Here is a 60,948-nt window from a genome sequence, read left to right as displayed (position 1 = left end):
AACAACTCCATTCCTGTAATTCATAGTGTAAATGACATTAAGGTGTTGCAGGCTTTCAGCTAAATCCTAAATGGTACTGTAAAAGGGGCCATTGCTTGATATAATCATCTAAGAGTAAAATCTCAGGTAACTGTAAAAGTTGCCAATTATGTGAATATATATCAAATGCCAAAGATCAAGTCCATATCCAGTCTATCCCTCCCAAGACCCAAATAAGATGGATTGATATTGGGGCAATGGACATATTTTTATTGGTACCCTACAAATATTGTCCGTCATAACGGTGCAAATTGGGGCAGGTTAGGTCAGAATGTCAGATTGAGGTCAATCCAAACCTAACCCAAACCTTGGTTCGGCAGTATAAATGCATCCATGGATGTCTATATAATACCTAAATATGTAAACATGAACACTTGTCCGGTTTGAGTTGGATCAGGTTGTCCAAGGCATCAAAACAATATTCGGGTTAGATTTAGGATAACTCAACCCAAATTAATGTTGCAAAAAAATAAAAAATAAAAATAAGAAAAAAGCAAACTGTTAATTTAAAGCCAGTTGTTCCACTCTTGACACCCGAAATGACTATCATAGCTTCAATGAATCAAATGTAATCATCAGACCTATAGTTCTATTAACTCCTTTTTTCATATATTCTTAATTCATTTAGAACAAGATGAACACTAAGGGGTACAATCAGAAACGCTAAAATAAAATCTAGAAAAATAGTAATGCAATTGGTGCATCTTACAAAACAGAACCGGAATTAATACAAACACCGAGAGGAAAGTACAGGCAAACACCCTCCTAGCATAACTGAAATAGCTTCTACACTAAATCCTCAAGATAGCGCTCGATTGCATTGAGGTTGCACCACGGAGGTGAGAAGCTAACCCCTAAAAATAAAATGCCTGCAGGAGTTGACAGGGAAAGCCCTACTTCATATCCAACTAACCAGCTATGAAGTTAACCATCTTGTTTCATTCTGATTCAAATATCAACTAAACCTTGCCTCCCTTCTAAGTACCTGAAACATAATCAACATAAAATAACTCAGATCACCTGACACATAATCAGCATAAAATAACTCGGGTTTACGAGGTAGTATTTATGTTTCTTTGCAAGGCAGGATGTTTTGAATGAAAAAGAAATCAACCACCACCTCCAATGGATAAAAATTCTCAAAAACATGCAACAACTACAATTCACTATATTTAGGGAGTTGAATACATTAACTACAAATGAACCAACCATTTATTTCTAAGAGCTGTAAAGGACTTTCGTAAAAGCTAGATTCTCTCATGGCTTCTTCTGTCCACAATACCGACTAGTAGTCTAGTAATGGAAAGAAAAAGAGGTGCAAGTTGGAAACGAAATGAACTTAGGCGAAGTATATTTTTGGAAGAAACAAAACGGCACATCAATGGCCAGTATTACATATTCATGTGAACATTTCAATGGTTGAAGATGTCTAATTGCAACATATGATACCGGTAACTGGATACCTACACATACCCAACATACCGGTGTTGACACTATATGTACCTGATATGACATGGATACTGCATGGGCACTTCTACAAATAATCAATAGCATTAACACTTCAAATCATACTATAAAAATCTGTATATATTATCAATTTAATAAATCATAGCAAGATACAAAGAAGTGACACTTAGCTTCAAAAGCTAGAGATAAATTCATTATATAAGCATGATACTCGTATTTGTATCCATGAAAACATGTTCGGTTTGTGCCAAAGTTGGTATCCCTAAAAAGTTTTGCAATATTGGCATGATTTGGAAAAATATTCCCATTTTTCTAGGGGATGATACAAAATATTTTGTAAACCTTTTTTATGAATAACTGACAGAATTTTATTAAGGGAAAATTCCCGATCAGTACCCTGTACTTTGGCTCGAGTGTCAATTTGGTACCCAAACTTTAAAATGCAACAATCCAGTACCCGAACTTTCAAAATGTGACAATCCAGTACCTGCCGTTAACCAGTCCATTAATCAGCCGTTAAGTGACATTTGAAAAGTCAAAAATGCCATAAGAATGCCATCTAATTCTCTTTATCAACCATCCAAACATTAACAATAAAATGAACAGTTCCAAATTCTAGATTCTTCTAAACAGTCACCAACTTTTTTGAATAGAAGAGGGTAGGATTTGGGACTGTTCAGTTTTTTGTCAATGTTTGAATGGTTGATAAAGAGAATTAGATGGCATTCGAAGGGTAATTTTGACTTTTCAAATGTCACTTAACGGCTGATTAACAAACTGGTTAACAACAGGTACTGGATTGTCACATTTTGAAAGTTCAGGTACTGGATTGTCGCATTTTAAAGTTCGGGTACCAAATTGTTACTCGAGCCAAAGCACAGGGTACTGATTGGGAATTTTCCCTTTTATTAAAAATTAAAGGAGTACATGAGATTGGATACACCCAATGGGGTTGTTAGAAGTATTTTATGAATCCTTTTCCCTTCATATATCGGATACATTGACAATATATCAGGGATATTTCGAATTTCATTGATGAATTAAGCATCTAAGATTTAAAATGTTAGAATATCATCTAACTTTATGATATTTTGTTAAAATCATCAAAAAATTTTGGGGAACTTTTCCTAAAAGAAAAAAGGGGGATTCTTTGATTGGATGAATGGCTTACTATTCTAAATGTGATTCACTTAATAAGTCACACTATAAAAAAAAAAAAGAAAAAGAAAAAAAAATGCACAACTACAAGAGGATCCAAATCAATAACATATAGTAACAAAAAAGATAGACAATCAAAATAGCAAGCGAATGACATACATATAAAAGAAAAGATGGCTAAAAGACCAAAAGAAAGACAAAAAGATAGCTATTTAAGGGTGCGTTCTGTAACATGGATGAGAAATAGGGTGGTGATGCCATCGTTTGCAGGTGCTCTGTAATGTGGACAAACTGTATGGACTGAGACGGTCCACACCCAAAGTAGTGCTCTATCAAATGTGGTGTGGAATAGTCCACATCTTGTGTATTAATTCCATACATCTCACATACAACTTGTAAGATGATCTTCACAGTCAATCAAGTGTAAAAATTATATTTTATAAATAAGATAAATAGAAAAAATAATACAAAATAACAATTGTTAAAATAAAATGTTAATATGTATTTTTTAATAAATATAAAAAATATAAGTTATATATGACAAATTTCAGAGGATAAAATATATAAATATGAATATATCTAATAATAAAACACATTAAAATTAAAAAAATATATATAAAAAGTCATAATAATATTTATTATCTTGGAATAATAAAATTATAACTTTTAATAAAAATTAATAAAAAGAATAATAGTTACTAAAATATATGAAAAAATGATAAATCACAAAAATTTAAACTTACAATCATAAGAAAAATATTTAAGTCTAATGAAATGTAACAAAAAAAATTATGCACTAATTAGTGGATGAAATGCACCACGTCAAATATTCAGATCATCCATAGTGTGACTCAGAAACATCCACGAGAAAAATTGGTAGATGAGAAATTGGAGTTTGGACAGGACTGGTATTGTGGGCCTATCCATAATAAACTGAATACTACTTTCATCCTCTGGAAGGGACCGAAACAATCCATCCATGAGATGGACGCAGCACCAAACACCACCTACGTCTCTTAATCTTCTCCTATTTGATGCACATAGTTGTTTACTTCATTTTTTTCATTTTCAAATGTGCAATTATACACTTGGTGTATAAAGTATAATTGTAATGCACTTGGTGGTCCTGTTTGTTACATTTTATTTCAGTAATAATTTTTTTTTTACTGTTATCTATAAAAAAAAAATATACTCCTTTCTAACTAGCCATGAAGTTTCATTAGCAAATTCCACATTCTTAGTAATTCCTCCTAATTTGTTTAGATTTTCAAAATATCTAAGCAGAACCGGGAAAATATCCCCATAGATGTATGGTGAAACACCCATCAATATCAAAATTGTGAACCATGTCCATTTTTTATAATAAAATATAATTTTATTAAGAAAAGGAAATTACAAGAAGGGAAACAAACAGTCTCCCAAGAGAATACAGAGCAAACCTTCATTAGAATTCAGCCCTCCCAAAAAACCTCATCAAATAGGATAAAAATAAATAAATAAATAATCACACCAAAAACATAGCAGCAAACAACCAAACGCCTGGGCAAAATGAACACCACCCTAAAACAAATATAACTGACAACAATAAATAATACCAACAAACAAAGAAACTCCAAATGCGCGTAGGAGCAAGGAGGGAGGTCTGGGTATTGGGAACACAAGGAATAGGAACTTGGCACTACTAGGGAAATGGCTGTAGAGATTTTCAATGGAGAAAGAAAAGCTTTGGGTTAAGATAGTGGGTAGTATTCATGGGTTGCAAACAATGGATGAGACTCTAGGATTCTGGCAAGGACTACAAGAGCATCTCCTTGGAAAGCTATTCAAGTTATTTTGCCCTTATTCTCTCCCTGGATCAGGTATGACTTGCACTCAGGCAATCTCATTAAATTTTGGGAACATGTTAGGGATTCTCCTTTAAAAGATCAATTTCCGGCTCTCTTTGCTATCTCTACCCTAAAAAGTGAACCAGTTTCCACCTTTCTTGTTCCTTCTAACTCAACTTCTAGGTTTGGCTAGAACTTGGGTCTAAGAAGAGACATCAGGGACAGAGAGTTAGACTATACTTTAACTTTACTATCCATCCTTGATGGGGTCTTCCTGGAGCCAACCAAGGTAGACAGTAGAATCTGGACGCTCACTCCCTCGGGTTCCTTCACTTGTGCCTCATTCTTAAAAGCCCTATTACAACCTTCTTCTTTTGGACTGTCCTTCCCTGTTAAAAAGGTGTGGTGTCAACCTATACCTCCGAAGGTTGGGAGTTTCTATTGGGAAGCCTTTCTGGAAAGAGTTAATATAGGAGATTTGCTTCAGAAGAAAATACCCAATAGTTGTTTGTCTCCTCACTGGTGTGTCCTCTGTAAAGCTGATGGTGAGTCTAGGTACCACTTACTAATTTCCAGCCGGTTTGCTAAATTCATTTGGGAATGGTGTTGTTGGGTGCAGGTGGACTCCCCCATTGAATGTGCAAAGCTTATTAACATCTACTCCCAACTGGTCTACAAAAAGGGCTAAGATTATGTGGCGATGGGCTGCAGTTTGTTGGACTATTTGGGAAGAGAAAAACTCACGGATTTTCTCAGAAAAGGAGAGAAGTTTGGAAGTAATATTGGAGGTTACCCATATTAGGGTGATACATTGGTTGAAAACTTTGGACATGTTTGCAGATTTCTCAGTAGATGAGTTGCTAAGAAAGTGGAAGGAGATTGCAGAATTAGCTTCAGCTAAGAAGGTTTCGAGTTCTTCTTGGACCCCTCCACCTCACGGTTTTACTAAACTGAATTTCAATGGCAGCAGTATGGCCAATCCAAGGTCATCTGGAATAGGGGGAGTTATAAGAGATAAAAAAGGGAATCTGTTAGCCATGTATTTTGGTCCAATTGGGATGGGAGACTCCTTGAGGGATGAAATACTAGCAACTCTTGAAGGGGTACAGAGGACTAAAGACATGAATATCAATAAATTGATCATAGAAGGAGATTCTGAAATTGTGGTGAACTGGCTAAAAGAGGACAGCTCTAGGCTTTGGAATTACAGCAATGAAAAGAAGAAATTTAAAGGACTTTGAAATTCAATGTACATAGGTAAAGAGAAGTGCAAATTCATTGGCAGATGGTCTAGCTAGGTAAGGGGTGAACAGAAACTCTATTTTTTGGGCTGTCTTGTAATTGCTTTATATTTTGGGTGTACCTTGACTGTATTTGGGAGTTAAGATTGTTTAACTCCCTTGCTATGTAATCGTCTCAACATTTTAATAAAATTCATCGTTATTGATAAAAAAAAAATTCAACTGCCACCACCCAAAAATAACCCTTGATTATTTTACATTATCACCATCGTGATTTTTACTTTTGATAAGTAACAAGTAAAATCCATTCATTGATGAAACATAAACAATCCCAGAATACACAAGTACAAGAATAAAGCTAGCAGCAACAAAGAAAAACTAAATAGTTACAAACTACAGCTCAGTCCTGGACAACCCCACTCTAGATAATCCTTTGACACACTCCTGCTCTAGCCAGTGTGTCTGCCACCATATTGGCACACACTGGCTAACAAGTTACAGACAACAGCCCAGTGCTGGACAACCCCACTCTAGATGACCCTTTGACACTCCCGCTCTAGCCAGTGTGTCTGCCACCACATTGGCACTTCTAGGTATCCAATTGAATGAGGTGTTCAAGGGATCCCCTTGGGAAAGTGCCTGCCTTACCATCGGCCTCTTCCTCCATGTATTTCTTCTTGATTCTTCAGCCAAGAGATAACTGTTTGTCAATCTCCTTCAACATCCACTTCTTTCCACCCCTTTAATCTAAGCAGTTTTAACCCTTGAATGACTGCCAACAGTTCATCTGAGAGAATTTCCATGTCTAATTGGGTCTGAGAAACTGAAAAGAATATTACCAGTTTCATCTCTCATTACACCCCATTGTGATCATGATCCCCATTTCTTCTCTTACTTTCTGAACTTTCTTTACCTTCTTGTTAGGTCCAACTCCAAACAAGCCCCCTTTCATCCTCTCAAAAATTTTCAACACTTGAACAGGCAGATGATTTTTCCGATTTCTAAAATGCCTTACAGCATTGGAACTCTCACATGCCTTCTGATCCTTATCACTAGCATTGATTCTCTCTAATTCTATCACCACATTTTTCTTAAATATCGTATCAACTACTTCCTCTCCACTCTCTACAACATCTCCAGACAGGACTGATGATCTCAATCTATCCAGATCCATGTCAAATTTGAAATTAAACCCAACAAGACCATTATCCAATTTTAACTTTCTCCCTGTTCTTCTGTGAAACTTTTCTTCCAACTCCTTAAATGCTGTCCCTACAAATTGTCCTTCGAAGGCATGTCAACTATATTGTGCGTCAGGCTATCATAGATCATAATATTTGTTATCATCGTCTCAAGAAGTTTAGGGCATGGAAGGACATGCAACTGTTGCCAAAACAAGAAGGTGGAAACAAAGAGCTTGTTTTATACTTAGGTGATTACAAGTTAACAGCATAAAATGGGTTCTCCCTTCTGTCACCATCAACTTTCAAAACCCTAAATCCACAGTGTCTATTCCATTGTCTTACATGAGGAAGCTCCAGCCAAAGAATTTTCAAGAGAAACTTTAAAGACTGGAAATGATCAGCCTTACAATCAAGGTAACAACATTGGTGTTCCACATGTATGTGCTTGATTAAAGGCCTCAACCAATACCCAAAAGTGTGGTTATCCATAATTCTATATTCTAGACAGGAGACTTGGTTAAAATCGGGGTTTAGAAAACCAGACCAGACCATCTGGTCAGACCAGCTGAACCATGACTAGGCCCCTGGCCAGTTCAGTCATACCATAAAAACTGAAACTCATAAATAAATCGTCTGGCCGGAGATTTTAACCAAAAAACCAGTGAACCAGTCCCATTTCATAAAACCACCCAGATCACTAAATGAATGGAAACTTCTAAATGCTAATGGCAAGACTTGGACCCATGACCTTTTATTTATGTGTGTTGTTTTGTTACCATTAATCCATTTCTTTATTTATGTGTATTGTTTTATATTGCTTTAATATATACACAAGTGTGATATCATTTGTAGAACATATTATATATAGTATTTATGTAACCTGTGTGTGTGTTGTGTCATCATGGTTTGACCGCAGTTGAACTTCCCTATGAATCGCTCCCTTTTCTGGTTCTATGCCCAGTCCAATTCTCTGAACATTGGTTAAAATACCACAAGTTGGTATGGAAACTTTCATTCTATTGATAACTTTAGAATTCATAAATTCCTCAGTATCATACTTACTGTATTGCATTCTTACTTTCTTCAGGTTACATTCAACTGACCAAAGAAGACAAATTGATATAGAGGGATACCCCCCCCCGGTCTCTTTCTTTTAGTTGTTTTGAGTTGACAACCACGTCCAAGATGATAAAATAAACTGCTTTTGATTGGTAATGAAATGCCTTGGGAGTTTGTGCCCTTTGCCATTCACTGTGAGATTTTTCTCAGTCGTCCTCACTTCCTCATACAGCCACAGAAGGCTGGTTTAATATGGTGTCCAGTGTCCATGTCCCCTAAGATTGAATCTTTTTACATGGTTAATCCTTCTTGACAAGGTTCTCATGGCAGAGCACTTTATAGAGGGTGGCTATCCCAAATAGATGTTGCATGCACAAAGACAGTAAGGAGTAAACAGATCATTTACATATTTTCCATCATTTTACCTCACTGCTTTCAAGAATTTTTCATCTCTTGTTTTAACGCTTATTCGTGTACCCTTGGCTTTGGTTTGTGGATTATTCAAGCCTGGTCTTCCATTATCTTTAGGCTACAATGATGTTTCTTTATGGACCATGGTGTCTTTTTATATATGCTGGAATATTTGGAAAGACAGGAACCAATTACCTTTTTAAGTTCACTTGCCTATCTTTGTGCAGCTAAAAGTTTCTCATTGATTGGTCATTAGCTCTAAAAGGATCTTTAGTTCATTAATTTTAATTGGATAAGTTGTAGAGGCATAGAGGGTGGTGCATTGTATAGAAATTCTGACTTTTGCAACTCCTGGTACATCTTAATCTTATAATTCATAATTTTCTTTAGATGAGAATTTCTTCTTATCAGCCATCAAGGAAAACATGCATCTGGTACATCTTAATCTTATAATCTTATATATATATATATAGTTTTTCTAGGGAAAACATTCAAGAGTACCATATAAAAATTTCAGAAGTAGCATAAGCAGACAATTGGAATCACACATTCTACATTCTATTGATGGAAGTTGTTGGTGGACTCTGAAAAAACACAAGGATTAATTTCCAGGACTCCTTCAGGCCTCATCATCATCCATGCATTATCCCAACTGTATGGGGTCGGCTACATGAATCCTGTTTTGCCAATCCGCTCTATTTAAAGCCATATCCACTGTCAAATTATTAGTGCCTAAATCATTTCTTACTACTTCTACCCCCAGCTCCTCTAGCCCCTTCAACTTGTAACAAATAACTTCTTCTAACTGGAGCTTTGGTAGTCTTCTATACACAAAACAAATCACTTCATCTAATTCCTATGGATGACTTCATTCGTAATCCTATCCTACTAGTTTTTCCACTCATCCGTCTTAACATTTGCATTTCTGCTACACTCATTTTCTGGACATGTTGTTTCTTGATTACCCAACATTTACTCCATAAAACATATCTGGCCTTAAAACTACTTTATAGAATTTTCCTTTTAACGTAAGTGGCCTCCACCTATCACATAAAAGTCCAGGTGCATCCCTCTGTTTTGCCTAGGGATTGCAATTTCTACCCTACCCAGTGGGTACCTACCCCTATCCTCCTTGACGGGGCGGGTTGTTTTTGTTTGAAAAATGGGTTTTGGGGCGGGGACGGGCTTTGGGATTCTACAACCCATATGGGTATGAGTAGGGCACAATATTAGGCTAAACCTAACCATCCCTGACCCGCATATTGTTGGAAAGCATATAAACTTTATGTACTAGGTCTTGAATTTAATAATATTTTAATTTTTACATGGACAATTGATAGTTTATGTGTTTTTTACATGCCTTAATCAAATAATTGGAAAGTTTTTGGTTTATTTATGTTATTTTTCTTATTTATTACTTGTATATGACAAGAAATAAAAGGAAATTAGATGCGAGTTCTAAACCCAACCCGCCCGTACCCTTGAATGTGGGGAGGGTTTTGCATTTTCACGTGTGGGGAGGGCTTGGATTCTCAAAATCCAACTTGCTACGGGTTTTGGGGCAGGTACGGGTTGAGAGGTTTAGGGTAGACCTGTTCATGGCCCGACGGGCCGGCCCGACCCGACCCCCGGACGGGCTTGAACATGCTTATAGGCCCACGGGCTTAAATTCGGGCCAAAAAGCCCGGCTCACAATAAATTCGAGCTGGGCTTGGGTTTTGTCAAAATAGCCCGGCCCGGCCCAACCTAATACCATCTTGTAGGCCCATTGTTCATTTAAATAGGAAAATAAATACTATCTGAATTTTTAATTCTAATTTGAATAGGGAAAATTGTTTTTTTTTTCAATTAGGTCGGGCTTCGGGCTCAGGCTCGGGTTTCGGGCTTTTTACCAAGGCCGGGCTCGGGCCCAAGTTATAGGCCCGTTGGTCGGGCCGAGCTCGGGCTCGGGCCTAGTATATTTTCATTAGTGACAAGTGAAAGCCCGACCCGAGCCCGGCCCGGCCCGGCCCATGAACAGGTCTAGTTTACGGAGGCGGGTAGGGTCTAGAATTTACAAAACCCTCCTCAAACTTTCCCCGTTGCCATCTCTACCCATCCTACTCTAATTCTTTGGGTGATATCCTCCTCAATCTCTCCCTCGTTATGAATTATTGAACCAAGGGACCAGAAATGGTCACAATGAGTTATATCTTGGTCTCCAATCCTAAGTGTATCCTCATTTGCACTCCTATTATTACTAAGTTTACGTCATATACTCTGTTTTAGTCCTACTTGTTTCTAAGCCATTTGTCCATAAGCTTAATTTTGCATTTAATCCTTCATTAGTTTCATCTGTTCCAACATTAATAAAGAAAAGAAAAGGTAAAGAAAAGGATAGGAGAAAGAGAGAAAAGAAGATAGGAAGAGAAAGAGAAGAAAAGGGGAAGACTAGCAAGGAGAAATCTGTTCTGCACTCCTTACTATCAACCCAAGTTGTATTAGCATTCTACTTACTAAAGCTGAAATGACTATAATACCCTTAGGTAAGTTATAGCAGACATAAGAGAAAAAATAACATGAAAAAGACAATGATGCCCCTGTTAACTAATTCTAACACTCCCCCTTAAGCTGGAGAATATATATCATAAAGTTCTAGCTTGTTACAAATATAATCCATCCTTGAGCGACCCACACTTTTAGTAAAAGTATCAACTACTTGGTCTTCAGATTTAACATAGGGAGTAACAACCTCTCCACTTGTCACTCTCTCTCACAAAATGGCAATCAACTTCAATGTGTTTAATCATTTCATGAAACACTTGATTGGAGGCAATATGTGTTGCAACTTGGTTGTCACAAAACAATTTAATGGGTTGACAAATTGTGATATTCATCTCCTGAAAGAGATGCTTCAACCAAACTAGTTCACGGGTAGCATGGGCCATTGCCCTGCATTCAGCTTCAACACTACTAGCAACCACACTCTACTTCTTGCTCTTCCAGGTAACGAGATTTCTGCACAAGAAGGTACAATAACCTAGAGTAGACTTCCTGTCCATCAGAGACCCTGCCCAAATTGCATCAAAGTTCCCTACCAGAGACATATCTCCCCCTTTTTTATACAAAAGCCCTCAACCAGGAGCACCCTTTAGATACTTCAGCACCCTCATAACACCATCCCAATGAGTAGTTGTTGGATTCTGCATGAATTGACTAAGGACTCCAACATTAAAGGAGATATCAGGCCTAGTGATGGTAAGATAGATCAACTTGCCTACTAGTCTTCGATACTTTGTAGGGTCTTCTAATGGCTCCCTCTGATTATCAGTCATCTTCATATTGGGATCCATGGGAATTTCAAATAGCTTGGATCCCAACAACCCAGTTTCATCCAACATATCCAAAGCATACTTTCGTTGGGACAAAGAGATTCTCCACTTTGATTGAGCTACCTCAATTTCAAGAAAGTACTTCATGGTTCCTAGATCTTTAGTTTGAAAGTGTTGTTGTAGGAACTGTTTCAACTCATCAATTCCATGTGTATCATTTCCAGTGAGAACAATATCATCAACATACACTGCTAGAATGATTTTCCCAAATGGCGAGTCCCTATTAAACACAAAGTGATCAACATTGCATTGTTTCAAGCCAAAATCTTGCACCACACTACTAAAACGACCGAACCATGCCTGCGGTGATTGCTTCAGCCCATAGATAGCCTTCTTCAATCGACACACCTTTCCTAACTCCCCTTGAGCAACATACTCAGGGGTTGCTCCATATATACCTAATCTTGAAAATCACCATAGAGAAAAGCATTTTTAACATCAAGTTGAAACATGAGCCAATCAAAGTGGGTATCTAAAGAAATGAGAACTCGAACAATACCTATTTTATCCACAGGAGAGAGTTTCTTAATAGTCCACAACATAGGTCTGAGTATACCCCTTAGCAACAAGTCAAGCTTTGAATCGCTCAATACTGCCATCTTGACAGTGTTTAACTATATAAACCCATCGACAACCAAAGACAACATACCAAGAAAGGGGATGAAAAGCATGAAATTCTTCATTATTATTATCTTTTTGATTGGAAACTATACAAAATTCTTCATTCATCGCCTTCATCCAATTAGGAGATGAGAGAGCTTCCTGTAGAGAACACGGTAGAGAAACAGAAGATAGAAGGGAAATGAAACGTTGATGTGAAGGAGACATACCGAGAAAGGGGACGATATGTGCAAGTATGCTTAACCTTACGAAGAGCAATAGGAAGATCAAGATCTGAGGATGGTGGATCTGTCAACAACAAAGACTCTAGTGGCATGTCAGAAGTTGGAGCTGAATCAACTACTGGCGACAATTTTGGTTTATCGTGTCTAGAGTACACTCTGTGAATAGATGGTCGAATAGGCTCCTCTACAGTAGGCAAGGGAATAAAGACATCACCAAAGTCAGAGGGAAGAGGAATAGAAGGAGAATGTTCACGTCCAGAGAAATAGGGTAAACTCTTAAAGAAGGTAACATCTGGAGCAACAAAAGATTTCCGTAAAACAGGATCATAACACTTGTAACCTTTTTGAGTATGAGAATAACCAAGAAAAACACATCTAATAACTCTAGAGTCAAGTTTATCATGGCTTGGACCTAATTTGTGAACAAAATACACAACCAAACACAGGAGGAGGAAGAGAGAAAGGCGAAGTGGAAGGAAACAAGATGGAGAAAAGTGACTCACCATCTAGGACTGAAGAGGGCATACGGTTTATGAGAAAACGAGAGGTGAGAACTGCATCACTCCAATAGATTTTAGGGATTGACATTTGAATCAACAAGGCCCGAGCAGTTTCAATTACAAGACGATTTTTCCTCTCAGCGACACCATTTTGCTAAGGAGTGTGTGAACATGAGGACTAATGTATAATACCATGAGAGTCAAAATAAGACTGATAATTATTATGAAATTATTCCCTGGCATTATCAGAACGAAACACTTTAATGCATTATACCAAACTGATTCCTTATCTTAGAATGAAAAGATAGAAAAATAAAGAACAATTCTAAATGATCCTTCATTAAGTAAATCCATGTCATTCTTGAATAGTCATCAATAAATGTTACAAAATATCCAAATCCACTATAAGGTGACACACGACTAGGATCCCAAACATCTGAGTGGACTAAAGCAAAAGGACTCAAGACTCTCTTATCATCCCTAGGAACAAAAGACACCCTATGATGTTTACTTAACTAACATGACTTACAATCTAATTGAGTTAGAGACTCCAAAGTTGGGACTTGCTTTTTCAAAACACGTAGAGAAGGATAACCAAGACGATAATGCCATTGATGTGGTGTAAGAGAGGAATGAAGAGCCTTCCAACTAAGGTCAGAACCAAGAGACACATTACCGGTACCAATAATAGCAGAAGAGCCATTAGCTAAGGTAACGGTTTGAGAGGTAGAAGGTGGTGACAAGGATACAAACATATATGAGGAACCAGTCATGTGGTCTGAGGCTCCATAATCAATTACCTAGGGTGAAGGTGAAGAACTAGAAACAAGGCAAGCACTACTTGACTTCACAAGTGTAGTAGTGGCAGAACTAGAAGAGGCAGACTGGCGAAGCTTTTCATACTCACGTGAGATTGAGACTGTGTCTTTATCCTTACCAACATTGGAACCAGGAGCATCTTTAGTCACACGAATTCTACCATTGCATGGTTAGCCCAGGAAGATGGAGGACCATAAAGATCATAATAAAAGTTGATTGTGTGACCTTCTCATCCACTCCTCTGAAACCACAATGGCTGATTTCTTTGAAGGTGGGGGATGATCACTATGTGGATTTGAGGCTCTCCTTATGTGGGAGAAAACCTCAGACAATGATGGAAGATCACTACTCCCTAAGATTTGGGCCCGCACTGGTTCAAATTCAGACCTCAACCCAGATAAAAATCTTGCCACATCTAGATGTTCTCTTTGTTCTTATTGAGTTTTCAAATAAGTGGATAGGGGTTGATAAACATTGAGCTCATTCCTTAAGCTTTTTAGAGAAGCATAGTATTCTTCAACACTTTTATCCCCTTATTGAAGAGAAAAATAGTCTTGGTATAACTGGTAGATTCCTGTGACATTGTCTTGTCCAAAATACAATTGCTTGGCATGGTCCTAAATCTGCTTGGTCGTGTCTAGAAACATAACGTTCACACTAATGTGATTCTCCATAGTCCATACTATTCCAAAGTAATGTCATAATTTGGGCATTCTCTTGTACCCATTCATTGTACCCTTCTGATTCATTTTTCAATGTACCCTCCTTGATATACTTCAACTTGCCTCTTGCAGTGAGAGATACCTTAACTGACTTGGCCCATGGAATATAATTAGTACAATTGAGTTTCACTGTAGTTAATTAAGAAGTCATGAAATCTGATTGCACAACTACTGTAGGTTTAGTGCTACTATTTGATGAAGCCATGAGTGAGAAGAGATCACTGAATTGTCACCTAGGCAAACTGTCAAACAGCTGGTATGCAACTACTGTAACACACTTTTTCTTTAGGAAAATCCAAAAATCATCAATTATCTACTTTAAAAACACTTGGGAAACATTACACACCACAAGGTGTCACCACACCACAAACCACTACAAAATCACACCACACATTGAGGAGCACCAACCTCACAACTCAAGACATCACAAGGCTGCCCTCTTCGAACTGCTGAATAGAGGGCTTTTAGAAAAACACCACCAACTCACACAACACTGCAACCTGAGGCATTGAAGCCTCTTTTCCAAATGGGCGATCAGTCCTCTTAAGTCTTTTTCCTCTCCAACAAAGGATGGAGAATCTTCTCTATTCCTAGAGCACAAAGAGTTGAAGCGTGAATAGTACAGTTGACCTCAAGGCTCTAATACCAAGTTCCAACTTTAATAAAGAAAAGAAAAGGATAGGAGAAGGAAAGAGAAGAAGATAGGAAGGGAAGGAGGAGGGAAAGACTAGCAAGGAGAAATCTGATCTGCACTCCTTACTGTCAACCCAGATTGTATTAGCATTCTACTAAAGCTGAAATGACTACAATACCCTTAGGTAAGTTACAACAGACATAAGAGAGAAAACATGAAAAAGATAATAATGCCCTTGTTAACTAATTCTAACAATTCTAACATCATCAATTAAAACAATGTCATCTGCAAACAGCATGCACCATAGAACTTTCTCCTATATATGTTTAGTCAATTCATCTATGATCAATGCAAATAGATAAGGGCTAAGAATCTTGGTGAAAACCCATCGTAATTGTAAAATTGAAGTCTCTCCAAACAGTGTTCTAACATTGGTGTTGCCCCCTCATACATATCCTTGATTAAGTCTATATACCTACTTTGGACACCCTTTCTTTTCCAAAACCCACCATATTATCTCTCTAGGAACTCTATCACATGCCTTTTCCAAATTAATGAACACTAAATGAAGGTCTTTCTTCTTCTCTCGGAACTTTTCTATCAATTGTCTTAAAAGAAATATAGTTTCCATGGTTGATCTCCCTAGCATAAAGCCAAATTGGTTCTCTAATACACTTGTTTCAAGTCATAATCTTTGTTCAATTATTCACTCCCAAAGTTTCACAGTGAGGCTCATGAGTTTAATTCCCCTATAATTATTACAGTTTTTTTATCACCTTTGTTCTTAAAGATAGGCACCATACTATTGTTTCTCCAATCAGCAGGCATCTTCTTTTCTTTCACTATTTTATTAAATAGTTTACATTTGAGAAAATTACAATAAATTGGCTAGACTTTGTTTAGAAAACATCAAATGAACTAAGGTTTGTTTAGGAAGGCAATATTCAATTTACCATGAAGATCTACTCAAGCAGAAAAGAAACTTCTAATTGAAGTAAACGCAAAAAAAAAAATAAAGTGAAAAAACATGTAGATTTCACCTCTTCAGCAAATTTGATCAAAATGGTGGTTCTAGGTCGTTGTTGGCCCTCCATAGGTACAAAATGAGCTGTGACTACAGCTGGAAAACCTGCACCATCCAAGACACCCTTCACAAAACCAATAATTTTTTAGAGACCTCAACCAATGGATGATCAGTTTAAGGTGAAACAAATCCAACATGATATTAATTAATGGAATCATATACTCACCCTCACAATTCCAGCAACAAATGCCCCACAATTAAATGTCCCCATGTCTTTGGGTATTGAAATAAACCTACAACAGAAGGTGCAAATCATTGTGAAAATTTAACCTCCAAATATATAATTTGTATCAGGCAATTTAACAGACAAATACCAGATAATTGAAGGATAAAATCATTACCGATTCACAAGAAGCTCTTTCTCACTGATCATGTATTCATCTTCATGTTCAGTACCCTTTTCAAGTGAGTCAGCAACCTAATATTATACCAAGAAGAAGAGTGATAAAATTCTTACTCCGAACAAATGAATTTTCAGCATAAAGTCATATAGGACAAAGATACATAGAGACCAGACAAAGATGAATGTAGTTGGCTAAGTCAAGGGTTGGGAGGGATAGTTCTATAGTTGTACTAATCATCGTAAGCATACTAGCTTCATTTAGGCTTTTTTTCATATATTCTACATTTTTGCTCTCTTTTCTAAAATTATTTGCTTATTATTATGATGATGATCAATAACTTCAAATTTCATTAAATGACTTAAATTAAGGAGAATTACAAATGTTCAATTTCTCTATTGGAGATAAGGTGTCTTATCTCCAACCCACTCTTACTTTTTACAACAGTGCCCAAAACATTTGATCAATCAGCCATGCTGTTAGCCATCCTTTGTGCCCATTGAACCTTACGTCCATGTCTCTAGTTAGCCGATTAAACTTTTTTAATTCATTTTTGTAGACCCAATAGCATTCTCATTATTCTGCAGCCACCTTATCACCAGTTGCGGGTCTTCTTCAATGACCAATTTATTCACATTCATATCCCTTGCTCTGTGTATTCCCTCCATTACTGCCAATTGGGCCTGAGAAAAATGCAACAATGTGGCCTGATTCATTCTTAAAAATGCCTCCCACACTTGATGGCCCTGAATTCCCTATAATACTGCCATCAAAAATAAGTTTATGAGCCTTCATCAGGTGGCAACCAGAATTTGTTAATTACAGTTTTCCCTGATGAGTGATGATGTGCAAGCCACTTCCTTCCGCTTCCTGATGAAAACATCAACTGAGAAATCCGAGAAGATCTCCAGAGACTTAAGCCAATGAGCCATTCTAGAGGTTATACCTTCAATTAAAGCATTCTTACTTCTTTTTATTATTTGCTTGCATTCACCATGGAGCATTTACATTACTGCCCAATAACCATGAGACTTCCATGCATAGCTTTTCACGAACAGATTTAGGGTGATTTCATGTCATTATCATCAATCCACACCATGAAAGTGGGTGTTACCCATTAGAATGGGTTTGGAAACTAAGGTTGAAACCACCTAACAACTTAAGCAGTGCTAATCTACCATCAACACTCGCTTCCTTCAATACCTTAAGCATATCTCTTTTATATGCAGAAAGCAGAAAAAACCAAGGGTCACCTATGGACAAGTAAAACTCATTGGGAGCACAACATGGAGAAGGTGGTTGCTTCCAATTTTCTTTCTGCAAAAAGATAACAATTTAGCACAATTTATGGAAGTGATGCACATAGAATTTTCTCATATTTTATACACCTTATGACTTAGCTCGTAGTAGTAGAACTTATAGCAAGAAACACACAAACACAATAATGTGCATTTATTCCATTCAGCCACAACTTATAATTGCTCTTGAAGACAGAAATATGCAAGAATATGTATTTACTTTGAAATACAGCATGTAATAGAAAGAATAAAATTTATCCACTCACCTTTCCAAACAACACCTTCCATACTGTACTGTGCACAAATGACAAAATTCCCAGTAGTCGTGTTTCCCTCCTGTTTCCCTGTGGTGGAAAATGGGAAAAGAAAAGCATCAGTATAACAAGGCAGTCAGCCTGCCATACAGCTTTCTTAGACACAACTTACACTTGTTTCAGGAAAGTTTCATGTTAGAAGTTGTTAAAGGCAGAAAAGTAAATTTCCACAGCTTACCAAAAAAAAAGAGTAAATTTCCATACAACATACCAACTAGGCTTGGAAATTCTATTAAGTTATCCATAATTTCAAATTTTCAACACCACAAACAAGTAAACGTTAGAAATTTAATAACTCCATCTCATGACAACCGTAAATATGAAGAACTATAGGATCAAATCTGTAGTATCTTCCTTTGTCTTAGCCAGTGATGGTAGGGTTTCCAAGGTTAATGAACAAAAAAAAACATGTTAAAAGTTGTGTTCTAGACTCCAAATACATTTCCTATAATATTCACTCCCCCTTTCGCCAACAATTTGTTACCTGCACAGAACTAACCTTGAATTTTTTTTTCTGACAAAGTGGCTGCTCTCAGACGAAAACCTCCTTTCTCACCCATGATGCCCAGATACAGATACAGATACAGATATGGACACAGATACAGGAAATGAGGATACAACTCTACATTTCCTTAACTCCTGGACAGGGATACAAGTACAGGTATCCCATATAATATGCTTATATCATGCATTTATATCTAGTTTTTTGAAGCTAAATGTCATTTCTCAATATTTATATCTTGCCAAATTTAATTAAGTTTATAAGATATGTAAATATTTTTAATAGTATAATTTGTTAAAACATACTACTTTACATAGTTTATAAACATTAGCACTATAGAGTATGCCTAGAAAATATCCATGCAGCATCTTGGTACGCTAGGCATGTACAGGTATTTATCCAGGTATCATAGGTTGCTGACTTGTCATGCAGTTGGCCTGAGAGTTTACCACTATACCAAGCAATGTGTACAGGGATAGAGAGTGAAGAAAACAGGCTCAGTATTGAACAATCATATGTAATTAAGTAAAAATAAATTAATTAACAATGGCATTACATCAACACTCATACAAGTGTCAGAATCTGACACAGGTGAGAGGTAGAGGTATCAGACTCAGCAAACCTGAAAAAATATTTGGGGACTTCGATGCTTTACTTTTGGTTTCATTTGCATTTTCTGATGAGATATTTTATGCTATATAAATAATGAGATAATTGTTGAAAAATAAAAATAAAAATAGATGCATAAATCACTGCAAACAACAATAAGCAAAAACATTAAGTTTTACATATGAACCATTCATATTCGAATTTTACTTTTTTTTTATAATTGAAGTATGATTTTATTAGCAAAAGATGAAGATTGTTACAAGCCTCCCAAGGAGAGGCACGAGGTGCGACCTCTCCTTAATAAGTGAAGATTACATTAAGACATTAAAAGGAGCACATTACAAAGCAGACCAGTACAGATTTTTCCCTGCTAGCCCCTTGTTTAGCAAGACAATCAGCCAAAGCATTTGCCGACCTGCCCACCCAATGTAAGCTAATATTCATGTTTCTTGTTAACCACTTAGCTTTCTTTAAGAGATCATTGTAGCACCAAACCACCAAGTCCGGATCTGCCAGCCACCCCACAACAACTCTAGAGTCTCCTTTAATTATTAAATCTCCACACCAAATTGATTTGCAATTTGAATACCTTGTATATCTGCTAATAATTCAGCCCTATTAGAGTCTCCTAATCCCACTGGGCCAGAGAATAAGGCTAAGATGTTGTAGTCCTTACCTCTCAATACCCCTCCTATTCCGAAGGGGCTCGGGTTACCCTGACTACTTCCATTAAAACTCAACTTTACATTTCCTTCAAGAGGAGGAACCCACTCTACAGTGACCCTATTCTTCCTGGAAGAGCTAATTGCCACAGTTGACCAATTCCTTCAAAGGTCATTGAAGGATAAAAAATCGGAAGGAATCCAAAGTTCTCAAGCAATGTATTGTCCTTGTCAAAATGCAATCCTTGACATTTAAGAAACTTCATTCTTTTTCTTGAAATATTCTTACATTCCTTTCTTCCCAAATTGTCCAAAGGGCAGCTGTTCTAATACATTCCCACATGCTTCTCCCGCTTTTGGTGGGCCATACAAAGAAAGACAGATCGAACAGTAGACTAACATCTATAGGTAAGCTCCACCTACATCCAAACAAAGCAAAACTCCAATTCCAAATAGTTGTAAGAAAAGAACAAGATATTAGCAAGTGGAAGCAATCCTCACCATTAGCTTTACAAAGAATACACCATTTAGGAAACAAACACATAAATGGCCTTTTTTGTCTACAAACAGTCCAAAGTACTGATTTTTCCATGAAACACCTCCCAACGAAACACCACAATTTTAAGGGGAATAGGCCTAGCCCAAACCTACTTAACCAGAAAAATCCTCTAACCAGAAGAAGAACAAAGGGACTTATATAAAAAAGGGGAAAATTCCACTTTAGTACCCTGAACTTTGGGGGTAGTGTCAAGTTAATACCCAAACTTTCAAACATGTCAATGCAGTACCTAAACTTTCAAAAAGTGTCAAGTTGGTCCCTGTCGTTAACCAACCGTCAGTTATCTGTTGAAAATGTCAAAACTACCCTTCAAAAGAAGACACTGTTCATTGTCTTCTACCTTGAGACTGAATCAGTTGTCTTCAAAGAAAAAGAGAGAAAGAACATGAAATATGATAGAGGGAACAATAACTTAAAGCAAAGAAATAACCAGACAAGAATGTGTTTTAGATCTAAAGGTAGAAGACAATGACTTCATTAGTCTAGAATCTCAAACACCTCAACCGGTTCAGTCTCAAAGTAGAAGACAATGAACAGTGTCTTCTTTTGAAGGGTAGTTTTGACATTTTCAACAGATAACTGACGGTCGGTTAACGGCAGACACTTTTTGAAGTTTAGGTACTGCAGTGACACGTTTGGAAGTTCGGATACTAACTTGACACTACCCCCAAAGTTCAGGGTACTAAAGTGGAATTTTCCAAAAAAAAAGAAGCACAAGAAAAAGAGCCTTTTGGATGGGGGATCCAAATCCTCCAATCTAGTTGAAGGGGATCCAAACAAGCATTGCCAAGAAAAAGAAAAAAGACCCAAAACACATACGCCTTGCCTCCTTGACACCTAACCACCTCACCTCGGTGACCTCGCCTTTATCCTTTTAAAACCTTGATTGGGATAGATAGTTAGACTTTGATTGTATGTTGAGTTTGTAAGCCAAAAAATTGTTCATTTTTTTTTTTTGGATCAATAACACTTTCATTAAATCATCAGTAGAAAATTTACAGGAGGAAGACAAACACACTTATCTTCCAAGAGCCACAAAGAGCCTCATGAAAGGAAAAAAGAAGAAAAAGAGAAAAGAAGACACTAAAGTTACAGCTTAGCCCAAAACAGTGAATCCCTTTCTGCCCCTTGTTTAGCTAAACCGTCAGCTAAGGAATTAGCCGATCTTTTGACCCAACATGTCTTAACTTCCACCTCCCGCACCAGCCACATGAATTTCCTCCTCTCATTGTTGTACTTCCATAAACCATTTTGATCTTTAGTCAGCCACCCTATCACCACCTTTGAATCCCCTTCAATTATGAGTTTCTTGATGTTCAACTTCTTGGCTTTCCGGACTCCTTCCATAACTGCAAAGATCTCAGCTCTAAGGGAGTCACTCACTCCAATTGGGCTTGAGAACATGGCAGAGATGACCCCATTTTCGTCCCTAAAAACACCTCCAATCCCCGATTGTCCCGGATTTCCCCTACTACATCCATCAAAGTTTAATTTCAAGAATCCACTGGGTGGGGGAGTCTAAGCCACATTCATTACTGACTTGGTCTGTGTGCAATTTGCAATTTCACCCCACTTCCTCAACATGTCATCCAAAGTGTAATCTGTGAATAGTTCCAAACATTTCAGCCACTGTACCACCCTAATATGTATGAGAATATCCTGGAGTTTCTTTCTTCCCACAGTGTCCAACATACTACAGCCCTTAGTCCTCTCCACATTATCCTTCCCCTTTTTATCCGCCACCTGAAAAAGGTAGGGGAGAAAAGGCCCTACAAATCTGATGGGGGATTCCAGCTGCATCCAAATAAGGAGGAAGCCCAGTCCCAAATTGACCTCGCAAAGTGGCAAGACACCAGTAGGTGAAAACCAGTCTCCCCATCCGCTTTACACAGAACACAGCCAAAAAATTGTTCATCCTTCTCATTGTGAGACATTCTTGTATTGATTTGTTCAATGTAAGTATCTCAAGAAATTTTTTTTGTTGATCAATAGATACTTGATTATATTGATTAATTATATGTAAAAAGCAATGCAATTTGATAACCATGGAGTCATCCCCAATGACGGAATTATGTTACAAAGATCCCAAAACAATTGCTGCCTTGCTACCCCTTGTTTAACAAGTGAGTGCTAACCCATTTGCCCTTATTCTGACCCACTTGAATTCAGCAACCAATTCTCTTGCAATCCTTTAAACTTCTCTATAAGCATTCTAGAGGGCCCAAGGAATATTTCTATTACATCTCACCCATGAAATAATTACTTTTGAGTCCCCTTCCACCTCTAACTAATCCCAATTGCTTAGCTAATCTAAGACCATGTAGTAAAGCCATCAATTCAGCCTTTATGGAATTAGCCACACCAATTGGCCTTGAATAAAGTGCCAATAACCTGCCCTCCAAGTTTCTAATTGCCCCACATATTCCTTCCATACCCAATTTACCCGAGGAGCTTCCATCAAAGCTCAGCTTCACTTTATAGCCTTGTGGGGGTTTCCACTCTATTTTCCTCTAGAGGACTGTGCGACCTCCTTCCAAACCCTTAGTATCTTAAGAATTTGGATGGCTATGTTTCATATTCACTAAAATCCAGCATGTTCTCATGGTTCCAAGCAATGTTGTCAAAATCTTACAGTTTACGATACAATTAATGATTTGAATCAAGAATGCCAAGGGTTTCGATTCGAATTTTATGTTTGAACCTTTTCTACAAAAATCATTAAGTCCTATGATTTGATTCATAAATCTTACGATTTTTACGATTCACTACAATTCAAATAAATTCAATTAAGAATTAGTTCTCTACTTTGTTTTTTTTATGTTTTGTTTTGCCATGGAAGACTTTTTTTAAAGCCCTTACTAGGAAATGACGTATTTACATTATTCAAGATTAGAAATTGAGTTTATTTTCTATCATATGTAAGTTAAAGGGACATTGTATTTAGATTTTGTTGAGCAGGAGGAGAAGGAGAAGAAGGGAAGGAGGAAGAAGAAGAAGAAGAGGCTACAGAGTTAAGGCCTCAAAACAGAACAGCTTCAGTCGAGTGAAGCATTGTATTTATACTATACTGGTCGTACAACACAATAAGTCTACAAAATTACAAAAATACCCCTGCGGGTACTAAACCTGTATACAGAACATATAATACACCTGTCAACACACCCCCTCAAGTTGGGGCATAGATATCAATCATGCCCAACTTGTCACAGAGACCTTGATGTCTGAAATGGTTTAGCCCTTTTGTGAAGATGTCTGCTAGTTGGTCTTCAGGAGCTGATGTATGGAGTGCATACTTTGCCTGTGATGATTTTCTCTCTGATAAAGTGCTTGTCAACCTCAATGTGCTTTGTTCTATCATGTAGTACCAGATTGGCAGCAATACTTATAGCTGCCTTGTTGTCACAGAGTAGAGTTATGGGTTTATCAACTGGAAAACCCAACTCTCCCAATAGATTCCTTATCCACATACCTTCGGCAACTCCATGTGCCATTGCACGGTACTCAGCTTCAGCACTGGATCTAGAAACCACGGTTTGCTTCTTACTCCTCCAAGTTGTTAGAATGCTTGAGTCAGGGGTATTTTGGTCATTCTGGTGTATCTTATTGAAAGTGAAATGTCTATTGTATCTGAGTTTAAGTTATGTGTCTCATCTTCTATGAGGGACAACATTGTCCTTGTAACTTAAGTTTTATGAATAAAAGTCAAGTGGGTCGGCTAGGAGAGTGTGACTTTCACTTTTCTCTCTTCTAGTCTGGCCGAACATTCTTCTCCTTCTTTCTCTTTTCTTTCTTCTTCCTTCTTCTCTGCTTTAACCTAGAATGAATTAGGGTTTATTCACATGGTATCAGAGTTGTAAGGTTGTATCCTTATTTTTTTCTTGTTGTTGTTCTCTTTCTGGGTTCGCCGCCAGCTTTCACAGTCGTCTACTTCTTTTTTGATTGACCTGAGTGGAGGTTCGATAAGGGGCTGAAAAGGAGCTGTCGTTTTGTGGGTCTGGAGGTGAGAATGCCTCCAGTCGTTGCTGTGGTGGTCGTTGAAGTGGTATACTAAACCCTCTATTCAGTATCAAAGAGGGCTGAATGTGGACAGGTATGAACACTATTGTTGTTTGTCCAAGTAAGGGACTGTAAATGTTTTCTTGTTGCTTCAAAAGTTGGTTGTGGTGATGCTTGGTGTGACCGATATGCATTTCAGTCGTATTCCTCTGCATTCCTCTTCATATGTATGTTGAAAGAAGAGTTGTCGACTGCTGAGGTTCACAACAGCAGTAGATTGGTGGTGGTTGTGTCGTGGTGATTGGTGGTAGTGGTGGTTGGGTCCTAGACCTTGTGTGTAATCAGTTCTGCAGTACGCAACCCAAGTGTTTGATGTGAAGACTGAGTGATTTCAGTCTTAGTGTGTGGTGGTGAATGGTTTTGCAGTGTGCAGCCCAGGTGTTTGATGTGAAGACTGAGTGATTTCAGCCTTAGTGTGTGGTGTGTAATGTGTATTTAAAGCTGGGATTGGTGGTGTTATAAGTGAGATAAGCCATGTGAAAGAGTGTGTGGTTGTGTTGTATACTTGAAGGTGAAATAATGGAGATGGCTTCTTCCGTAGATGGGAATGACAACAAAACCAACATCATGCTTTCTTCAGATTATATAAGTGTTCAAATGACATCCATCAAGTTGAATGGTGAGAACTATGTACCATGGGCAAAATCTGTGGAGGTGTTCTTGAAGGCCAAGAGAAAAGTAAAACATGTGAGGGAGGAGAAACCACCCTCTGATTTCCCTGGGTTCAGTGATTGGGAACAAGATGATGCACAGATAATGACATGGCTTTGGAACAGCATGGAACCAAAGATTAGTGTGAACTTCATGTTCCTAGATACAAAGAGATCTAGGATCATGCTAAAAAGTTGTACTCTGGACAAGACAACACAACTAGGGTATATCAGTTATACCAAGAGTACTTCAATTTGAAGCAAGGAAGTCAAAGCTTAGAAGAGTATTATGCAAGTTTGAGGAACATCCGCAATGAGCTAAATGTGTATCAGCCTCTAACATCAGATGTCCAGATTCAACAACAGCAACGTGAACAACTTGATGTGACTAGGTTTCTTGTGGGCTTGAAGACTGAGTATGAGCCTGTCAGAGCACAGATATTGGGGGGATCAGCTCTTCCCTCACTTGAAGAAGTTTTTGCCCATCTTAAGAGGACATCCATTGAGCCGGTGGAACATTCTTCCTTCTCTGATAGATCTGGTTTGGTAGTGACTAAAGGGAGTGGCCGTGGAAGTAGAAGTGGTGGTGGCAGCAGTGGCCCTCCAAGCAACCGTAGTGGACACATATTTAACCAGGCTAGTGGTCGGACTGGAGGCCGAGAGTCAGGGGGAGGCCGTGGAAGAGGAAGGAGTAATGCTCAGAGAAAATGTAAACATTGTGGAAGAGGAAGCAGTGGCCCTCCACACCCGCTTGTGCTTCCGGGCAGGAAATGGTGAGTGTACCACGGGCAGTGTATGAGCAATTCCTTCAAACATCTCAGCAGAACACAGCTACACTTGCCCATTCAGGTATGGCTTGCTTGGCTTCCAAAGCCTCACCCTGGATCATTGATTCCAGAGCCTCGGACCATATGTCTGGGACTCTTGATGTATTTTCATCCCTTTCTCGCTCCTCCACATCTCAATCAGTTACTCTTGCTAATGGTTCTACATCTCCTATTTGTGGTGTTGGTGATGTTGATTTCTCCTCCATGTCTTTAGCATCTGTTTTGTATGTTCCTAAGTTTCCGTTTAATCTTATGTTTGTTAGCAGATTAACCAAGTCTCTTGATTGTTCCGTAACCTTCTACCCTTCTTCTTGTGTGTTTCAGGATCTCAAGACGGGGAAGAAGATTGGTGGAGGGCATGAAGCAGGTGGTTTGTACTACCTTGATGGTGGTGGCCCCCTAGTGGCTTTTCAGTCGTCTCTTACTCCTCTCCAATGGCACTACAGACTCGATCACCCCTCTCTCGAGTCTTTGAAACTGCTAGTTCCTTCTTTGAGTCATCTTTCATCGTTAGATTGCGAGTCATGTCAGTTGGGAAAACATCATCGAGTTTCATTTAGTCCAAGAATTGATAATCGTGTCTCTAGTCCCTTTGCTTTAATTCATTCTAATGTATGGGGTCCAATTAAAGTTGTCATACAATGGGTTTAAGTACTTTGTAATCTTTGTTGATGACTTTTCAAGGATGACATGGATCTACCTTATGAAAGACCATAGTGAATTGTTCTCTATTTTTCAGAAATTTCATGCTGAAATACGCACTCAATTTGGTGTTCATTTGAAAATACTTCGCTCCGATAATGCCAAAGAATACATCTCCTCACCATTTCAGCAATACCTAGAACATCATGGAATAATTCATCAAACTTCTTGTGCCTACACCCGACAACAAAACGGTGTAGCTGAACGGAAAAATAGACATCTTCTTGAATCTGCTCGGTCCTTGATGATCAATATGCATGTCCCAAAGCATTTTTGGAGTGATGTTGTTCTTACATCCTGTTTTTTGATAAATCGGATGCCCATGTCAATCCTTGGAAGTCAATCCCCTTTCTCAGTGTTGTTTCCCACTTTGTCTCCCTTTCCTCTCACCCCAAGAGTCCTTGGTTGTGTTTGTTTTGTTCAACACTTGGGGCCTGGAGTAGACAAGTTAGATGCTCGAGCTACGAAGTGTATTTTTCTTGGCTACTCGAGGACTCAGAAAGGGTATAAGTGTTATAACCCAAAATTTCATAAATCGTTTGTGTGCTCTGATGTCACCTTCTTTGAATCAGTTCCATTTTTCTCAGATGTCGGGGTCTCTTCTTCTCCCTCTGTGGTTCCTCTTCCTGTACCGGTTATGGACCCTCTTCCCGTAGCTCCCATTCCTACTGTAGATGCACATCATATGCCTGTTACTACAAAGAGGCCGCCAATTACTCAAGTGTATACCCGCAGAAGTGCTTCGGCCCCTCCTCCACTTCAGCACCTGTCGACAGATCCTGCTATTGCTCCTTCTCCCTCAGATCTTGATCTTTCTATTGCTTTGCAGAAAGGTAAACATACTTGTACTTCTCATACCATTTCAAACTATGTTTCCACTGTTCACCTTTCTGCTTCTCATTGCAAGTTTATATCATTACTCTCATCGGTTCCCATTCCCAAGACTTTACAAGAAGCCCTTACCTCCCCAGGGTGGAGGCAAGCCATGGAAGAAGAACTCTCTGCTCTACAACATAATCACACGTGGGAACTCACCACCCTTCCTCCTGGTAAGCACACTATTGGGTGTTGGGTGTAAATGGGTCTATACAGTGAAGCATCTTCCTGATGGCAGTGTGGAACGATTGAAAGCACGGTTGGTGGCCAAGGGCTATTCTCAGTTATATGGTGTGGACTATATGGAGACATTCTCTCCTGTGGCTAAAATTGGTTCAGTTCGGGTGTTGATCTCATTGGCTACTATGTATGATTGGCCTCTCCTACAACTTGACATAAAAAATGCCTTTCTACATGGTGATCTTGTTGAGGAGGTGTATATGGAGCAACCACCAGGGTTTGTTGCTCAGGGGGAGTCTGGTAAGGTGTGCAGGCTCAAAAAGGCAATCTATGGACTGAAACAATCTCCTCGTGCATGGTTCGGCAGGTTCAGTGAAGTGGTGAAGGCCTTTGGGATGAAACAGTGTCAGGTTGATCATTCTGTGTTCAGCTATAACTCAAAAGATGGAAAAATCTTGCTAGTCGTGTATGTGGATGAAATTGTCATAACTGGAAGTGACAGCAATGGAATTGACAGACTAAAAAAATTCTTACAGGATCACTTCAATACGAAAGATCTGGGGAAGCTAAAGTACTTCTTAGGAATAGAAGTTGTGAGGTCAAAACAGGGGATCAACCAATGTCAGAGGAAATATGTTCTTGACCTACTTGAAGAAACAGGGTTGTTAGGTGCTAAACCAGCAGAGACTCCTATGGAACTCAATGCCAAGCTAAGTGTGGATGCAGGTGAAGAATTTGATGATCCTAGAAGATACAGAAGGTTGGTGGGAAAGTTGAACTATCTGACCATTATCCGACCAGATATATCATTTGCTGTGAGTGTGGTGAGTCAGTTTATGCAACATCCCCAGGTTCCTCACTGGGAAGCTGTTTTGAGAATTGTTAGGTACCTAAAGGGTGCTCCAGGTCATGGTTTGTTATACCAAAAGGGAGAAACTATTGAGATATTAGGGTACACAGATGCTGATTGGGCTGGCTCTTTATCAGACAGGAGGTCAACCACAGGGTATTGTACCTTCCTGGGTGGCAATTTTGTAACATGGAAGAGTAAGAAGCTTACGGTGGTGGCAAGAAGTAGTGCGGAAGCAAAATACAGGGCTATGACCCATACCACATATGAACTAGTATGGCTGAAGAACCTACTACAGGAGATCGGTTTCTCAATTGACAAACCCATGAAACTATACTGTGATAATCAAGCTGTTGTTCACATCTCATCCAATCCTGTCTTCCATGAAAGAACTAAACATATTGAGGTGGATTGTCACTTTGTGAGAAAGTGATAAGTGGGGTAATAACTACATCTCATGTGAGTTCAGGAAATCAATGGGCAGATCTCTTCACAAAAGGATTGTCTCGGGGAAGAATAGATTACATTTGTAACAAGTTGGAACTATATGATATATACTCTCCAGCTTGAGGGGGAGTGTTAGAATGCTCGAGTTAAGGGTATTTTGGTCATTCTGGTGTATCTTATTGAAAGTGAAATGTCTATTGTATCTGAGTTTAAGTTATGTGTCCCATCTTCTATGAGGGACAACATTGTCCTTCTTGTGACTTAAGTTTTATGAATAAAAGTCAAGTGGGTCGGCTAGGAGAGTGTGACTTTCACTTTTCTCTCTTCTAGTCTGGCCGAACATTCTTCTCCTTCTTTCTCTTTTCTTTCTTCTTCCTTCTTCTCTGCTTTAACCTAGAATGAACTAGGGTTTATTCACACAAGTAACAAGATTCCCTCCTACAAAGGTGCAGTAACCACTAGTAGACCTTCTATCACTTTGAGATCCAGCCCAATCCGCATCTGTGTAAATTTCAACTCTCAAATGCCCATTTTTCTGGAATAATAAGCTAGCACCCGGGAACTTCTTAAAATACCGCATTATTCTCTCTGCTGCTTCAAGATGAGTGGACCTAGGTGCATGCATGAATTGGCTGAGGACACCAACAGCATATGCTATGTCTGGACGAGTCATAGAGAGGTACAGCAATCTCCCAACCAGCCTCTGAAATTGCTTCACATCCTTAAGAGGTCCACCTTGGCTGTCACTTAACTTATGGTTGGGGTCAATAGGAGAGTCAGTTGGTTTAACCCCAATCTTTCCAGTGACCTTAAGCAAATCTAGGACATATTTCCTTTGGAAGATGAAGATACCCTTTTTTTATCGGGCAACCTCAATTCCAAGGAAGTATTTGGCGGGTCCTAGATCTTTCACTTTGAACTGAGTGGCAAGGAAGCCCTTCAAACTTTGAATTTCATCCTTCCAGTCACCAGTAACAATTATGTCGATCCACATATACTATTAGGGCAGCCATTTTACCTTCTATTCTTTTTACAAACAGTGTGTGATCTGACTGACATTGCTTGTATCCCCTCTGCTGAACTACAGTATGAAATCTGCTGAACCAAGCTCTTGGTGATTGTTTCAGCCCATATAAAGACTTCTTAAACTTGCATACCTTTTGTTCACTTCCTTGAGCCAAAAAACCGGGGGGTTGAACCATATAAACTTCCTCTTCAAGGTCACCATTCAAGAAGGCATTCTTGATGTTGAGCTGATGTAGATCCCAATTCAGATTGGCAGCAAGAGAAAAAACGACTCTAATAGAGTTCATTTTGGCTACAGGGGCAAAGGTTTCTGCATAATCAACCCCATATACTTGAGTAAAACCCTTTGCCACTAAACGAGCTTTATACCTCTCCACCGCTCCATCAGCCCCATGCTTAACAGTGAACACCCATTTACATCCAACTGGATCTTTTCCCTTAGGGAGATCAACAAGCTCCCACGTGCCATTCTTATGAAGAGCATCAATTTCTTCCTTCATGGCATTTGTCCATTCTGGTATTGAGAGAGCCTCTGCCACATTCTTGGGAATAGGGATACTGTCAATGGAGGTAAGGAAGGCGCGAAATGAAGGTGAGATATTCTCATAGGAAACAAAGTTGGAAATGGGGTGTTTAGTGGTGCACGACCTAACACATTTCCTGTGGGCAATGGGAAGGTCAAGATCATAAGCAACAGGGAGGTTGGGAGTCAAGTTACCTGAGTGAGTATGACCTTCCCCCAAGGAATTTGATGGCATTTGAAGTATGGCTTCTGGATTCTCCAGAGCTCTTGAATCTGGTTGGCCTTTACGACGACGAAAAAAAACACGGAAAGGAGGAGGATCGGAAGGAGAAGGAGTAGGAAGAGGAGGAAGTTGAACCAGTTTCTCCTCATACCTACACTCCCCCTGAGGAGAAACAGGAAAGAATGGCTCATCTTCAAAGAAGGTAACATCCATGGAGACAGAGAATTTCCGAGAAACAGGATCAAAGCAACGATACCCTTTCTGAGAGAATGAGTAGCCAAGAAATATGCACGGGATAGCACGAGAGTCCAATTTCCCCCAGGTGGGAGATAGGTTTTGGACAAAACACCGACAACCAAAAACACGAGGAGGAATAGAAAGAAGAGGGGCTTTAGGGAAGAGAAGTTGATGTGAGGCTTTGTACTCTAACCAACGAGAGGGCATTCGGTTAATGAGGTATGTAGAACAAAGGACTACCTCAAGCCAAAAACGTTTGGAAACATTCATGTGGAGTAGTAAATCCCGTGCCACTTCAAGGTGTCGGTTCTTCCGTTCAGCCACACCATTTTGTTGTGGTGTGCGGGCACAAGAGCTCCGGTGAAGTGAGCCATGTGAAGCAAAGAACTCCGTGAGGTCACTATGAAAGAATTCTTTTGCATTGTCTGATTGAAATATTTGGATTTCGGTCTGAAATTGGGTGAAGATCATTCGTTGAAAAATCTTGGATAATTTTTGGTACTTCCTCACGGGTTCGCATTGGATATACCCAAGTGTATCTGGAATAATCGTCAATGAAGGTAATGAAGTACTTGTAGCCACTCTCAGAAGGTAAAGTAACAGGGCCCTACACATCAGAATGCACAATGTAAAAAGGAAACTTAGATTTACTATTTCTTTGAGGGAATTGAGTTCTACAATGCTTGCTTAACTGACACGTTTGACAAGAAAAATTAGAAACAGACACAGACTTACACAGTTCTGGGAAGACAACTTTTAAGGACTCAAAAGACAAATGACCCAGACGACAATGCCACAAATACATTTTACTCTTTCTGAACTGACTAATAGACTTTGTAACATGAAGGCCAGCTGTATTCTCCAGCATATAGAGTCCATCAACCATACGTCCCCTACCAATCGTCCTCCCCGAGGCCAAATCCTGGATCACACAATGAGAAGGGAAAAAAGTCACAGAACAGTTTAAGGAATTTGTAACACTACTGACTGAAAACAAATTCATAGGGAATTTTGGAACATGAAAAACATTAGAAAGAGCAAGACTGGGAGGAAGAGAGAGAGTTCCTTGACCAGCTATGGAGGTGAATGATCCATCAACTAGTCTCACTTTATCTCTTCCGGAAAGGGGATGATAAGTTTGAAAATAAGAGGACATACCAGTCATGTGTTTTGACGCTCCAGAATCAATGATCCATGGAGAGTCAAGGTCGTGAGAAGCAACATGGAAAGCTGTGGCAGGATTACCTGATGTGGATGCAAAAGAGGTGGTGGAAGGAGCATCCAACTGGCGAATTGCTCTACTATAAAGCTCCAAATGGTCACGGAAGGAGTTTACAATATCCTCCCTTGGGTCAGATCCAGAGTAGCTATGTTGGCCATGTGGTGTTTGAGTCACAGTAAAAGTGGAGGGTTGATTCTCCCGAGTAACCATATTGGCCATGTGGTGTTTCTTGGTACCTTGTTGCCCAGGTCTTCTACTTACATCTGAGCCTTGCTTCTTAGGTAAATCCTGAGCCCACTTTGGTTTCCCATGGAGATCCCAACAAGTATCTTTGGTGTGTTAGGGCTTCTGACAATTGGTGCACCACAATTTTTCCTTATCTTCTGCTTTCTTCTGGAGATCCCCTCTCTTGAAAGAAGGTCCACCACTAGTAGAGGAACCCCCCTTTGCCGCCAAACAATTGCATCCCCTCCGGTGTTGTTCATCAAGTTTCTTCTGCTCTCTTCAGACTGGACAAGAGCATAGACCTCCTGAATTGAAGGAAGATCCTTAGAACTTAGAATTTGTACTCTGATGGATTCATAGATAGGAATGAGACCATGTAAAAAAGCAAACACTCTTTACTGTGAGACAAGTTTCTTATACAATTTTGCATCTTCATCACACATCCAATCAATATTCTGGTAATGGTCCAACTCCTTCCAAACAGTTGTCAAGTCAGAATAATAAACTGATAAACTCCTCTCCCCCTGTTTACAGGTAGATGAAGCAGCTTATAGTTGATAAATCTTGGCATAGTGTCGAAGTTCAGAATATGTGGATTTTGTCTATTCCCAAATCTCATTTGTTGTTTCAGCCCACATGAAGTTCTTCCTTATTTGCGGTTGCATGGAGATCAAAAGCCAAGACATAACCATACTGTTCTCTTGATCCCATCACTCATGTTCTGCATTTCCAGAAGGTGGTTCTTTGATTCTTCCATTTATATAGCCTATTTTTCCCCTTGCAGTTATGTATAGCTTGATCCCCCTTGACCACTCTAGGTAGTTTAACCCATCAAGAGGAACAACAGCCATGGGAAAGGATAGGTCATTGTTCCCACTCATTCCATTCAGCATTGTGGAGATCCCAGATGTAGCTGAATCTTCACTATTCATGATTCTAGGTTTAGAAGTACACAAGAACAAAAACACACTGCCTTACAGAGCTGCTACAGTCCACAACAATACACTTGCTGATTTTCGGTTTCACAGAGAACCAAGCACAAACACTGCAGCTGCAGTACTAGGATGTATGACCTACACTGTGTAGGAGTCCACAGAACAATATACGAATTGCTCTTGCAATGTAACCAGGTCTGAATGATCTACAGTTTTACAACTTCAATACAGTTTCTCAACCAAGAGAAAAAAATAAAAAAACTCAGTAGAAACAGCAATACAAGTGGTGGTGCACCACACCTAATCGGCTGATATCCACTTTCCAGGGCAGCCGAACAGTCACTTAGGGTCTAGGGTTCAACAACAGTCCCTTGGAGAGTTGAATAGAGCAACACACAATCGGAGGAAGGGGAACAGTCCCTACACAGATTTTGGGACATTAACAGTCGTGCAAGAAGAGAGCCATAAACAGGAAAAAGTTTCAATACCTATGTCACCCGAACTGTGAATAGGTAGAACAGTCATGGGTTCGAACTTCTCTTCAGGTAAGAACCTTGCTTCGTACATCTGGGATGGATTTCCATAGACTTCTTAGCCGAGCAACACCAGCTACCAGCACCTAAGGCTGGAAGTTGAACAGTCAGTAGCAGCACCCTTTTTTTCTGCGCCAGGAAGTTGAACAGTCAACTTTCATGTAGCAGAACCCAACTCGACAGTGGAGACAATCCGCAACACTAGAGAATGCTTCCTCTCCTTGTCTTCGAGCATCAGGACTATAGCTTCTATGCAGCAGTGGAGAGAGACCTCAGCTGGTTGTTTTCCAGGCCTGAACAGTCCTGCTCTGATACCATGTTGAACAGGAGGAGAAGGAGAAGAAGAAGGGAAGAAGAAGAAGGGAAGAAGAAGAAGAAGAGGAAGAAGAGGCTACAGAGTTAAGGCCTCAAAACAGAACAGCTTCAGTCGAGTGAAGCATTGTATTTATACTATACTGGCCGTACAACACAATAGGCCTACAAAATTACAAAAATACCCCTGCGGGTACTAAACCTGTATACAGAACATATAATACACCTGTCAACAGATTTGTTTGATTTTAAAGTCAAACATGATTATATCATCTTAGGCTTCTATTGTATAAGTGATAAGTTCTATTGTTTTAAGTACATAAATGGTAGATATAGATAAAAAATAGGGTAAAATCACTTTCCCATATACATTTAGCCTTTTAATATATCTATATTTATTTATTTTTGACAAGTTTGTATTAAATAGAAATAATCTTACGATTTACGATACTATTCACGATTCGATTCGACTCAAATTTCTTTACAATTTATGAATTGATTACAATTTTCAAAACATTGGTTCCAACTTTTGATGGAACAGTCTTTGAGAATAAAGGACTGTTTAAAACAGATGCAGAAATCATTCTTCTAAGGAAGAGAAGGTGAAGAAGAAGATGGCGGCAATAAGGGTTCAAAGAAAGAGAATTTTGAACCTTAATCTCTCCTCTTACCCCCTAGCACTACTTTATTAAGTTAAACTTTAATAATTTACAAAGAGGCCCTTAGTTGGGCAAGAAATTAAAAGAACATAACATAGAAAGAATAGGCCCAGAATAAAGCCCATTACAGCAAAGAACAAAAAAAAATAAGAAAGGATAAACAGCCTATGGGCCATTCGGCCCATCTTCTCTACACTCCCCCTCAATCTGAGCATAGATGTCAATCATGCCAGTATCATGCTGAAGTTTTGCCTTGGGAATGCCCTTGGTGAGAAAACCTGCTAACTGTCCTTCAGAGGTGATGAAAGGAAGACATACTTCACCAGAAGCCACTCTTTCTCGAATGAAGTGCCTATCAACTTCAATATGCTTAGTTCTGTCATGTTGTACTGGGTTGTGAGCAATGTTGATGGAGGCCTGATTATCACAATATAACATCATTGGCTTGTCATGCTCAATCCCCAGTCCCTCCATCAATGATTTTAACCACAATAATTCAGAAACTCCATGAAACATAATTGTTTCTTGCTTCCCCAAGAAACAATATTACCAGCCACCAAGCTGCAGTACCCAAAAGTAGATCTTCTGTCATCAATGTTTTCAGCCCAGTTAGCATCAGTATAGGCTTCAAGTTTCATATGGCCATGCTTGGCAAACAGAATTCCCTTTCCTGGGGAGCCCTTCAAATAACATAGGATTCGCTCTGCTGGTGCCATATGAGTATCCCGGGGAGCATGCATGAATTGGCTGATGCAACTGACAGCATATGCAATCTCATATGGCCTAGTCATGCATAGATACAGAAATTTTCTAAGAAGTCTCTAGAAGACTCCTTTGTCTTCTAACAATGTTCCATCTAAAGCAGAGAATTTATAACTCATATCAATAGGAGTAGCAACTGATCTAGCACCCATCTTCCCTGTTTCACAGAGCAAATCAAGAACATACTTCCTCTGGGAGATAAGAATCCTATCCTTGGATCTAGAAACTTCTATGCCAAGGAAGTATCTCAATTCCCCCAGATCTTTGATCTCAAACTCTGTATGGAGGAAAGATTTGAGATCATTAATTCCTGAAACATCATTACGAGTCACAACAATATCATCAACATACACAATCAGGTGAACTGCCAGGAGCCCTCTCTTCTTCACAAAGAAAGTATGATCAGATTGTGTCTGTACATAGCCAAAGTTAACAAGGGCAGCCCTAAACCTCTCAAACCATGCTCTAAGGGACTGTTTTAGTCCATAAAGAGATCTCTTCAGCTTGCATACCTTTCCTTTCATATCTGTTTCATACATCCCTAGAGGAAGAGACATATAAACCTCCTCATGTAATTCTCCATTCAGAAATGCATTCTTTACATCCAATTGATAAAGTGGCCAGTCTCACAGAGGTCATCTTGGCAACAGGGGCAAAGGTCTCCAGATAATCAATCCCATATGTCTGTGTATAACCTTTTGCAACCAGCCTAGCCTTGTACCTCTCAATGGTGCCATCAGTATGATATTTGATAGTAAAGACCCACTTAAGCCAACTGGATCCTTCCCTTCAGGCAAATCAACCACTTCCCAAGTGTCATTCTTGTGCAGGGCATCAATTTCGGATCTCATAGCATCCCTCCATTCTGGAATATTAAGAGCTTCTGACACAGACCTGGGAATTGGGTTAGAGGCAACAAAAGAAAGGTAGGCAAAATATGAAGGAGAAAGCAAACTATAAGAAAGGTGTTTGGAAATGCAATGTGCAGTACACTTCCTTTTTCCTTTCCTAATAGCAATGGGAATATCAAGGTCTAGGAAGGATGGCTCCAAAGGGGCTGAAACAGAACCTGTTGTCTCATTTGTAACTGGAAGTGCATGAAGCTCATGTGTTGTAGGGGAAACAACCTACTCATTTCTGGATCTTTGCCTTTGATACTGGGATTAAAGAGAGGACGATGAGGTAAAGGGGGAGGAACACTGGGACAGGAGGAGTGGAATGATTGATCCTCCCTTGATTCATTTGAAGAAGGAAGAGACTCAGTAAAAGACTCAACTGGGATAGGAAGAGGAAGAGCAAAGACCTGTGACAAATCCTCCCCCTTGGACAATGTCTCTCCATAGAGGAACCACAAAAGGAAGAAAGCTCTTCAAAGGTGACATCCATTGTGACATATCGAGTACCAGTCTTTGGATCAAAGCAACAGTAACCCTTCTGTGTGGGGGAATAACCCATAAAGATACACTTGTGGGCTTTTGGTTCAAATTTATGTCTTTGGACACTAGGAATATGTACATAACAAGTGCAGCCAAAGACACGAAGAGGAATAGAAAAAAGCTCCTTGTCCGGATGGAGACTGAAAGGAGGCTTAAACCCCAAAACCCTGGATGGCATATGGTTTATAAGGTAGATAGCAGTGAGAACGGCATCACCCCAAAACTTTGTAGGAACATGTGAGGCAAACAAGATACTTCTTGCAACTTCAACACAGGAGCTTTGATGAATAACCCCCAAGTCAGAGAGATAGCAGGATAAGTTCTTTTCAAAATATTCTTTTGCATTGTCAGATCTGAAAATTTTAATCCTAGTATCAAAATGGGTTAGGACAAATTCATGAAATTGCCTCACAAGTCTGGGAACTTCATCACGGGACTTCATCAGGAATATCCAAGAAAACCGAGAAAAGTCATCAATGAACAATATAAAATATTTGTAGCCACCCATAGAGGGTAAGTGGTAAGGAGAAGAAGATCTTTTATTACTCAAGGGATAATTGTTTCTACAATGCTTTGACAGCTCACAAGACTCACAATGAAGACTGGACAAACTAATTCCCTTAAACAGTTCAAGGAATAAATGACTCAGTGCAGAAAAAGAAAGATGACCCAAACGAAAATGACATAACATAACTCAACTGATAGACTCTGTAGATATAGACCCAAAAGCAACTTTTCCAAGTTGTTCAGGGCACTGTCACGGAGTATTAAGCAGGTATATTCCATTCGCCTCATGACCACTCCCAATCACCTTCCGAGACTCTATATCCTGAAAAACACAATAGGAAGGGAAGAAGGTTACACAACAATTTAATGACTTAGTTAGACTACTTACAGATAACAAGTTTGTATTTAGTCTAGGTACATGAAGGGCAGAAGGTAGGAACAAGGAATCTGTTGCCTTGATGGTTCCCTTGCCAGAGATAGAGGCAAGAGAACCATCGGCTAGGGTGATTTTGTCACGTCTAGGAAGTAAATCATATGAAACAAACAAAGTAGAAAGGTTGATCATATGATCAGAAGCAGCTGAATCAATAATCCAAGGGATCCTAAGATTACCTGAAAAGGTTGCATGATTGGCAGAAGCCTGTATACCTGAATGAGCAAATGCAGAAGAGGCTGAATTTTCTAAAGGGTTGGAAGAAGAAGTCACACCCTCTACGTGACTGATCATCCTCCCAAACTTCTCATATTCTGCTTTCATGGCTGCTAACTGCGCACAAGCTGTCATCTCTTCAGTATGGTACTTGTCACTATCTGGACCAGCAGCAGCATTAGCACTCCCTCCCCTTTTATTATCATGCTTCTTCTGAAACCGAAGAGGTAGAAGCTCAGGATGTAATTTCCAGCACTTGCCTTTAGTGTGTTTTGGCCTTTTACAGTACTCACAGACAACCTCTTTCTTCCTTGAGCCACTAGGAGTCCCTGCAACCCCTTTGGGTTTCACTCCCATATTAGCAAAGTGATCATTTAGACCAGCCCCTTGAACCTGGACAATCCTTCTGCTCTCTTCACTACTTACCAAGGCATATGCTTGTGACAGTGAGACACTATCCTTGGATAAAATATTTTGTTTTGTAATATCATACTCTGGGTTTAGTCCAGTTAAGAACTCAAACACCCTATTTCTCTCAACCAGTTTTCTGTAGGTCTCTGCATCATTAGTGGTGTCCCAGGTTAAGCTTCTACCAAATCTATTTCTTGCCACAAAAACTTCAGTGTTGAGAAGTATACAGCTAAAGGTTTCTCTCCCCGTCTTAAATTCTTCACATCACTTCTCAACTTGTAAGCTCTAGCCACATTTAATTTTTGGGAATAGGTTTCAGCAACACTATCCCAGATTTCCTTTGCTGAATTCATCCACAAATAGTTCTCGCTAATCTGTGGCTGCATTGAGTTCACAAGCCACCCAATAACAGTATAATTTTCTTGCATCCACTTCTCATAAGATGGATCATCTTCTGAGGGAGCCTTTTTGCTCCCAGAGATAAAACCCCACTTTCCTCTACTACAGATATGAATCTTTACCGATCGTGACCATGCCAGATAATTAGTTCCATCTAGCTTGACTGTGGTCACAGTCAGTAAAGAGTCAACAGAGGTTCCCGGAACCTGCCCGGATTCAGCAACATTCTTGTTTTCAATCTCTGAGGAGTTCATCTCTTAAACACTTCAAAAGGATTTCAACCAACTTCAAAAAGACACCGAATAAAGATGGAACAAGGACTGTATTTGTTGGATTACAGGAGTCGAAGAAGAGGGAGAAGAAGAAGAAGAGAAGAAGATCTGAGAGAGGCAGCTTAAACTCTTCAGCCGACCTAACAAGTTTATATAGATGATTATAAAATAATTACATGAACAAACTAGAATGCCCCTGATTAGTGATGGGACACCTAGACAAATAAAACAATTAAAACATTAAGCATGTTTGGGCCCAATAACTAAAAACATAAGACACAAATAAGACTAACTTAAACACTAATAACAATCGAACAACCACTTCCCCTCAAGCTAAGCATGGATGTCAATCATGTTTAGCTTGCCAAGTAAGTCTGAGAACTTTGTTGAAGCTAGTCCTTTAGTTAACACGTCTGCAATCTGCATCTCGGAAGGAGTATAAGGAATGCAGAGTTCTCCTGAGACAATTCTTTCTCTAACGAAGTGTCGGTCAATCTCAATGTGCTTTGTCCTATCATGTTGTACTGGATTATTTGCAATGTTGATGGCAGCCTGAGAGGACACTCGACTTTTACCCCGAGCTCACCAAGAAGGGCTCTAAGCCACAGCAGTTCTGCAACACCATGAGCCATAGCCCGATATTCAGCCTCTGCACTCGATCTGGCAACCACATTCTACTTTTTACTTCGCCATGTAACCAGATTTCCTCCAACAAACGTGCAATACCCAAAATTAGACTTCCTATCCCCAATAGAGCCAGCCCAATCAGCATCAGTATACGCTTCAATTTCAATTTTGTTATGTTTTTTGAACAGAATTCCTTTTCCTGGCAAGTCTTCAAGTACTTGAGAATTCTTTCCAATGCTCTCATATGACGAATCTTTGGAGAGTGCATGAACTAGCTGACTACATGTACAGCATAAGCAATATCCGGTCGAGTGAGAGACAGATATATCAGCTTGCCACCCAGTTTTTGGTATCTTTCTCTATCAATGTAGTCCTCTCCAACTGATTCCTATAGACCATGGTTCTGCTCTATTAGAGTATCTGCTGGTCTACACCCCATCATACCTGTCTCCCCTAGTAGGTCAAGGACATACTTCCGCTGACATATATAGATGCCCTCTTTTGATCTAGCAACTTCAATTCCAAGGAAGTATCTTAGATGGCCTAAGTCTTTGATCTCAAACTCAAAAGCCAAGAATTCCTTTAATCTTTTTATCTCTTCTAGATCATCCCCTGTAATCACCATATCATCCACATAGACGATTAACACTGTAAGTCGGCTATTTTGTTTCCTCATGAACAAAGTATGATCTGCACCACTTTGAGTGTATCCCACTCTTTTCATGGCCCCACAAAATCTCTCAACCCAAGCCTGAGGAGACTGCTTAAGGCCATATAATGCTTTCCTCAATTTACATACTTTCCCATCAAAGCCATAACCTGGTAGAGGATTCCATAAATACTTCTTCACATAGATCACCATTTAGAAAAGCATTTTTTACATCCAACTGATGTAGCTCCCATGAGAAATTTGCAGCCAATGACAACAAGACCCGGATTGTGTTGAGCTTCACGATCGGAGCAAAGGTCTCTTTGTAGTCAATCCCTTCCTTTTGAGTAAACCCCTTTGCCACAAGTCTGGCCTTGAATCTTTCAATGGACCCATCCTCCCTATGCTTTACAGTGAACACCCACTTGCATCCTACAGTGCGCTTCCCTTCTGGTAGATCCACTAATTCTCAAGTCTTTTCTTTCATTAGGGCTTTCATTTTCTCATTCATAGCCTCTTTCCATCTTGGATCAAACACTGCTTCTGAGTACCTAGTAGGAAAATGCACTGAGGAGAGAGCAGACACAAAAGAATAGTAACGAGGAGATAAACATGAGTAAGAGACAAATTCAGCAATGGGGTGTCGAATAGTACAAGAGCGGGTAGACTTACGAAGAGAAATAGGGAGATCCAAATCAGAAGTATGAGGAATGGGATTACCTGAAGTTGCTAAGGCAGATTGATCCGAGTTCGATTGATTGTTGCCATGAGTTGGAAGGTCTTTTTTCCTTCTGTTGTAGGTGATTCTTATATCTTTCTATTGCTTATTGGTGTCTCCAGTTACATTTGCAGCATCAAGAGTGGTAACAGGAGGAATGGGAACCTCACTAGGTTCGCCCGGGATGCTACAACTAGGAGGATCAGGAGGAGAAGATGGAAGGCCCGAGGCAAAGAGAGGCACAAAACAAGAGGGGGAAGGAGAATCCATAGAAGAATCCTCTTCCATCCCACTAGTCTCCCCTTGAAGAGGATTCTGGGAAGAATGAAAATAGGAGTGAGACTCAAAAAATATCACATCTTTTGTGACATACTTCTTCTTGGTGATGGGATCATAACACTTGTAACCTTTCTGGGTAGGAGAGTACCTAAGAAAGATTCCTTTCGTAGCCCTAGGATCCAACTTGGACTTCTTCGAATCCTTAACATGTATAAAGCACACACAACCAAAGACTCTAGGTGGAAGAGGAAAATCTGGAAGATTAGGGCAAAGGACAAAGAAAGGAGTTTCCATACCCAACACCTTGGACGGCATCCGATTTATCAGATATGATGCGGTAAGGATAGCTTGAGACCAGTAGTGCTTGGGCACCTTGTGCTGAAATAATAAAACTCGAGCGGTCTCCAATAAGTGTCTATTTTTGCGCTCAGCAACCCCATTCTGTTGAGGGGTACTAGCACAAGACGACTGATGTATCATGCCAGCATCCTCCATGAATAGGTTCAAGGATCTTTCAAAATATTCCGTAGCATTGTCTGAACGAAATTGCTTAATCTTTTTGTCAAATTGAGTCTCAATCATTTTACAAAATGCCATAGTTATCCGTGGCACTTCATCGCGTCCTTTTAACAAGTAGATCCATGTGCATCGTGAATAATGATCAATAAAACTGATAAAGTAACGAAAGGCATCCATAGAAACAAGGGGTGAAGGGCCCCAAACATCAGAATGGACCAAATCAAAAAGAGCTTGAATTTCATTACTAGAAATTGGATAAAGGGTTCTACATTGTTTTGACAACTGACACACTTCACAAACTAAACTTTGACTTGAAATACCCTTAAAATAATTCAGGGAACAGCCCTTGCAATGATGAAAAAGGTAAATGACCTAGCCTAGCATGCCACAAGTGTAACCTAGCTATTGACTCCACATTATTCTGACTACTGGTTGCAGATGATTGTAAGGCCAAACTTATGTCTACATCAAAATAGTAGAGACCTCCACACTCATGACCGCTCCCAATCATTCTCTTCGTCAATCTATCCTAAAAGACACAATGAGTAAGAAAGAAAGTTACACTACAGTTTAAATTCTTGGTAAGCTTCGAAACAGATAAGAGATTGGAAGTAAGATTGGGAACATGTAGAACAGATTTAAGAGAGAGGTTCTTGCTTAGGTCAACTCCCCCTTTCCCCGAGATGGTGGAGAGGGAACCGTCAGCAACCCTCATCTTATCTTGGCCAGAAATCAATTGGTAAGAAGAAAATAAAGAGGACATGTGTGTCATGTGGTCAGTGGCACCAGAATCAATAATCCAAGAAGTAGAGTCAATAGAACTAGTTGTACTATAAGCAGAGACAACTTGTCTTTTGCATTCTCCCAATCAAGAATAAGATGGTGATCGAGTTCTTCCCATAATCCTTCTAGGGTTGCAAAATATGTTGCAACTGTCATGTCTCCTTGTCTCAATGCAGCAATGTCTTGGTTCAGCCTATAAATTTTGGCATTGTTCTTTCTCTGTCTATAAGTTTTAGAGACTTTCTCCCAAATCTTAGCAACAGTCGGAAAGTGTTGAACAGTCCTGGCCACTCTTGAAGTCATCGAAGCAAGCAGCCAGGACAAAACAGTAGCATTTTCCCTACGCCATACTGCATACTCTGCACTACCCACTGCAGGTTCCTTCTTCTGTCCATCTAGATAACCCGTAAGATCCCGGGAAGTAATGAAGAGCATGGCTGAAACAGACCATTCTCTAAAATTATATTCATCTAACAGCACACTAGTAATCTGCAAGATATGCAGATTTGGATTTTCCAGATTAGGAGACCTCCCACCAGGTCTATTATCCCTAGAAAACACTTCTCCCGATATTGAAGACATCCCCTTCCTCTTACAGTGATCACAATTGAAAAACTCAGTACAAAGAGCACAATTTCAGACTTATCGAAGTTGTTGCAGGTCTGAAAAACCCTTGTAACAGAACTGAAACCAAGAACACTCCACTTTTGTACAGTGTTGAACTCTTCTGGACTGGACTGGACTTTGATTTCTGCTGTAGTAGACTGTGACCAACTGTACGAACCGAACTAGGACTGTCGAAGTCAGCCCTTCCACCTAGATCTGTCCCACACAGATCTCTCTTAGTAGCTGAATGGCTACTACCTGCTGTAAGGTGTCTAGTACGGCATCGATTTCTGGAGCAAACTCCCCTTGGGCCCTACAACCAAGGGAAACCCTAGATACAGACCTTGTTGTGCTCTACGGTCAGCCCTAGGGTTTCTTCACAGCGACCAAGACAGAAAAGAGAAAGGAAAAGAAGGAAGAAAAGGAGGGTCAAAAGGTTGCTGCTGTAATCAGACAAACGAACCTGGCTCTGATACCATGTTTACTGGATTACAGCAGTCGAAAAAGAGAGAAGAAGAAGAAGAGAAGAAGATCTGAGAGAGGCGGCTTAAACTCTTCAGCCGACCTAACAAGTTTATATAGATGATTATAAAATAATTACATGAACAAACTAGAATGCCCCTGATTAGTGATGGGACACCTAGACAAATAAAACAATTAAAACATTAAACATGTTTGGGCCCAATAACTAAAAACATAAGACACAAATAAGACTAACTTAAACACTAATAACAACCGAACCAACAAACTGTGTTAAGCCTACCTCAATGCAGCAGTACCACAAATCTAAGTCATACCCGTAAGCTGTGAGAAACAGAAACAGAAGCCGCACCTTGCAGACTACACGGAACACCAACCAACTTGGTTCGGTCTTCAAGAAAGAAAAACAGAAAACCTCCAAACACTGAGCAACCAGTCCAAACACCCTGCAGAGCTCGCAAACAGATTTCTCCAGGAAACTAGGGTTTCGGGCAGAACACTGGAATCAGGCAAGGAGGCGACACAGTCAGTCCTCTTTTCTCCAGAAACCACTAACAACTGGGCAGAACCGAGACCTTTAACAGTCTGTACGGTTCAGTTCTCCATACACACTGTGTATGAGAAAAAAAAGGTCAAAAAGAGGGAAAAAACGAGTCTGCTCTGATACCAAGAAGAAAAAAACAGTCTTTGAAAATAAAGGACTGTTTAGAACAGATGCAGAAACCATTCTTCTAAGGAAGAGAAGGTAAAGAAGAAGATGGCGGCAATAAGGGTTCAGAGAAAGAGAGTTTCGAACCTTAATCTCTCCTCTTACCCCCTAACACTACTTTATTAAGTTAAACTTTAATAATTTACAAAGAGGCCCTTAGTTGGGCAAGAAATTAAAAGAACATAACATAGAAAGAATGGGCCCAGAATAAGGCCCATTACAGCAAAGAACATAAAAAAATAAGAAAGGATAAACAGCCTATGGGCCATTCGGCCCATCTTCTCTACAATATATATATGGTAAGTAGTTTTGATGGGTTGGATATTCATCGACTTACATGGATGTCGCCCAATGTATTGAAAGGAAAAAAAAATCAAATTTTAGTCTATGACATGCCTTTCCAGATAAGTCTCTTTAACCTTGTTCAAGGTTTTTAATATCAAATTCGAGTTTCAGAATTGCACCTTCTTTGTTTACAACTTTTCTTTGTTTTTCTTTGAATATCAAATAATCAATGATGGAATCTATTGAGATACTAAATAACATTGCTCGCCTACTATAATATTGTTCAATGTAGGTGGATCTATAATCAGACAAATCAAACTCCTAAATACAAACTTGAACCCAATACCAACATCCATGCCCAATTGGCCTTAATATTCCTTTTAAGAGACTGACATGGGATGAGATGCAAGGAAGAAGGGAAAAAGGGTTATGTTACAATTGTGAAGTTTGGGCTTGAGCATCGTTGCAGGGCCCAACAAGTCTTCTTGTTACAAACTGATGGGGCAAATATGGAGGAAGGGAGTGACATAGAGATGGACCCAAGTACCCCAACTCTCTGGGCAGATACTCAGGAGGCTGAAACTCCCAAAATCTCCTTTCAGGCCCTTACTGGCTGCCCTCCCCTAGGACTATGCAGGTAACTAGGCTCCTAGAAGGACACCACATGGCAATTTTGATTGAGAGCGGGTGTACAATGAACTTCATTACTTACGCCCTCATAAAGCAATTGGGCCTGGTAGTGCAGCCCACCCCAGCCTTCATGTGTACACGTAGCAATGGAAGCCACCTGAAATGTGACGGGGTCTGTACTAATCTGTTATTGAAGATCCAAACCCCCAAATTTTGGGTCAACTTACACCCTTTGGAGTTCAGTGGTGCCAATGTTGTCTTGGGGATGCAGTGGGTAGAACAACTTGGTTCAGTATTGTGTGATTGGGCCCATTTGACAATGGACTTTACAACGGGAGAGTGGTCCACATACAAGGACATTTGGATGGGGGATCAAGGCAAAAGAGTATATCATCAGTTTGTAGACAGACCACAGAACCTGGACAACCATATTTTCTTGCATTTGGGGGCTATAGTAGTCGGCCTAACTCTGTCTCAGCCTCTTGGGCCCAATGTAGTCTCCATATCTTTCTCAGCTAACAAGGGCACTCACCCAATTTTCTGAGGTGTCCCATAAACCACCAAGCTCACCACCTATCCATGTGCATGACCATTGAATTCCCCTCTTGCCCAGAGCTTCCCCCACCAATGTAAGGCCTTACAGTGATCCCCCATCCATACACTGCTCCTATGGTTGTTGAACTCTTCACAAAGGAAATTGCTAGACTGCATGGGGCACCCCAGAGTATTGTATCAGATTGCGACCCTGCCACAAGGCTTTGTGATTTAAGATTCCTTCTTTTAGCAGTTGGGATCTTCAGTTTAGTGTGCTGAGCATGCTTCTTTGCTTGAATTTGCAACCAAGACTTATATTCATCTTTTTCTTAGGAGATTTCTTCTTTATGCCCTTATATTGGTTATAACTAAGTTTCTCATTTGTGCAATTTCCTGAGTCATCTCAGCCAATTGGGTTTGTTGTCCCACATAGCATCCCCTTCTCCTGTCAACCCACAACATCACATGCAAGCATTGATCCACTCATTCAGCAGATAAGGAGTCCAAATAAAATTACTAAAAGGTAAATATCACTTGGAAATAGATAATCGACTTTCATCTTGTAAGGCCTTTCTAACGCCATTGACTAAATACTTCTTAGTAAACAGGATAAAGAGTATATCCTGCCCATGAAAATATGAATGATAATTAGTTGCAAATGCATGCATGGTCTAACCTATGAACTTCAAAAATCACTCAGGTATAAAGATAAGTAAAAAAATCAAGCTTTCTAGGTCACTTGCTTGTCCAAATATCATACAGTTTATTCAAATCCAGATCCAATTGCATTTAGATGAGTATAGGTTTCTAACAAAAAACTAATAGTGTTATGAGTCCTTGAAGTAGAAGTTCAAAATGCAGGAAACTTTATGAACCCTTTAAGCTTCCATCATAGAATGTAAGAAAAGAATATGTTTTTAGAACTACTAAGATATGCAATACCTTATCCCTGTGGCACAGAAGTTCTAAAACTCTTGCTCCAACAGCATAGCCTGCATCCTCTAACCTGAGCCATATATCCAATTAAGTCACAGTCTATGCCTAAATTGTAAATATGAACTGCTTCCTATAGCCCAACAATGCAAAGACATCGTCAAGTGCACAATATTTTTGAAAAAGAAAGTGAGTATCTTAAATGTGACCACAATAATCAGATTCCCAGCATTCTAGTTGCTTCGAGATCTTTTAAACAGCATATTACATTTATCAAATTGAAATAGTCTCAAATGCAACTCAGATAAAATTCGCATTGGATCAATCAAGATCACTCTTCATCGATAACTAAAAGATGGTATATTCAATGAGGTTATCATGGTCATCACCTTCGCTCTAATTCGGCAATGTTGTCAACCTGAGTCTGATTGTACTGAACAAGCTCCGAAAACAAGAAGGCGAATGCACTCAGACTGACCTGCAAGCAGAACTGCTTATAAGAAAAAAATTCCAAAAATGAAAAATGTTCCGGATTTTCCATTGACAGCATGAAAAATCACATAAGCAATATAGAGAGATATTGAAATATGAAGAAAAACAAGCCTCAAGATAATAATTAAACTGCAATTGGATCAATTAATAGATGGAACCAACAGCAGAAATAGAGAATTTCTAGGGCAAAATCAGGAAATAGATAAACTAGAGCGAGTGCAAAGAAGAATTACAAAGAAAGGAAGAGAAACCAATCAAACCTCTTGTTTGCCTCTGCTGAGGGGTTTATCAAGGACGTTGCTGTACTGCTTGATTTTCCCCACTCCGATCATCGTTTCTTTTATGCCCAATCAAATCTCTCTCTCTCTCTCTCTGAGAGTTAAGTTCAGAAGGAGAGGAAAGACCAAAAAAAGAACCGGATTTTCTTTTAATGTTCTGATATCAGAACCGGACTGGCCAGTTTTCTTCCGGTACTAGCCACTGGGATGTTGAAAAAATGAAAACTGAAAAGAGCAAGGTTATCTGAAGGCTTTAGCAATTTATCTGGCGTGGAACCTTATCATTGGTTCCACATTTCCACAGCTAAAAAAGGGGTAATTATGATACAACAAAAAAAAAACGGAGGAAAAAGGAAAATACAACAAAATACAAATACAGAAAAAAATACAAAACTTACAACAAAGAAAAATAAGAAAGTACACACACAAAATATAGAAATAGAAAACACTAAAAAATGCAAACATAAAAAAACTAAAAACAGCAACTATAGATATTGTGCTTCAACATGCCTATTTTTGTTTAACTTGATATTCTATTCTCTCGTACCATCAAAATTTGAATGGGCATTTTAGTAATTTTAGCCTTACCATCAAACTCACTAACAAAACAAGTGCAAAGTAATTTTACCTTTGTCACAAATGAAAGTTTGGGGGTGGCTTAAATGTCACTACCCCTTATAACTTACTCAAACATAAAATGCCAATAAACAATAAACGGGATTTTTTACTCACTTTCCTATCCATTCTCTACCCACTGTGAATTGCAGCCATACATCTCTATTATGAATTGAAAAATGTGTGACTGCAATTCACGATGAATAAGAAATGAGTAGGAAATCTGGGCTCAATAAACAACAAGTTATCTGCTACCAATTTTGAAAAATTTTGACCTATGGCCTTGTTACCTTAATGATGTGGTCACAAATCATGTCGGAGGTTGGACCCCCATGTGAACTAGTGGAAAGACTACAAGCAAGGGGCAGAGTTACATGCATTTGAGTAGGGTCAATTGAAATTAAAAAAAAAAAAAAAAACACATGAATTTCATGTATTATTTCAGGCTTTTAAGCCCACTTCCTCTCATGTTATTTGAACTTTAGACTAATTGACATATATGTATATAATTAAAGATCCTGTTTGGGGGGCTTCTACAATGATTGAAAGATTCCAACCGGTATACCATCAGGTAGGGGTGTTCATTTGGTCAGTTCAGTTCGGTTTGGTCTGGAAATAGAACCTAACTGACATTTCGATTTGACCATTTTCATGAACAAAATAATCTGAATTAGACTTGAAAATTGAACCAAACCGAACCAAATTTGGTTCTAAATTGGTTAATTTGGTTAGTTATATGTATGTTATATTTATAATTATTAATAAAATATATCAACATTTATAACTAAAATACATCTTATATATTATTATTAATATAAATAGTAATAATAATATATATTAATGCTAATGTTAATATTATTAATGTTTATAATTAAAATATAAATATATGTATTTATTTTGATTAATTTGGTTTTCAGTTCAGTCCAGTAGATTTTTCTTCTCAAACCGAACCGAACCAAAAACCAAAATGACCAAAATGAATAGACTTATTAGGTTTGGTTCGGTTCAATTTTCAGTTTGATAGCTGAATTTGAACACCCCTATACCATCAGGCCCAAGTGTAAAGGCTCCCATACTGAAAAGTGTGTTTTTAATCTAAATTAATCTCATATGATATAGAACATAGGGTAGAATTATCAGCATTGGTGATCTTCATGGACAACTCAATAAAATCATCAAGCACAGGGGAGGAAGTGGTAAATAAATGTTTAAAATAGGATAATAAGGCTGAAGATATTGCATTGGGAGAAAACGTTTGATTACCATAACCACCTTCATTTTTGAGCCAACTATCTCCGTCTCTTTGCTAATTGATCCAGACACGATACATCCACTTTGTCTCTTCCTTATTAAACCATTGTTCTAATTCATGGCACAACTGAGATATGTAAGATAATTAGTAGAAGACAATGTAGTACGTTGGATATTCTGTAGATGTTGCTCCTATTCCTGTATTATATGTCAACTGGAACCAATGACACCACCTTTGACCTTGAAAGTATTGATAATAGAAGCACACTCATCAGTGAAAGAACCCAAAGGTGAGCACCAGGTGTCTATCTTTGAACAGATCATGGAAATCTGGGCCCTCAAGCTAGATTGCTTCAAAACATCTTCTAGAGCCAATCTGGTAGAGTGATGAAACATTTGAAGGAGAATTGAAGAGTGAACACTAGCTATGTACGTGTACAAGGTGGTGGCCGGACTGTATCATTAGGGAACAAGGCAACCCATGGCCCATGTTCTAACACATTCCAATCTCATATGTATAAGACCCCTATAACGATTATTCCACCATGTGAATTAGGAACCTTGATAAACCAAATCCTATAGTTGACTAGCAACAATGGCATCCCAAAACTGGATTATCTCCCCCCTAACCTGGAGACCAACCACCCATCTTCTCATGAGATTGGCTTCGGTCAGGGCAAGCCCGTGTTCACACCCTACGATCAAACAGCCTCTTACAACTTTGCATTGGGAATGTCTCTCCATGAAATAAAATATATAAATATAAAAATATTTTCAATGTAAGGCTGTAAAGGCTGTTCGAATGGGCATTGCCCTGACCGTAGCGAAACTCTCTTCTCACATACATAAAGAGTGCGATTGGAATCACCCAAAACATATAAGAGTCCATTCAATTGACTAACAATTGCTGATAAAAAATCAAAAAAGTGTTGGCATGCATCCCTCCAAATTGGGATGTACATAAAAACAACATAAAAACCATATGCAAAAACATGGATGATTTATAACTTTAACACAAACATGATCAGGAGAAGAGTCAATAATTTGTAGGTGAATAAAATTTCTCCCAACCCAACACCAAACCCTTTCCTCTCATGTCATTTTATTGTTGATAGAAAGAAAAATTCAGGCTTTTTGGTACAAAGGAGCTTCTTCAAATTAATATGGAACTATAGGATAGCTCCTCAAACCTTGATAGTTTCAATTAAGAACAACCATGGCTCCTTTGGGAGTGATTTCGAGCTTATTCCCCCTCAGCCCCTCTAAATCAAGAGCATTAGCTACAATCATTTGACGGTGGACACTAGAGATATTACACACAGAAGTTGGATCAACAACATTCATATGATGATGAATATTGGAAATATTATATCGATCCTATGAATTGGTAGAAGACATATGTCTAGCCATTTGCTTCAGCCACTTAAAATCATGAACACGTACGCTAGAAACAACAAAATCCAAGCTTACAACTCCAAGGCGTTTGGGCTCATAAGAAATTAGACAAAAATTTGCCTCTCTATTATATATTGTTAGTACCTGATTTTTGCTCAATCCATCGCTTGAATCCTTAATTTATCTTGAATGCCCGATTAGACCATTCTGATCACTATGAAATGTCAAAACAAACCCAAAGAACCTGAATTTTGCCTCAAGAATCCTTAAATGCACCGTTAAATTTACCTGATACCAAAATGATGGCCTCAATCAACCCCCGTCTACACTTTGACCCTCAAATCAAACACCACCATTGGACTCAAGGCCTCCCAAAATACACACCCAACAAATCTCACCTCAAAACTCCTTTGTTTACCCTTTCATCAAGTAAAGATTTCATATTGACTTCTTTCGTTAGCCTATAACACTTACAACCTAGATTCTCTTGGTCCAAACACATCTAAGCCAATCAGATCATACGATCAAACCCTAGATACACCAAAATACCTGCCCATAAAGTTTCAACCAAGATTCTCCCATTTATCCTTCCATTAAACAAAGATTTTGTTTCAAATCCTATCATTAACTCAAATTCTCACAATCTTGACACTCCTGAACCGATCAGACATTACCACCAAATCCCCGATACTCTAAAATACCCACTTGTATCATCTTATTTTATTATTTTACTTGTATCATAAACTAATCGGGGCTTAAAGGAAGGGGGGACTCGACGAAACTGGTAAAACCAATTCCTATAGGCTCTCGCCCCAACCCAAATCCCGTCATGGTTTCTTGCTTTATTTATTTATTTTTGTTTGTTATTTTGATTTCCTTTGATAGTTATAAATTTTCTCGCATCCTTAGGTTGTTTGGAGAACTGACATGAATTTTTCTTATATGCCATCTTTCTAGTTTTGATTTTGTGTCCCGGCTCACCACTATTACCAGTTTGTTTGTTGGTTACTTTTTTGTTTATTTTCCTTGTGAAGTTAGACTGATTGAATGGGGAGGATCGATGTGCTTTGAATCTAAACATAAAATTAATCTTCTATCCTTCTATCATTTGTGCTATCTCTTGTTAGTTCTATTAATTGCTAACTGACGATCATTTTAGATTGTGGTTATTTAATTTTAGTTGTTGGTTCATATTTGAGTCAACTCATTCATCTTAAGTAATTAGAAGGGGTATACCTACTTGCCTGTAAATTAAGTAATTGTTTTCTTTGTTATTGGCATATTTTGATCTATTAAATGAATATGTACTTGTGATTGTGTTTGGAACCCCATGTGGGCTCCATTTATCGGACTTGGGAGAGGGGTGTCTAACATCTTCTCTTTCATTCAAGTCTTATCCAGATTGGTTTAATCGATGCCTCAGGCTTTAGAGTCACTATTAAATCAAAATGAGTTTTAATGCAATTCCCAGAGGTCCTATCACTTCCATTTCCTAATTTGATGAGTGGTGATTCAATTTCCAGCCCAAGTGAACCATTATGTATCAAGGGGCTTTTAGTAAGAGAATATACATAAATTGGTCTGATGTAACCATCATCAATCACCAAGCGCAGCAACATCAATAGCAATAAGTGGTGACAGAATTATATTGAAGAGAGAGATTGAGTGTATGAGGTAAACTTGTTTGATTGGGTGTAGAGGTATAAAGTGGGCCAGGCTGGCCTGGCCAGGCCTGGTCGTGCCGTGGGCCAAGCCTTGGGCTAGGTCGGGCCAAAGCAATTTATTTAAAAGAAAATTGACAAAAAAACTTAAAATTTTAATTTTATATGAATTTTGTGTATATAATTGCTTATATACAATAATTAAATAAATTAGTATAATAAAAGTAAAAAAATATATTTATTTTATTAATATATTATATACTATATATTATTATATAATTATTATTTATATAATATTATATAAATATATATAAATAATATATATGGGTCATGCCGCGGACTGGACCGTGCCAGCTTGTGGACCTAAAACTCTAGGCCCAGCACAGCACGGACCATCGTGCCGGGCCTGATGGTCCATGGGCTATCATGTCGGACTACGGGCTGCACGGCCCGATTTACACCTCTAATTGGGTGGGCATATATACGACCGCAAGTAGAGGAGGTAGACCCACTATTCAAATCCACAGTATGAGAAGGAATGATTGGCTCAATGGGTGAACCAAAATGTGATGAAGATCCGCCCATCACAACTAGAACTCCCTCATTTAATTTGCATTAAAACGAATCAATGGGTACGTTGGAATGAGGTGTTTCCACGTCAGCATTGCATGTCTCTAAAGGTATATGATTAGGATCACGTACAATAGGAGAACAAACAAGTGAATCAATTACAGGGGTCGTAATAACAGAAACAATTGTTCCACTCTACAATCGTTTGTGAAGCTGCCGGTTAATCCGTGCCATCGGGCTACGTTCTCCTATTGACTGGTAAAACAAGCAAATGGAGGGAGGTCTAATGTCGACGGTGATGCTGTTATGAGAAAGAGATTCAAGCTTGTGTCAAGCATTGTAGCATCTTATCAATCAGCAATGGTAACGCAGTCGACACTCGACATGACCAATCCTTGCAATGCAATAGCATGGGAGTCATTCATGGGATGGCACACAAAACTTTATAATTGACTCATTCAGCAATGGTAGTTATTGTTGGCAGAAAAAGCTAATGCCGAGAAAAAAATGGTACAGGGTAGTTCTTGAGCCGATATTAAGTGTCCGTCTGATTTGCAGTCAGAATTGGAATCGGAGCCGAAATTGAAATTATTTAAAATTGGAATCGAATTCGAAATCCTTTAGAATTGGAATTGGAATGATTTATTTCTATAGTCTGTTTGGTTCAGACAAAAATATGAACGAAAATGGGAGTTAGTAGAAACGGGATTTCATTCCTAAGGAAGGGACATAGACTAATCAGGGAAAATTCTTGATCAATCACCAATGTACCCAAATTTTAGATTCTTCTAAACAGTCACCAACTTTTTTGAATATAAGAGGCTAAGATTTGGGACTGCTTAGTTTTTTGTCTGTTGAGAGGCCCATTGCTACTGCCGAAGTAGATGGGCTGAGTTGCGCCGAACTAGATGGGCTGGGCTGGGCTTACTGTTGCCGCTGGCGACGCTGGTGAGTCTTCTCAGTAAACGCGTCCATAACATTGTCAATGTTTGGATGGTTGATAAAGAGAATTAAATGGCATTCGAAGGGTATTTTTGACTTTTCAAATGTCACTTAACGGCTAATTAACGGACTGGTTAACAACAGGTATTGGATTGTCACATTTTAAAAGTCCGGGTATTGAATTGTCACATTTTGAAAGTTTGGATACTAGATTGTAATATTTTAATGTTTATGGACCAAATTGTCACTCGAGCCAAAGTACAAAGTACTGATCGGGAATTTTCCCTTTTTTATTTGAATAATATCATATTAGTATTCTTTAGTATTCTTTATTATTTTATTATTTTATTATTTTATTTAGTCGTCCATAACATCTCTAATGTAGTTTGTTTTTGTCTTAAAATGGCCTTTCCATCATTGTTTGAGGGTAAAAATGACCCTTTCAATTTTTTAGGGGCTAAAGAGGGTTTTCTTTGCAAAGTTCAAGAGTTGACAAAGCCAAAAATCCTTATATTTATTTTTTATTAAATTAATTAATTCTAATCTAATACATAGAATATTGGATTAATATAAAATTAAATTTGGAGAGAATTTTTACTTTAAATTAATATTTTCTATTCTAGTCAAATTAATAGATTTATTCATTTTTTATATTATTAGACATCTAATTTTATGTAAATTTTGTTTTTAGATTTTTTATATTACTAAAAGTTTCTAATGTAATAAATAAAGCAATGCATTAGTACTAATTAAATTGTGAATTATTAATAGATTTTTAATTAATGACAATTGAGTTCCCCGTGTATTTTAGTTATTTTTATCTTTTTAATTACAAAAAGAGAATTTTTAGAGGGTTTCAAAGAGCAAAAAGTGTTTCAGGCCTGAGAGAGAGAGAGAAGATTGAGGTTTAGAGTCTTCTTACCACAATGCTCACATAAATTTCCTTATCTCATTATTGGTTAACCCATTTGACCCAAATGGTTAAATTGCTTACCCACCACCAGAAGGGAAGAAAATGGTTTTATTTTCAAATTATTTTTTAAAATATTTATTTTTATACTTTTAAAATCAATGTTGTGGATTTAATTAATAAAATTTAATGATGAAAAAAAATATATATTAAATATAGGATTTAATGAGAGAATATACATTAGATATGAAACTTAATGAGAGAGAATAAGAAAATCATTTTATTTCCAATTGGTTTAAAACTTTGTATTCAATTTCCATCATTAATAAAAATATTTCTTATTTATCACACTTATTCTTATCTAATATGTTGAATATATGATATTAAAGATATTCCCAAAATTTTCTTTAATTTCCATTTTGTTGCATTTTATCAAGTTTTAATTTTTTATAATTTAATTATGGCAACAATGCAACATGGATTGGGCTATTTGACCCAAAATTGTTTAATTTTTTTTATGTTATTAGAGTTATTTATGTATGGATTTAATTAGTGAAATTTAGTAACTAAAAGAAACAAAAAGGCTTTAAATATATGGTTAAAGGAGGGTGAATGAGAATTAATACCTTAAGGCTATGTTTGGTTTGAAGGAAAAGGCAAGGAAATGAAGGGAAAGACAGGGAAACCAATACAAGGGTTGTAAAGGTTTCCCAACTTTCCTTTTCTTTCCTTAAATTTTCCTTCAAACCAAATATAGCCTAAATTGAATTTAATGAGAGAGAATTGTATACAATGAATAATAGTATTCAAATTACATTTTTTGCCCTCATAATAGATAGGACCCTATTTCAAAAAGGGATATTTTAGTCTAGAAAAATTCCAGAAATCTTAGACCCTATTCGTACTTTTTATAGTAGTATAGATAGATATAAATATATGTGTATATATACATATATATTAGCGGGGATTGAGGCCCACGTGGAGCAGGGAGTGCTCTCCTCATCCCCGCCAACGGGGATGAAAATTTTCTCATCTCCGTCCCTGTAGGGGAAAAATCATCCCCATCCCCACCCCATTCAGGGTAGATCCCCATGAGGATCGGGGAAATGGGGAAAATTGCCATCCCTAAATTTGATAAACAACCCTATCTAAAATTAATTATTGTTATTTTTGTATTATAAAAATTTATTAAAAGTAGAATATAAAATATAGATTATTATTAATTATTATATAAAACAATTTATATACTCTTACATGTTTCTATTGTTTATCTTTAACTTAACAAATCATGTGCATTGCATGGGTCCCCACTAGTGTGTGTGTGTGTGTGTATAGATAGATAGATAGAGAGAGAGAGGATGGAGGCTTAGAGTCTTCTTACCTCAATGCATCGATTTCCTTCTCCTCTCATTTCTCATGCATGTGGTTGTTTATTTTAAAAATAAACTAATAAAAATATATGAAGCCAAAATAAAAACCTTATCAAGCCTTATTTTCTCTAATAAAATCCATCATTATTAAATAAACTATTACCATTAAGTCCCTTGTTTCCTCTTAAGTCACTTTTAACTTCTTGGGTGTAAATTAGATGGGTTCTATTGGGTTAAGGGCTAGGGGTGCTCAAAAAAACCCAAATACCAAAAAACTAAACCGACTCAATGAAACCAAACCAAAAAATTCAGTATATTTTAAAAAAAAAACCAAAGGTCTCAGTTGGGTTTTGGTTAACCAATAGGAAAAACCCATGGTTAACAGAATCAACCAGTGTATATATGTTATATTTATGTATATTATATATATTCTTAGTATATACTATATATTCATATATTTCATATTATCTATATATTATAAATATATATGCATTATATAATATTTATAATATTATATATATTTATATTATATTTATATATTTATCTATAATTAATGAACATAAAAACCGAAGAACATAATAGGTCAAAAATCCAACTGAGCAACAGATTAACCGAATTCGATTGGTTTCGATTCATGGTCTTCCAAAAACCCATGGTACCATTTGATTTGGAAAATAGGCTCGTATTTTGGTTAACCAAACCATGAGCACCCCTATTAAAGGCAACGCACGATTGATCATGAGCTAAGCCAAGCTTTGAGCCTATGTCACTAAATACAATACATTTAATACTAGCGGAGGGACCCTGCTTTACAGGGGCTATAATGGAACCGTCAACCCGTTGACCTGGTCTCTGGCAAAAAATCGTTGAATCGGTCAACGACCCATGGACTCGAGCGGTCAAACCGTCAACCCGTTGACTTGTTCAATGGTTTTTGGCCATTTTTTTATTTTTTTTCATTGAGAACCATCCAAGCATCTGGTTCCGTTTTATCCTAATCGCAATCCCTAGCAAAAAATTGTTGAATCGATCAATGACCCATTGATCCAGGCAGTCGAACCGTTGACCCATTAAATGGTTTTTGGTCTTTTTTTATTTTTAAAATTTTTGTTGTCAAAACAGGCCATCCGTTTGAACTGAACAATTGAACCGTCGACCCGAAAATTGGTTGCCATAATGGTTCCGCAATTTTTTGCTTGTAATTTTTGTTGTCAGAATGGTTCGTCCATTCGAATTAGACGGTCGAACCGTTAGTTATCAGAACGTTATTAACAACATCTATCAATAATAATAAGTAATTATACTATTTAATTAAATAATCATTAATGATAGTTTTAATAATATTATTTAGTTATTTTTAATATAACAATAAATATTAAATTTATGAATAGGAATTATTAAAAATATTCATTAAATTAATAATTATCAAAATTAAATTAAATTAACAATATTTTATCAGTAATAGTAATTATAATATTTTATTAAATGATCAGTAACAATACTTTTAATAACACTTTTAATTATTTTTAATATAACAATAATTACTAAATTTATTATTAGTATTTATTAATAACAATATTTATAATTTTAATTTAAAGTAAATATCTATTTATTAACAATATTTATAATAACAGTAATTATTAATTATAATCACTAATTATATATTAATTAAATTACTGTAATGATCAGTAATTTATTAACAGTAATTTTTTAATAACAGTATTAATAATTTTAAAGTAAATATCTAATTATTAACAATATTTATAATAACAGTAATTATTAATTATAATCACTAATTATATATTTATTAAATTACTGTAAGAATCAGTAATTTATTAACAGTATTTTTTTTAATAACAGTATTAATAATTTTAAAGTAAATATCTAGTTATTAACAATATTTATAATAACAGTAATTATTAATCATAATCACTAATTATATATTTATTAAATTACTGTAATAATCAGTAATTATTAAATTACAGTAATTAATAACAGTAATTACTGTTATTTATAATAGTAATATAAATAACAGTAATTAATAACTGTAATTACTGTTATTGTAATTAATAACAATAATTACTGGGGTGCTCTCACGTGGGAATCTACTCGCACAAATAGATTCCATTTCCTGCAAGGTGAGAGCACCCCTATCCTATACATTGTGGGTTGGGTTGGGCTAGAAATGACCACCCATGCTTCAACTTCATAACCATTCAATTTTGTTTTTTGGGTGAAAAGAAAACTACTCAATATTGGATCCAAACATCTGTCCAAGACACTTCCACGTAACTTGGCAATCGGGTTGGGTGGGTTAAGTTTGTGTCAGGTCAACACACTTTCGGGTTGATTTCAAGTTGGGTTAAGTTTCGGGTAGGGGTGAATTCGTCAAGGCAGTACGAGGCTCGAGTTCGAGCCCGAGCTCGGTTCAAGATAGAACCTTGAGCTTAAATTCAGTTCAAATCAAAAGCTCGTAAGTTTGAGTTCGGTTTGCTCGGTTCAAGCTTGACTTGAGAAAAGTGTTTTATAAAAATAAAAAAAGTATATATTATAATAATTAGTTATTATTATATATATAAATAAAATATTCTATATATAATATTTTTTATATATTATTATTATTATTATTATTATATGTAGCTATTTGAGCTCGACTTGCAAGCCTCGCGAGTCAAACTTTATTAGGCTCGAGCTCGGCTCAAAGCTCGGTTGAAATCGAGCCGAGCTCAAATATCTCGTAAGTAGCTCTGCTCCATATGGGTCAATCATTAAAACAACTAAACTTTTGAAAAATTAAAAATTAAAAAAAAAACATGAAAAGTGCTAAAATTAAAGGAATTAACCTAAACATTTCAAATTTAAAAGAAAAACTTGAAAATTCAAAAAATAAACAAATAAACAAATAAAGAATAAAGACTAAATACTACGTATTTAAATAATGAAAACTTCTAACAATACATAAATAGTCCCGATTAGAATTGACAATCGTGTCAACAAATTAACCCATAACCCAACCAGACTCAACCTCATTTTTTAGTCCAAGTCATTCTTAATTCCAGACAGCTAGATATATATGAGAGTATGAGACCTTGCCTTTTTTTTGGGTCAACTTTTTGCTAGGTCTTCTTAAGAATGGCAATGGATATGGTACCCATGAAAATTGCCCTTTCCATTCCTCAAATCCGCTTACTTGATCCTAAACCCATTAGCTTTTCATCATAATTTCCCAAACCCGTCCCTTCCCAAACCTAATTCTTTAAAACAAGCTCTATATAAAACACTTATGTTGCTAAAGGGATTTGAACCAAGTTACTTAATTTAAACATAAATATTTCAACCACAAAACAACTCAAAATATCTTAGCAGTAAACTAACATTGATAAGCAATCATATTATATCCATTTGCAAATACTGAGGTCTTTAGCTATAATCAAACTAGCTCTACATGGTTTGCCTATATAATTTCAATTATCCATTTAGGAGATTTTTTTATGATTATTTTCATAAGAGAATTTAATATTTCTAATATGACGTATCACCATTATTTATTAAACATTATGTATTTTAAATTTTCTAACCTTTTACATGATTATAATAGAAATATTAATTTGTTAATGTTAACTTTTCATTGGAATATTCTGATAATTTATACTTCCCATTTTACGGTGAAATTATACTTCACATAAAGTCATAAATTATTAAAATACATATTTCTTATATATGAGAGTTATTAGAGCTGTATATATATATAATTCATATATTTTTAATATATATTTAAATTTTTATGACATATCCATGTGTAACCTAATTTTTCCATTGTATCTATTTGTATCGAAAGCATATATAAAATTTAAATACATTTCTCTAACTAGCTATATTATTGGCATTTTCTAGTACGTACTTTGAATAGTGCACCTGATTTTACATCAAGTAAGCAAAATGTAATGCCCCTCTTAAATAGAAATGGCGTAGTAGGCTACCGTTAAATATAATTGGACTCAGGTATGGGTACCTCAAGGTCAAAGCCCAAACCTATCTCAAACTCTATAGGGTTTTGATAAACGAATCCTATAGAATTGGAACTAAGGTTGTTCACAAAGATAGTATCAATCTAGAGGCATAAAGTGGGCCATGCCAGGTCGGCATGA

General features: G+C 37.8%; 1 protein-coding gene across 1 annotated transcript; it reads right to left on the bottom strand.

Moving 5' to 3' along the window:
* Positions 1–566: 566 nt before the first annotated feature.
* On the bottom strand, positions 567–48,283 carry LOC104603334 (uncharacterized). Its single transcript, XM_010267346.3, has 8 exons — positions 48,069–48,283; positions 47,706–47,794; positions 47,326–47,389; positions 18,266–18,343; positions 16,702–16,778; positions 16,527–16,593; positions 16,317–16,424; positions 567–1,024 (listed from the first exon to the last, which is right to left on the bottom strand). The coding sequence occupies exons 1-8, from the start codon at positions 48,138–48,140 to the stop codon at positions 995–997; spliced, it is 585 nt and encodes a 194-aa protein (XP_010265648.1). The 5' UTR covers positions 48,141–48,283; the 3' UTR covers positions 567–994.
* Positions 48,284–60,948: the final 12,665 nt, after the last annotated feature.

Source organism: Nelumbo nucifera, chromosome 2 (genome assembly GCF_055504915.1).
Source record: "Nelumbo nucifera cultivar China Antique chromosome 2, China Antique-T2T, whole genome shotgun sequence".
In the NCBI taxonomy this organism is placed as follows: domain Eukaryota; kingdom Viridiplantae; phylum Streptophyta; class Magnoliopsida; order Proteales; family Nelumbonaceae; genus Nelumbo; species Nelumbo nucifera.
The sequence above is the reverse complement of the archived record's forward strand: the minus strand, read 5'-3'. Positions and strand labels throughout refer to the sequence as shown.

Excerpts from the sequence above, each read along its gene's own strand:
- LOC104603334 (XM_010267346.3), bottom strand. The coding sequence starts at position 48,140 with ATGATCGGAGTGGGGAAAATCAAGCAGTACAGCAACGTCCTTGATAAA. Across the intron at positions 47,795-48,068 it reads TCAGCAGAGGCAAACAAGAG|GTCAGTCTGAGTGCATTCGC; the intron begins GTTTGATTGGTT and ends TTCTGCTTGCAG. Across the intron at positions 16,425-16,526 it reads TTGTTGCTGGAATTGTGAGG|GGTGTCTTGGATGGTGCAGG; the intron begins GTGAGTATATGA and ends GGTTTTGTGAAG.